Source organism: Diplotaxodon limnothrissa, linkage group LG15 (genome assembly GCF_057381915.1).
Source record: "Diplotaxodon limnothrissa isolate DT_005_m linkage group LG15, D_limnothrissa_male_GT1.1, whole genome shotgun sequence".
Taxonomy (NCBI): domain Eukaryota; kingdom Metazoa; phylum Chordata; class Actinopteri; order Cichliformes; family Cichlidae; genus Diplotaxodon; species Diplotaxodon limnothrissa.
Window position 1 is genome coordinate 22,145,277 of NC_140610.1, and position 70,793 is coordinate 22,216,069.

Consider the following 70,793-nt stretch of genomic DNA (forward strand, 5'->3'; position numbering starts at 1 on the left):
AAGCAATAGAAACTGTTGCGCTGTTGTTGCATTTGTCCCTAACCATCGCAAACCCTCACGTTAACTTTTACAGAGTAGAAAAAAGCTAGCACCCATCCTCCAGCTTCACTGTTTATGTTATGCTAACAGAGCTGTGTCGCTAGCAATCACGTAGCACATCATTATATACCAGCTAGCCAAACTTCAGTAACCCTACAAATGTCACTGCTGTTTCATTTCCTGTTTTCATTTATTTCAGAAGTCATAGCAGCACTGTACGTTTTAATTTGTTTCAGAAATCCCTCAGTCAGAACATTGTATATTATATTTAGATGGAAAGTAGCGACCTAACTCCCTGCTATCTTTTAATTCCGTTATATTTTTAAAATTCTGTAAGTTCTCGTCATCATCGTGCACTTTTCCTGATTCACACAAAATACAGCACCTTCCCACAGGGTCTTGCACGAGTATTAAACATGTTCATTTGTGCTTTGGACTGTCACCAGATTTCTTCTAGAAGTTTCTTGCCAGTCAGCAACTATCTTGGCAACACCACTTGAGTTTGTGTGTTGCATGCTAACATCATTATCATATGTGTAATAATACTAAAGCTTCATCTTATGCACACACAAAAAACAAATATGGCTCCTTGTGCAGGGTTTCGTGGTATGTTTATTTATGCTTCACAATGGAAAAAAAAGCAAATTTCTTGCTTCTCAGCCACTGCGGCCACATCCTCACCGTTTATTTAGACAGTTATATAAACATACTGTGAGCGAGTCATAAGCTTAAATACAATAGTTGAAGGAACAAAGAAATGAATGTTTAAAAATACCAGTCAAATCTGATTAAAGTAAAAATCAAGTATTTATTATTTGTGTATTATTATTTTTGTTAATAAAAAGTATGAGCTGTACAAGGTTGTTTTTTTCCTCTGATACTTCATGCAAACCACATTTCTCCAGGCCTGTCCTAATCAGCTTACTCAGTATCACTAGATCCAATGCTGCTCCTCCAGCAGAGCATACAAAAGTAGGAGAGACCGGAGATGCCATGGCTTAGTTAGGAGACTGTTTGCTTCAAGGCCACTAGGGGGTGCTGCCATGATGACAGTCAATTTCTAAATTCTAAAATTTAATTTATAAACAATGAATCCATCCCATCCATTCGCTTCCGCTTATCCTTTCCAGGGTCGCGGGGGGCGCTGGAGCCTATCCCAGCTGTCATAGGGCGAGAGGCGGGGTACACCCTGGACAGGTCGCCAGTCTGTCGCAGGGCCAACACACAGGGACAGACAACCATTCACACTCACTTTCATTCACACATTCACACCTAGTGGCAATTTGGATTATCCAATTAACCTATCCCCACAAGCTGCATGTCTTTGGACGGTGGGAGGAAGCCGGAGTACCCGGAGAGAACCCACGCAAACACGGGGAGAACATGCAAACTCCACACAGAAAGGCCCCGGCCTGATGTTGGAATTGAACTCAAGACCTTCTTGCTGTGCGGCAACAGTGCTGACCACCGTGCCTATAAACAATGAATAATATTTTAAAAAGTCCAGTGTCCCGTTTAGGTACAAAGTAAAAACACACAGTCCAAGGCCAGAGCCAGCTATGCCACAAAGCCAGTTGCACTCCACACGTTGTTCACTTCAACAGGGGTAGCAATTGTCCTCTGAGACCCACCACCCTGTAAGTAGAAAGCCTGCACAGAGTGACAAAATAAGACAATTCACTATATAATTCACAGCCCATCCATCCCAAACATATCAGGTCACATGATGATCAAAAGTGCTTACAAATATGTGTAAAGTGAAAATGTACAAGCTGAGATAACTGTTTCTGATAAAAATGAAGAGTAGACTGATATATGAAATATTCCTTTATTGGGTGAGAAAATCAGACCATGTCATAACTGCTTTAAGTCATACAGAATAGATATCAGAGCCTTAAACAGGCTGGCTTCTGCTAAATGGGTCAAACTGGGCAGAAAGTAAACCAACACATAACATCCTTATAGAATATGATGTAACACTATAGATCAACTTACCTCAGAATATATAAAGCATATAAACAATTACAGCAATATGATGCAACAAACACAGCAGTGCTACTGATCCAAAATACTCAAAGCTTCATAGAACTGAAACAAACATTTATTTTTAGTTCCATTCTGCTGCTGATACATACTTCAGGTTTCTGAACATTAAACTTGTTGCTGCCTTTCATAGTGTTTAACTTGAAGGCCCTGAGTACTTTCTCCCACACTGAAAACACTGGAATGATAAAATTATTTGAACATTACCTAATAAGACTGATTCAGGACAGACAATTAGTTATGTTAAACTTTCCTAGCAGTCCTTCACAAACAGGGAACAGTCTGTCTATTCTCTCCATCTGTCAGCTGCTGCTGGCTCTTCCTCCTCCTCTTCCTCACACACTGCTGAGTTTGTCCTGGTGGATCATCAGGGGTGCAAAGCCTCACAGATGATGTGCAGCAGTGGGTCCCTCAGTCTGTCCTCACTCTGGACACTTGCAGTTGTCACACATGGAAATCAAATGTGTGATAAGCTGCAGGATTCAAACACAAGTGTAACTTATAAATACATGTTCATACTTTTATTCCACAATCAGAGAGAAAGAAACAGAGAGAGAGTGCAGGACAGACAGACAGGTGACAGTCTCAGGTGTATACACTGCTACAAAACAGCACAAGAGAAGGAGGATTTAGTGTTTGTGTTATTACGAGTGCTAAACAAGAAGAGTTCCCAGATGGTACAGTGGACACATGTGTGACTCCTGTGATTAAAGCATCTTTCTTTCAGTTTAACGAGTGAACCGTCAGCTCGTTCAAACACACGTTAAAGTGCGTTTGGCTCGACATCACCGAACAGAGGCAGCAATATAACATAGCTCACATTAACAGTGCAGTGAATCCTGCTTGTGCTGTGATATTCAGGACTGCAAACCGAGCAGCATCACTGACTTTCAGCTTGTTGTGTTTGTGGATATATGACTGACTTTAATTATCCACAAAATCATCACATTCTCTGTAAGATTAAGGTCGACTATTGAACGGCGTATATTTTGAAGTAAAGGCTTTAAAACCAAGTTAGTACAAACATTGCTAATGTCACATAACTTTGTTATAAAAACATTTGCACATAAATAAGTGACATAATATTCAGTACTTACTTTTAAGAGTTTACTCTTCGGCCGCCCCTCTTTAGCCGTCTGCCGTTTCTTTCGGCAAAATTATCCACACCCACCGCCGTGCTATGAAGTCTGGGATATGTTGGGCCATGAAGGCTACACAGACCCATGCTTAAAATTCAGGGAAATGAAGGATGCATTTGAGGGCCACATTTCGAGCAGCCTTTGAATTGGGACAGCCTTTGTTGCGTCGCTGTGACGTAATCGGCCTTAGAATGTGGTCTTTAAGGCTGCAGACCCTGAATTGGGATACAGCCAAAGACTCTCTGAAGGCTCCTGTGGCTGCACAGGCAGTCTTACAATTACGAGGTTGGAGAGTTGTTGTTTCAAAATGTTCACACTGATTTCACATGCTCATTAACTCACAACCAGCTGACCATATATATTTCTGCTGCTGAGCTGCTTTTTGATGGAGATTTTCTGAATTTATTTTGCTACCATAAGAGCAGACTCCATGCTGAAAGTATGTGCACTGTCACTTGCAATGAGTGGCACTAATGACACTAAATTTAATTACGGGTCATGGACAGCCTTCATAAATGCTCATATTACTCACCCACACTGAATTCCAGCACAAGTTCATCTGGGTCCTGACTATTTCCTGCAAAGTAACACAAACGTCATCAGAACATTAAGTCAGAGAAACAACATTTGAAGCTTTTGTACATGATAAATTATACTGCAGTAGTAAAACAAAGTCAAGCAGCAGTACATTTATTAAAATCACCTTCAGCTGTAATATTTAAACTGATTTAGTGTCAATTTAGATTATGTTGAGATTAAAATGAAACTAGTACCCTTGTAATGTCTTTTTAAATTAGAGGTAAACAGCTCAGATATTCAAAAGGCTTTTATTTTGAAACAGTATTATATTTATTTTATATGTAAATATTTGTATATTTTTTACATAATATAATTATATTTACTGGATTTTCTCTCTATTGTATGTAGCCTGGCTAAATTAACCAGCCGAGAACACAGATTATCTTTGGGGTTCTTTTAATCTGAACGATAAAGTAAGCGCTCAGAAGAAAATAAAAAAGGTGAAAATAAAGAAATAAAATTGTTACAGACAGTTCTTATCCAGTAACAGCTTTGTGCACTAGTAACCCACTGCTACTGCAGGTTATTTCCCCAACTTTATCAGCATCTGGAACTCAAGGACGTCTAGCCTCATTTTGTGTCTGATATAAACCCATACAGAAATAAAACAAACTTAGCAGTGCAAAAATAACCTTAGTGGCTTCTCCTGCTAAGATTAAACAGTTAACAAGGTACATTTTCCAAGTGTGAACAAGTGTGAACTCAAATACATACAGTGCATTAATCCAGCAGAAAACGGAATATAGATCCCTCTGAGATGAACGGCGAAGTTGGTTGCAGCAACTCCTGGTGCCTAAACTGTTGCACACTTTGCATTTAAAACAGATCATGCAGCAAAAAAAGGCATTGCACACCCACATAAAACCAATGCAAGCTAGCATCCCCATGATCCCCTGCGCTCTCAGAGGTACCCCAAAAGAAACAGCGCCGTCCAGTGGCAAGTCCCATAATATCGACCTTCCACCTGGCTAGATGTAGTTTAGTATTATATTTATTGGTTATTTTTTATTGACTTGTCTTGTTTTTACAATGATTTGCTTTGACTTCAGCCTTTAAAGAAAAGACTGTATCTCAAAGAGTTGGCAGTTCGTCTTGTAACCGGAAGGTTGCCAGTTCGAGCCCCGGCTGGCCGATGGCGCGATATGGCAGCCTCGCTTCTGTCAGTCTGCCCCAGGGCAGCTGTGGCTACAACTGTAGCTGCCTCCACCAGTGTGTGAATGTGAGAGTGAATGAATAGTGGCATTGTAAAGTGCTTTGAGGGCCCCAATAAATGCAATCCATTAGTATTATTATTATTATTATTATTATTATTATTATTATTATATAGCTTACATACAGTCAATGGCTGAGACTCCAGCAGTAATATTCAGTAACTATTCATCAGACTGGGTCCATGTTACCAGCCAAATGGGTAATAAATAAAGTAAGTTTTGAATTACGTATATTTGGGTGTTAAGGTGATGTTTTTGAATTTTTTTTTAATATAATTAGGTTTAGAAAACTGAATACGTATGTATTTAAAAAACAATAAGTGTGTTAGAGTTATTAAAGCAACAGGTTGTAGCTCACTGTACTGTTTTTGAGCACAACTTTGGTGCTTTTGCCTCATTTTTAAATCAGTGATCCCAGTAGCACAGTCTAAGCAGAGACCTCAGTGCTTGGCAAACAATCAATAGAATCAATATAATTATTAAAAAGAAACAAAATAAATGCCAACCTTAAAAAAAATGTAAACTTCAGGTAAAAAAACTTAACTTGGTTTTGTGTCTTTAGGCTTTTGTTAACCGCAAGCATGAGGTTAGTGCATATGTATTATTATTGGAAAGATTACTGCAAAGAAAAAAAAACAACTTCCCTTCATCTAAGCAATGTATTACTTTTCCCTGGAACACTCTCTCACGGTCGTTCTCTAAAACCTAAAAGAGGAATTACGGATTTGATCAACTTGTCCCTGAATGCAATTGACACCCTTTTCTCAACGAGAAGTATGGGCTCGGGTGAGCCTGAGTGTCCTGGAGGTACTTTCCCTGCCGGATATGGACGGGTGGCAGAATTGGAGGGTCTTGTGCCTGGCGGGGCTGTCGATCGAAGATGCTGAAGATTAGGGATGGGTATCGTTTAGGTTTTACTACCAAACTGGTACTTTTGAAACAGTGCCGGTGCTTAAACGGTGCTCGAACCGGTGCTTAAAGAATGGAGAATCAGAATCAGAATCAGAATCAGAATACTTTATTGATCCCTGGGGGAAATTATTTTTTGTTACAGTGCTCCATTTTAAACCAACATTAAGACAAGACAGACAATACGCTAACTAAGAATAGTACAATATATACATATATATACATACATACATACATAAGTCACTTATAAATAAATATTTGGAAAAGAAACATGTGTAGTTGTAGCAGCAAACAGTGTGTTAAGTGGATGCATTGTACAGGGAGATGGCCACAGGCAGGAATGATTTCCTGTGTCGTTCAGTGGTGCTTTTCGGTAATCTCAGTCTCTCACTGAACGAGCTCCTGTGACTGACCAACATGTCATGGAGTGGGTGGGAGGTGTTATCCAACATTGTCTTTATCTTGGACAGCATCCGCCTCTCCGACACCACCTTGAGGGAGTCCAGCTCCATCCCCACAACATTGCTGGCCTTACGGATCAGTTTATTAAGTCTGTTGGCATCTGCGACCCTCAGCCTGCTCCCCCAGCATGCAACAGCATAGAGGATCGCACTGGCCACCACAGACTCATAGAAAATCCTCAGCATTTTCTGGCAGATGTTGAAGGACCTCAGTCGCCTCAAAAAATAGAGACGACTCTGGCCCTTCCTGTAAAGTGCTGTGGTGTTTTTAGCCCAGTCCAGTTTATTGTCAATGTGTACTCCAAGGTATTTATAGTCCTCCACAATGTCAACACTGACCCCCTGGATTGAAACAGGGGTCAAGTGTTTCCTGGTCTTCCTGAAGTCCACGATCAGTTCCTTGGTCTTTGCCACGTTGAGCTGCAGATGATTCTGCTCACACCACGTGACAAAAGAGTCGACCACAGCCCGGTACTCTGTCTCATCATCCCTGCTGATGCATCCAACCACCGCAGAGTCATCAGAAAAGTCATCAGAACAGACACTTTGTCCAAAAACCTCTCATGTTTAGCTGTTTTTTTGCAAAAAGATAACAATGTTAGCCTTTTCTGCAGCTATAGGGGATATATGGTATCACTCTTGGCTGGAAGCAGTGCTTAATCAATGGAAAAAACACAAACTTTGTCCAAAAACATCTCATGTTTAGCTGTTTCCCACTTTTTCTTTGGTCATTTTAGCCTTTTTGGTCAGGGTGAAGGGAGTATCTGCCATCAAACAAGAAGACAGCCGCATGTAACTACGACGGTGTTTGCTAGTTCACCTAATCTGCATTAATGTAATAACGTGGTTAGCCTACTCAACGTAAATTACACACGAACAACATTAAGCGACTCACCCAGAGAAGAACAGCTGCTGCTGCTGCCATCATCATCCATCATCATTTCTGCTACACTGGCATAGGGGCCAGAACTCAAGCTCTTCGGGTTCTTGGGGGATGTTGCTAACTCCGGGTCGATAACAGGCACCACACCCGCAGTAGATGTGCTCGGTGTGGGCTCTTGCAGCAAGCTATCAAATACGGTGCATTTCTTGGCTTTAAAAAACCCCCCGCTATGCGTGGCCAGGTGTTTCATCAGATTCGAGGTGTTAACTCTTTTGCACAGTATCACCTTAAAGCACTTGTTGCAGGCTGCTGAGTTTGCATCTTTTGCTGTGAAGTACAGCCAGACTTTTGACCGCTTCGCCTTGGGCCTTTTTAATCTGTAGCTCTGCTCTAAAAGAACGTACGTACCTGGGCCCGCCTACTATCCTTGGAAAGGTAAAATGATTGGCTAGAATTCAAAGTGCGTGCCATAATGGAGTCGGATAGCAGTACCCATCCCTACTGAAGATATCTATCTATTCGGAACCATGATAACAGGGTTCTGGCTGATTGGAGCTGGCTTGGCCCTGGCTTATCGAAGAATTAAGAAAGCGGAACCGGCTATTCAAACCCCCACAAGGCTGCCCGCTGGAATTGAAACGATGGGACGAGGCATGAGTTCTTAAAATGGGCTCATTAAGTGCAGCACGGATAAGATCTTGGAGAAACTTGCGGCTGCCGTGAACACTCAGAATAACACCTCTGAGCGCAAATTGGATTACATCTTGGAGAAGCTCACTGGGGTCGTGAGTTCTCAGAATCGGCTCTTTGAGCACAAGAATGACAACATCACGGAGTGTAAGTTTGATAACATCATGGAGAAGCTCGCGGCTCTCCAACGGAAGATTGAGAGACCAGTGTCGCACTGTTCGAACAGCTTTGAAATTCACATGAGTTGTTCGCACTAAAGTAAAAAACCATCATCACTTCATGCAGCTACCACTTCAGTGCCAGCTGTGGTATCAAGGCTGGAGCTGAACAAAAACACCCTGATAACAGACTGTGCTTTGACTGTTCTTCCTATCCTACGCAAGGCCGGGTTGGCTGGAAGACTGTTTACTTCGCCTGGCAGGGTGAAGGACACTGTCTCAGCTGAACTCTGGACACATACACACAGACAGACGCTTCGACGCTTATTCCCTTCCGATGCAGATGGTGGATCAAGGACACCAGTGCACAGGCTGCAGGCCCGGATGCACTGCCTACACTGGCTGTCTCTCACCCTTTACCCATCCCTGTGTTTCTTTGGTGTATTAAGAGTTTTTTCATTTGCTATGTGCAGAGTAGGGGTTTTTTTCTGTTCTCAAACTGATCTTCCTGTTGGATCTTAGTCTGGGGGAGTTATTTTTTTCTCCTTATCTTTCCTCGTGTTGTGCATTTTCCATTGTTATACCTCTCTGACCTGTCTTCCCCATGTGATGTTTTCGTGCAATGTATGTATGGTCGGAGGGTATGATGGCGCCGCCATTGCGTGCAATTGGTCGGCAGCCTTAACATGAAATCTCCCACTCATGGGACTAATAAAGGTATCTTATCTTATCTTATCTTATCTTATCTTATCTTAAAGTGATGACATATGGGGAAATCTGTGCAAACAACTTGGTGAAAAGATGACACAGCAGCAGTGCCAATGTCAGTGCTTTTGAACCAAGTAGTTCTCCTTTTCAAAACAAAGACTGCAACACTTTCAATGTTGAGCTCCCATTTGAACAGTGGATACATATGGTTCCAGATCAAGTCACATACAAAAAGATTTTTTTCACAAAAAAGGGACTACACCATTTTGAAGCCAGGTAGATGGACTCATGTAGTAAACCAGGGAATCTGGAAACAGGTTAAAAGTACATGCACATTTCTAAACGAGCCAACGTAAATCCCACAACATTATCTTGTTTCATAAAAATCAGAGGCTTTTGTAAAACGTGTTGTGGCCTGAACCAGAACCTGAAATTCACTGCCAATGGTGCTGAAGTGTGTGATGGCAAATATGGATGAATCCATGCACACTGGTTTTCCTAAGATAGCCATGTTCGGAAATCTGTGGGCATACATAACAAAAGAACTTTGTGAAGGCAGACTGCAGCCCATGTGTGGAGAGAATCAGAGGCAGCAAAACTGTTGGACTTTGGTGATCCAGAGTGACCTCTGATGGCCTCTAGAAGCATATTTTTATTATTACCTTTAAAATGACAGCGGCACAAACTAACATTTTTGCAGCACAAATGTTTCATATCATTTTTTTTTTTTTTTGCTCTCTTTAATCTCATCTCTATGTCGTCTGCGTAAAAAATGCACCAACAACAAATCGTACTGTCTTTTGTGCATTATGATTATCTCTGTATACGTTCAAATTGTGGTTTGGAGATGGACAGTGAAGAAATAATTTCTCCTCAAATGTCTTATACCAAAAATAACGAGCCTTTCTTGAAAATTTACGGGTACAAGCTTTCATGGGTGTGAAGTCACCCTGTGATGTCTACCTGTTACCTGTGTTTGTTTTTTCAAAATTAAGTAATTAAAAAAACATAAGATAAACATCTGTGTGGTTATTGAAGGTAATAAATTTGACAAATGGAATAATTGCAAAATTGGACAAGTTTTCATTAAAATTCATTTTTAATCTAATCTAATCTAATTAAGTGAAATTACACCATGCTTCAAAATAATTGTGCCTTTTCTTGATAATACTTTTTTATTAGCACTCCCCTGAAATACATTTGCAGAGTAAACACAGGGACATTTTAGCTCTTAGGAAATGTAAATAGAAAAGTGACTGTACATTAATAACGCAGTAACAGAGATAAGATTGTACCGTAACAGGTGGGATGTTTGGCCTGCACCACATGTGGAAAACCTGGAAAAATGTATTAATATTCTGAGCTTGACTGGTATATTTCTCTAAAAGTTTAACAAGCATTCTTTCAGATCACATTATAACATTATGGATAATTAGAAATGTACTTTTTGCAATGTTACTATCTTGAAATGACACTGAATAGTGGGAATGACCCAAGGATGGCCTTGATTCTCGATTGACTCCCAGCATTTGCTATAATAGTTTTATGCTTGCCATTCAACAGCATGAAGTCTCTAATCACACATCCATTTACATTTTTATTTTTCTTAAAAAAAGATCAAATCCTTTTGCCATTTTCTCTATTTTCTTTTTTTATTGTGGGTTACTGGGGTTGACAGTGGCTGCAGGAGATGAAGAAACCATCAAAACACTGTAGATCACTGCATCACCTTCATCATCACCCTGAACCTGAAAACAAAGAGAATTGTCGGATACATAAATAAACATAAATTAACACTCTGTTAAAATAAGAGAGATAGAGCTCAACAAATTTTAAAGGTAAGTATGAATTATAATCTCAGCTTGCACACATTACCTATTAATATATCAGTATACAACATAAGCATCTATGAAAGACACGTTACCTGGGCTTTATTCTTGGCTTTCTTTCTGTAGCTGACGGTGGCATAGGAAACTTCATGATCTACCTACACAGCGAAGAGCAAAATATCTCAAAAAGTTTACATGTTTTGACCTCTAACCTCAGGTTTTACAACTCATGGTCTGTCCCACTGTTATTCAGTCTAACTTCCTTATCTTTTATAAGATCTCATTGAGTCGCATGCACTTAACAAGCACATAGAAGAAGAAGTGGTTTTAACTGTGCTCTGACTGTACTGTGGGTGTGGTGTGGGATTTCCCATGCTGGGACTTTTTTAAGTAGCAGTCTGAGTCTCTGTAGAGTTCAAACTCAGTCCCTGGAAAATAGACAGTTACATCTGTTGGAAAACTGTCCTTTATAAAGACAGTTTAGTTCTTGTTAACACTCCTCAGAGATGAGCTGATTTGGTGTTTATTTGTCATTCTTATTTCCTACAACCATTTAAAAAAAAAAAAATAATTATATATATATATATATATATATATATATATATATATATATATATATATATATATATATATATATATTGGGGTTTTTAAAAAAAAAAACTCACAGTATCTTCATCCGTCTGTGTTTTGTTTGCTGGAAAGACAAAAACAATTAACTGTAACATTTACTGTTAAAAGCACATGTGTTTTAACTTTTGATGTTTTTACCTTTTGTTTTTCTCCATCTGATAACAGATGCAGCTGTTATCAAGAGCAAGACAAAACCCACAGCTGCAACGACGTACCAATGGATAGCTGAAACAAACCCAAAAAACAAACTTAAAACCATTTTCAGTGAATATTTTTTCAAACATTTAAAAAACTTTCTATGTATCTTAAACTAAGTCTACATGACACACAAAATATGCCTAACATTGTGTTCTATTTTAAACTGTGACACTGTTACCATAGCAAAAACAGAAACACACAAAAGCACAATGTGAATCATAGTCACTGCGTTTCAGATGTATGGAAGAAAAACAGTAAGGAGATTTTAGTTCAGACGTGTTATTTTACTTACAGACACATGTTGTTTCTGAAGGTATTTGGCTATTTCTTTTATTTAAATCAGTTTGAACACATAACTTAAAACATGTAAAATCAAAAATAAAATAAATACATCATGCATAAAGTCCTAAGCACAAACTAAATACATCCTTAATCGTTCCATAGGAATTAAGAGAGCAACTTGGAGTCAGATGCTACTAATCAAATGGACTTAACTGATCATCAAGAGTGGGCATTTCTATAGAAGAAGAAACTTTGACAGTTTACAGGTCTGAAGCTCTCGGGTAGGTGTTAACATACAGCAACAACCTTACCAGCATTGGTCTAATTCCACCAAAGTCATATCAAAAAGTCAAAAAGACTGAGCAAGAATAGTTTCTTTGGAAGGGCTGCCAGGAGAAATTATGATAGACTGATATAGTCATAAAAGACTATTACTTCAAGTTAGTGCTGCGAAAGTTGACTCTGTAAGATATTGAATCATGGGGTTTATGCAGTTTTCACAGGACTGAATCGAGCTCTGTGAAAACGTTCTTTTTCATGTGACTGTATACCCATGCATGCAAGTAAAAAGTACATTACTGAATAAATACCTTGGGTATTGGACTGACTGTAGCCTGCTGGATTTTTTCTGGTTGGATTATTTGTCCTTTGTCTGTCACCTGAAATAAAATGAAAAAGACACAACCAACATGTTTTCATCTGTTGTTTAAATTTTTTTTTGCATAAATACAAAAGCAAACAAATAAATGTTTTGGGTGGGTTCAATCATCTTAAACAGTTGATTATTTTGTCTCCTGTTTTCTCACCTGATAGCTGAGGGCTGAAGGTAAACAGCTTCCCTTCTGTATGAGCATCATTCACTTCGCAGTCCAAAAGGTAATCTCTTGATGAGTAAACATGGTGAGACTTGAGTAAAGAGACAGTGGTGGAGCAGCCAGTCTGTAAAGTCACTATTTGACTGTTATCTCTGTCCACAGCTCGACCTTTAAACAGGCACCTCACTGTGTGATGACACTTTTCATATGTCACCACAGAGCAATTTATTGTCACCTTATCATTGTCCTCATGTTCAGTCACTGATGGAGATAACATGAAACAAAGACACCACAAATTCGAAAAATTAATTACTGCTGTCATTATTATTCTAAAAATCGTCCGCCTGAAAATATAATGTAAAATACTCACAGGTGAGTACAGAGAGATCAACCAAAGACTCGCTAACCAGACGTTTGTGTCTGTGCTTTTGAAGGTATCTGTATTGTTTACAGTAGTAAAAACCAACATCCTCGACTGTGAGAGTCTTTATAAGCAGAGAACAGTTTGCTGTAACACTCAGTCTGTCTGATGCATTTTTGGCTTTTTCACCAAGCTGTCCAAAGCTGATCACTTCTATTAGTGTTCTGTTTCTTGAAGCAAAGGTCCACGTAGTCCCATCACAGTTATTCTGCTCATCTATCACATTTATACAAGGCAGAGTGACGTCATCTCCAACTTTCATAAAAATGGTGGTTTCATTTGCAGATACTGTTGAGAATTCTGAAAAGAAATATGAAAACTAGATTAGAATGCAACACTTTTCACAGTCAGAGTGAAGATCATTTTAGACAAAGGTTTATGATAAAGGTTTGGATTGTAATATTTAATTTTACTGCTATTAAAATGTTTCCTGTATTCTTACCTGCAATCTGAATGATTGATATCAGACATAAAAACATTTTACTCCATCTGAGCTCATCCATCGTGCTTCTCTGTCTCACTTCTTTCTTGTTCTCAATCTCGACTGTCACCGTCTCTGAGCTGATGACTCTTCAAGACTGTTTGTATTTCCCGTTATTCATCAGATATCACTTCCTCATCACAACTTTAGCAAATGACCTCAGGAGGTGCATCCCTACAATGCATTGGTGACAGTTATGTGTTTGACATTATATTAAAAAAATGACTGAGGAAGTTGAATGTGTCAAGAGTTTTAACTAAGATGTTTGTTAGAAAACAAACATCACATAGGAACAAACAGTTGAAGTGTCAAACTCCTGATTCACCTTTTTACTTTTACTTAGTTAAAGAAGTTGAATCATTATTCATCCGTGTGGAGTTGTTGTTGTTTTTTTACACAAGTATCTGTGCTTCTACTTAAGTGACTAATGTGTGCGAGAGGTAAGCTTTTTACAGAATTTCCAAAGACAACCAACATGAGGGAGAGCGTGCACATGTACAAACACACACACTCAGAGGGACAGAAAAAATAGTTTTGTAGTCTACAGGATGCTCACCTCTGGTTTCCAAGGTCAGCAAAACTCAAGTTGCAAAACATGCCTTCCTCAGTTAGAGGATGAATGATGTAACATTAATGGGTAGGTTGTTCATTTATAATATGTTTTGTGTTGTTACCTTTAAAATGAATTATCACATAGTGATATCATAGTGAGGTCACTTACTGAATGAATTTAGTAAACTTCCCTCTCTTTTCATTTAAATATCAAACAAAGGAAAATGAGGTTAAAGGTGTGAAGGCTATTAGTCTTTGCTTATTCTGAGAAAACAGACCATCTTCGTGATCATGTTTGCCACCAAACTTTCCCACTCAAGTCTTTATGTCCACTATTTTTCACACATTTATGTTGTTGTATTTTTTTTTTATTTTTTGAAACAAGTGGCTTTTTTATAAAAATCTTGTCCACTATCAGCTGAGTGGGCTGTGAGAGTTAAAAATGCCAGCAGAAACAGCCTGCTCCTGGTGTTCCAGATTAACTCGTGAGGGTTAGACAAATGTGCCATGGGTCCAGACATTTCTGAACAGGCATCGGCGCAGTTGCCTTTAATGTCCTTTAGCACTGTTGCAGCAGTTTAATGTGTGGGAATATCACCAATTCAAAATCTCTGATTTTTCACATCTAAATATGCAGCAGTAGACTTAAAGATGAAATATTCACAGCGTTTATTTCCTGGTCTGATGGCAGCGAGAAGCAACATCTGTATCACCATCAGGAGTTAATCTAACACCAGTGAAGCTAAAACACCAGCGTACTGTTTTACTGTTTTCAGACCCCCACTGACCCTAGTCTCACACAATATACACAAATGTAAAAAAACACAATCGAAAACCTTTTACAAATCAAGTTATATTATCATTAGCCATAACAAAATACATCATTACAAACCGGACAACACAGAGTGATGATTTCGGTTAGCTGTCAGCGATTCAAACTTTGACAGGTAGATGTTACAACACTGAACTATGATTGCTGTTGTGTTATTCCAATCTCAGTCATTGCAGAAAATGGCTTAAAAAATAACATCAACATTTCATTTTTTTAATATTATATATTGAAAATTATTATGGTAAAACAAAGAGGTGGACTCTGAGGCAGGCTTTAGCACTGGAATCAGGGAGTATGTGCAAGCTAGAGGGGATTGGGTCTTGCATCTGGGTTTGGAGAGTGATGGAGAAACAGAGCAGGCAGGGATACCAAGACTAAGTATTTGGTCTGGAGGAGACGGCCCGGGACATTTAAAATTAGTGACTGGAAAAATCAAGTGAAAAACAAAGAACTCAAGTAGCTTTTTTTTTTTTGATGGAGACTGAGTGATGCTAAAGACAAACCTAACAACAATCTGAAGAGGAGTGAATTTATGATCAAATGTTTAAAGGCTCTGATTAGGGATTTGAGACATATGTGGCAGCCAAATGGAGCAGGGACGCAGAAGATGAATCTCTCATACTGTCCCACACACAAACAGAGGAGCGAGAGAAAGAGGAAAGGCAGAAGGAGAGATGTTGTGAGTCTGTATTCTTCACATACAAAATGCGATGAGATGACCTTCAGCAGCATTGGTAAACCTAAACAAATACACAAATTGGGGGGTGAGCTTGTACATTTAAGACAAAGCCTGTTACCTTTAGAGCAGTCATAACAAAAAACATGTGAGATGTGTTATTTTGTGTTATTAAGATTAATATTCTCACCTGGCAATTGGGGGCTGAAAGGAAACGGCTGCACTTTGTTACTGTTCTGATTCATTACATTTAAAAAAATCATACAACCTTAACTTCGATCGTGGTAATGGCCTGTATTCGTATAGCGCTTTACTAGTCCCTAAGGACCCCAAAGCACTTTACACAAGCGGTCATCCACCCATTCACACACTGGTGATGGCAAGCTACATTATAGCCACAGCCACCCTGGGGCGCACTGACAGAGGCGAGGCTGCCGGACACTGGCGCCACCGGGCCCTCTGACCACCACCAGTAGGCAACGGGTGAAGTGTCTTGCCCAAGGACACAACAAATGAGACTGCCCAAGCCGGGGTTTGAACCGGCAACCTTCCAATTACAAGGCAAACTCCCAACTCTTGAGCCAGATGGCTGCAACCAGTTGGGGATGAGTGGATGGAGACCACTTTTCTCTTTATGTAGTTCTTAGGTTTGTCATTTATCAAATCTGACATGTCTAAATTAAGTGTACAAAAACATTATTAATCAAAAAAAATCGATAATTCATGACAAAAGGATGAATGTTTGAGTGACTACCTTTTGAAATATCCTTCACGGCTGTGGTTGTTACTGATGTTGTGCTGCTTACAGTTTTTCTGGCTGGATTCTTTGTTTTGTTTGTCCCAACTAAATAAATGAAAAATCATAATCAAAACATTTTTCAGTTTTTTCATTTGTTGTGAAAAAAAAGAAAAAGAAATCTGCATCCAAACTTTGTATCCCGCCATTCATGTTCAACAACTGATTGTAATCTCACCAGCTTCCTCACCAGAGGCCTGATGGATAATGGTAAAGAGTACTTTGCTTGTGTTAGTATGAGTTCCTTGACACTTCACTATATTATCCCTTGAGACGTTTGAATTGTGAGAATTTCACACAGTGGTGAAGCAGTCAGTCTGTGATCTTTCTGTTAGGTTGTTAGTTCTGTCTACATTGTAACCATTTAACAGCCATTTCACTGTGTGGCGACAGTCCTCATATGTCAGCAGAGAGCAGTTTAACGTCACTTCATCAGTGTCCTTATCTTCAGTTACTGTGACTCCAATACATATACATGTGAGACAAAGATAGCACAGATTAGACAAATTAATCACTATTATGATAATTACTGTTATACTGCAAGGTTATTCTAAAAATGCAGTTTCAGCTCCAAATACAGTGGTATGCAAAAGGTTGGGCACCCCTGATAATTTTAATGATTTTTCTTTATAAATCATTGGTCACACCTCCTCTATTCACCCTGCTCACTCCTCCCCATCCCCAACAATAGCATCCAATACACATTCAACACAAGGCTCCAGTCTGTCTCTCTCAACCACCCAGGTTAGGAGGGAACTGAGGAGGATTAAAGCCAAGAAGGCAGTGGGTCCAGATGGAATCAGCTCAAGGGTGGTCAGGCCCTGCACAGATCAACTGCATGGCGTGATGGAGCACATCTTCAACCTGAGCCTGAGGCTGGGGAGAGTCCCACAGCTCTGGAAAACCTCCTGTGTTGTACCAGTGCCAAAGACTTCATGTCCCAAGTACCTCAACAGCTACAGGCCGGTGGTTCTGACATCCCACCTGTTTAAGACCCTGACTCAGGTTCGGCCCCTGGTGAGCTCATCACTGGATCCACTTCCGTTTGCCTAACAGCCAGGCATTGGAGTGGATGATGCCGTCATTCACCTCCTACATTGTTCCCTCTCTCACCCGGAGACTGCTGGGAGCACTGTGAGAATCATTTTCTTTGATTTCTCCAGTGCCTTCAACACCATTCTTCTCACAGTCCTGAAGGACAAGCTGGACAACACAGGAGTGGACCATCACCTCACTACATGGATTCTGGACTACCTCACTGACCGACCTCAGTATGTAAGAACTCAGGGCTGTTTGTCGGACAGGCTCGTCTGCAGTACGGGGGCCCCACAGGGAACAGTTCTGGCTCCGTTCCTCTTCACCATCTACACGGCAGACTTCTCCCACAACTCCACCCAGTGCTTCTTTCAGTTCTCTGATGACTCTGCTATATCAGCCTCATCACTGATGGGGATGACAAGGAATACAGAGAACTGACCCATGACTTTGTGGACTGGTGCCAGCAGAACTACCTCCAGATAAACACTAGTGAAACCAAGGAGCTGGTGGTAGACTTCCACAGGCACAAACATCCTCACCTGCAACCACTAAGCATTCAAGGTATGGACATTGAGGCTGTGGACAGCTACCTTGGTGTTTATCTGAACAATAAACTGGACTGGACTCATAATTCAGACGCCCTTTACAGAAAAGGGCAGAGCAGGCTGTACCTACTGCGGAGACTCAGGTCGTTTGGAGTGAAGGGCCCACTCCTGAAGACCTTCTATGACTCTGTGGTGGCCTCAGCCATCTTTTACAGTGTGGTCTGCTGGGGTGGCAGCATCTCTGGTAGGGACAGGAAGAGACTGAACAGGCTGATCAGAAGGGCCAGCTCTGTTCTAGGATGCCCTCTGGACCCAGTGGAGGTGGTGAGTGACAGGAGAATGGTGGCTAAGCTGTCATCCCTGCTGGACAACATCTCCCACCCCATGCAGGAGACTCTGACAGCACTGAGCAGCTCCTTCAGTGGCAGGCTGCGGCACCCAGGGTGTGGGACGGAGAGATTTCGTAGGTGTTTCCTCCCCACTGCTGTCAGACAACAAAGACTTTGCACCTGACCAAACACACACATCCACACATGTGCAATAGCATTAACACTAAGTGCAATACTCTTTTTCTGACAACGTTGTCATACTCAGTATAGTATTTGTATTCTATTTTATTGTATTGTATACAGTATTATATTTTATTCTATTCTATTGTGTACAGTTGTGTATGTTGGGTCTAAACTCAGACCCCGCTGATCTAGGGACTTATTCCCATGAAGGAAAAACACAAGGCAACAGCGGTTGATCGATTTACTTGCGCAAGGGAGGCCTCATCGGTATCTCAGGAACGCACTTCGAATCCTACCACAAAATGACCCCGACTCCAGCCTCCGCTCGCTGCCTTTTATTGGAAAAATAGTTACAATACACAATAGTGTACACAAGCACCTCCCCTCGTACAACCCCCCTTGGTTACAAAGACAATGCACTGTGTGTGTGTGTGTGTGTGTGTGTGTGTTTGTGTAAGCATGTGTGTGATAATGTGTGTGTGTGCGTCATGGGGGTGCGTTTGTGTGACCTCCTGATCACAACTGTTTCTAACAACATCCTTGGTCATAAAAAGGTAACCCCCCCACACACACACACACACCCACACCCAACACATGGCTCAATTCCTGTATTGGTTCACCATACACAACACAGTGAAGCCATAAAAAGGGCAGAAAGCTTACCAAACATCAAACAAACCTTTACATGGGATGTGCTTGTGATAAAACACTACAACCTCACCCCAGAACCTTGAGAGGCTTGGGAGGGGGACAAAGGAATGTCTTGATCCTATAGTTTGAACTAAGACTTTACAAATTTAAGAAACACAATGACACATTCAACAATTTGACTTAACAGTGTACAGTATCTTATTCTTACTCTTATGCTATTCCAGTGTTTTTCTAATTTTTACTATGTAACTTTGCACTGTCCACTTTCTGCTGTAACAAAACAAATTTCCCACGAGTGGGACTAATAAAGGTGATCTTATCTTATCTTATATGCACCTGCCTAATTTTGTTTAAATAACTATTGCACACCTTCTTTAAATCCTATAATCATCATGTCACTTCTCAAATATCATTGTGTTCATCTGCTATATAATATATTTAAATTAAATTGCTCATCCAAACAACCAATGATTTAAAAAGACAAATCATTAAAATGATCAGGGGTGCCCAAACCTTTGCGTACCACTGTTTGGTAAATACTCACATGTGATGACAGCCAGATCAACCAAAAACTCAGAAACTAGATGTTTACGTTCTCCCAGTTTGTACTGCTGACAGTAATAAAAACCAACATCCTCAGCTGTGAGCTTCTTTATAAGCAGAGAACAGTTTGCTGTAACACTCAGTCTGTCTGATTTCATTTGGGCTTTTTTACCAATCTCTCCAAAGGTGATCACTTCTGTTGCTGTTGTGTTTTTTGAAGCAAAGGTCCACGTAGTACCATCACAGTTATTCTGGTCCTCTATCACATTTAGACAAGGTAGAGTGACGTCATCTCCAACTTTAATAAAAATCGAGGTTTCAGTTGCAGATACTGTTGAAATGATGGAGGAGAAACATAAAAATAAATAAAAATAGAATACAGCATTTTTTAGAATCGGATTGAAGACCAATTTAGACACAAGTTAACGTCCTGAGCTCCCCTCAAACAACAGAGCATGCTCAGCAGTTTACTGTAAAGGTGTTTTCCTGCTATTAAAATGTTTCCCGAATTCTTACCTGCAATCTGAATCACCAGCATCAGACATAAAAACATTTTAATCCATATGAATTCATCCATCGTGCTTCTCTGTCTCATTTCTTTTCTTGACTGTCAACGTTTCTGAACTGATGACTATTTAAGACTGTTTGTACTTCCTGTCACTACTGAGGTGTCACATCCTCTTCACAACTTTAGCAGTTTTCTTTTCATGTTTACATTCCATAGGTGCAGTCTTTCTCATTTTCTCAGAAACGCATGAAGTAATTTGTTTTTATGAAGGGATATTATTGCACAAAGCAATTATAAGACTTACCAAGTGCACATTGTGTCTGTTTTCACAGTGCATTTGTGACAGTGATGTGTTTAATAACCTGAAAAGACGTTGACCGAGGAAGCTGAATCTGTGAAGATTGTTAGTCAAGATAAATGTTTCCATTAATACAGCCCCTCTTTCCTCTAATGTTAGAAAACAGACAGCACAGCAGAACAGACAGTTGTAGTCCCAAAAATACAGTTCAGGTTGTTTACAAGTTAGTTCATTAACAATTAATAAAACAAGAAATAAAAGCTGTTCATAAATCCATACATGATTTTAAACACCTGCTCAGACCTGTAGTTTACAAGTGAGTGGGCCAAGTGGATGGCCTACTGAAAGACTGAGGACCTCTGGTGGATAGAATGGGTAATACATGAATAGAAGTGCTCAGAGCTAAACTGTGACACTTAGAAACTGTGTTCTGCACAAGCAGGGTGCGATTTTTAAAAAATTAAAAGGTAATGTTTTTTTCTTTTGTGACAACACAAAATGTCATCAATTAAAAAGAATATCAGTCAGATATTTCACTACAATAGATTCCTAAAAACAGTCTGCTTTGATGTCTCTGAAGGTTCTCAGTCATCCAGGTCATTGTAGTCTAAGGAGCTTGGAAAGTAAAGCATCTGGACTTCTTTAAGTTGTTTGAAGACGTTTCACCTCTCATCCGAGAAGCTTCTTCAGTTCTAGGGTCAAATGGTGGAGCTTCACCCCTGATCAGATTTGCACACTGTTAGACCTCTGCCTTACCACCACATATTTCAAATACAACGAGGGTTTTTAGAGACAATAACATAGATGTGCCATGGGCTCCCTGGTGTCACCTATTGTAGCCAACCTTTACACTGAGGAAGTGGAAAGAAAGGCTCTTGGCTCTTTTAAAGTGAGAGTACCCAGCCACTGGTACAGATTCGTGGACGACACCTGGTTCAAAATCAAAACCCAAGAAGTGGAATCCTTCACTGCTCACATTAACGCTGTGGATAAAAACATAAAGTTGACCAGGGAAGACACAAAGGATAACAGTAACGTGGCACACAGCGTGGAAAAAGGCACATACCTTTGACGTTGCGTGATGAACTCCGTATTCCTCGTCCACACGTTAACACAAAAACTGAGATTTTGCGGAGATTTAAAAAATCTCTGTTTTTGGGGATTTGAAACACCGTTTAAGTGTGGAAAAAATTGTCATATAGGCTTTTACAAGTCAACGAGCGCAAAAAAACAACAACTTAAAAGCCTCTGGAATTAAATAATGGTACAGAAATAATGCCTCATCTGCATAAGAAAAATTACCAGCACTGGGTCAGTACGAGGAAAATTTCTTTTGCAGTTCATCTCAAATGATGACTTGCGCTTTGGGATCTTTTAAACATCATTAGGCGCATTGCTGCGCACCGTCTGTCCCGTCTGTGAGCACAAAACAAGCACTCACAAAGCAGCAGTTTGGGGATGACTTCAAACACATGGGTCCCTGTCGGACTATAGGAAAACCCGGACATTTTCATCAATCTCCAAAATCCCCCCGGACGCCCCGGACAGAACGTGAAAAATGGACATGTCCGGGGAAAAGAGGACGGTTAGTCACCCTAGGAAACCTCAACATTGAAGTTTACTGAAAGCCCACACACACGGACCAGTACCTCGTCTTTGACTCCCATCACCCTCTGGAGCACAAACCTGGAGTAATCAGGACCCTACAACACTGAATGTAAAATGTTCCCTCTAAGCCTGAAGGGAAAAAGAGGGAACACATATGAAGGTGGCTCTTAAAACATGCGGTTATCCTAATTGGGCTTTCATCAAGTCAGCAAAGATGCACAGAAAAGAAGATCAGACAGCAACTAGGGAGGATCAGAAAGACAAACGCAACAACATTGTCATCCCCTATGTAGCCGGTGTATCAGAGAAACTCAGGAGAGTCTTCTCCAAGCACAACATCCCAGTGTCCTTCAGGCCCAGCAACACACTCAGACACTGGGACACTTCCACAGGGCTTAAATCTGGGACTATCAACCATTTGACCATAGAACTGAAGAAGCTTCTCGGATGAGAGGTGAAACGTCTTCAAGCAACTTAAAGAAGTTGAGTGTCCTATGCCTAAGACCCTCTTTTACCCACATCTACAAATCTCTTTACAGGGAATCCATTGACCCTGTTCAGCCCAGTAATCTTGCTCTATGCACAAGTGTTAATGTATAAAGTATTGAATAAAGGATTAATTAGAAGAAAATTACACCAAAACTGAATAGAAATACATTTTAATTTATGATTACTATATCACGAGCAACAGTATTGATGCAGATTCTGTCATTTATCAAAACCAACATCCTTTTATAAAAAATGAAATGAAAATTTAAATACACGTCTAGACTGAAGTAAAACAAAGAACCAATCATTTTTAGTAAAATTACTTTAGCATCTGTTTTATATCTAACATTTAACCAATTATAAAAGTTGATACTGATGACTGAACAGCAACTGGAATTGATTTTGATGATGATCATTGCAGTCAGATGGAAGTAGCAGAGTCTCCAATATTTTCAGACTTTATTGTAACATGATCTTCTTTGTTATCAAAATGTACCTGTAGAAAAAAAAACCCAAACAAACCAAAACCAAAATAAGATGCATCAGATCATAAATTAGGTAATAATGATAAATACATTGTTGTAATTATCTTTAGTTTCCATTATAAATCTTTTCTCTTCTTTTGTGTTTTTGAATATTTGGTACTTTTCTCAGTGTTTTCCGCCAATCTGCGCTTTACTGTTTGTTTGGTATCTATTGTTTCTTCAGTTAGTCAGTTACTTCCTGTTTTATTTTGAAGGCTAATTTATCACGTGCCTTTTTGTGCCTTTTTCTACCTTTCTTTATTCCTCTTCCTATCATGTGGACGTTGTAAGTTTCCTTTGTCCTTTTCTCCTGTTGAATACCATTTTCACTCAATTTTGTTCTCCTTATGTTGTGTCTAGCTTTTTACTTTTCCGCTACCACTGAGCAGCCTTTTTTTGTTAACTTGTAATTTCTAGTTCAAGTTGTTGAGTTTAGTTGTACTTACTGTGGTTTTATCCATCAGTGTTTTGTTCCCTAAAATGAGAGAAGGAAGTCAATTCCAGTTTAAAATAAAAATGAAAATTTATTCAAACTTATCATTTTTAAATTTACCTTTAACTTCTATCCATATTTTGACTGTTACAGCAGTTATTAAAAGTGTTGCTAAACCCACAGAGACAACAATGGGCCTCAAAGAAACAGAAAAATCTGTAAAAGGGATTAAAAAAAAGATTTTGGTTGCAGTTTCCTGTTTAGTGCAAATGTCTTAAAATATGTCTTAAAGTAATCCATCCATCCATTCGCTTCTGCTTATCCTTTTCAGGGTCGCGGGGGGTGCTGGAGCCTATCCCAGCTGTCATAGGGCGAGAGGCGGGGTACACCCTGGACAGGTCGCCAGTCTGTCGCAGGGCCAACACACAGGGACAGACAACCATTCGCACTCACTTTCATTCGCACATTCACACCTAGTGGCAATTTGGATTATCCAATTAACCTATCCCCACAAGTTGCATGTCTTTGGACTTCAAAAACTTGAAATCCATCCAGTAAATGATTATGAGCTCACCTGTGTCTTGGCCAGAGCGCTGATTGCTGATGAAGGTAAACTGCTGCACTTCTCCTGTGCCAGTATCAGTCACTTGACATTTCACTGAGTTATATTTTAATGAGTATAATTCATGGGATTTTGGAAAAGACACAGTGGTGGAGCAGTCAGTCTGCATGGTCAATACTTCTTTGTTATCTTTGTCCACATCTTGACCGTCAATCAGCCACTTCACTGTGTGATGACACTCTTCATATGGCAGCACAGAGCAGTTTAAAATTGCCTTACTATTGTCTTTATGTTCATTCACTGGTGAAGATGGAGATAATGTGAGAGAAAGAAATTAAACAACCACATTGCTGGAATCTTTATGCCTGAAGTTTCAGTTTGAGCAGACAATATTTTTTTTAAGTGTAAATACTCACAAGTAATAAGAGAGAGATCAACCACCAACTGATGAAGTAGAGAGTGTTGCGCTTGTTTTTTCCCCAACTTGTATTGCTGACAAAAATAAAGACCAACATCCTCAGCTGTGAGCTTCTTTATAACCAGAGAACAGTTTACAGCAACAGTCAGTCTGTCTGATTTAGATTTGGCATATTCACCAATTTCCCCAAACCTGAACAGCTCTGCTGTTGGTTTGTTTCTTGAAGCAAAGGCCCACATTGTATTGTTACAGGTATTCTGGTTATCCATCGCATTCAGACAAAGCAGAGTGACGTCATCTCCGAGTTTCATAACAATGGATGTTACATTTGCAGTTCTTGCTGACAGGATTGGAGAGAAATAAGAAAGTAAGTTAAATACAAAAGTTGTTTTTTTTTTTAAAGAAAAAGAATTAAGATAGTTTAGACACAATATTATGCACGTGTCCAACACTCTTTTTTGTAGAACAATGCTTTTTTATGCCACACATATTTCCTTTTCCAAAAGCAGCACTGTAGACCCTGTGTAGGCGTCTAGTGTTATTTTTTCCTTTATTTCTTTTACTTTCTTATATTATTCATATAATTATCCTTGTGGGTATTATGCTAAAGTGGACAGGGAGTGAAGACCAGGTTGGCAAAAGATGGGAAAAGAAAATGAAGGAATAGAAAAAATAAGGGACAGAAGGGTTAGGGGGAAACCCTGAAGGGAAACAAAAGGGGGATAGTTAGATAGGGAAACGTCGATGATGAAGCAAACATCAGCTGTGTCTCCAAGTGCTGCATCTGTAACAAAATACAAAATATCAAACCTGAAAGACAAAACAGAGAAAGGTACACAAGCAAACATGTCATTTTGCTGTGTGTTTAGGTGGGTGGGAAACTGCAACAATGCTCGCCTATAAGAGCCCCAGGTGGGCAGAGAATGACTGAGGAAACCCCAGACCTGAGGCCACACATCAGGATGATGTGCGTCCACCCCAGAAGGAGGAGGCCATGGTGGAGTTTGCATAGCCAAGAGCAGCAGTGTCAGGGAACCGGAAGCAGCAGGCAAACCTCCCACCACAGAAGCCTTAAAGAGGGATAAGTATGGGTTTGCCTGACTCACACAGCCCAAGAGTACAGGCATACCATGGTATTGTTTGCTGTGCACTATTTATAATAATGAAGTGGATTACTGTGCAGTAGATGAAAACATAGCACAAATTTGATTACAAATATGAGTCTGAGAGAAGGCGACTGATTCAGAACCTTAGTAAAATGGAAGTTAAAGAGGAACGCAGTTGGCTTCCATGCAAAAAGAATTGAAAAAGTGAAAAATATTCTGACAATTGCGAAAATGGAAAACGTTTTCATATTTGGCTGGGCTGGTGTCTTTGAGGATAAGTGACAAAAGATCTCGTGAAGAGCCATAAAGACACCTGGTATAAAACAGTATAAAAATCTGCCAGAAAATCTGAATAAGCAAGTAATTTAAAGTAGCAGTTTTTTTGGGTTTTTTTTGAGAAACACTCTACACATATCTTATTTACCTTAAGACACATATGAAACCCACACTGTGGGCTTGGGTGGGGTTAGGTCTGGGCACACCTGAGGCTAGCACCATGGAAAATGTATACAGTTATGTATCTGACAATGACCAAAACACTTCTCCAAGGCAACAAAAGAGTTTGCTGAACTTCAGTCCTACTGACAGGGACGTGCAGGGGGGGGCTAGAAGGGCTTGAGCACCCGCCCCTTTCCTGATGAGTGCCCAAAGTGCCCTTTTGTTGAGGCAACTTTTAAATTTTTTTTATTTATTTATTTATTTATTTTTATGTGTGTGTGCGTGCGGAGTCCTGTCTGTGCCCCTCAACAATAATATTTAACTATTAATCACAGTTTTGCTAAATAAAAGGATCTGGCTTGCATCAGTCACATGATCACATTTAACCAATGATCGCCCTCGACGGCAGAACGCGCTGGTTACGACCCGGGAACGAGCTCACAAAGAGCACGCGCATTTTTTGCGGTCCGGAGCTGTAGGAGAAACACAAGTTAACTCAGAGACACAGACTGATGCGACAAAACCAGTAAGTAGGTGTACAGCGTACACTGTAGTGTGTAGCACACAGGAGTATTAGCTTATTACGTACACATTGGTAAGCTGTCTTGTTGCAACTGACGAACTGAAACAAACGAGCGTGCTGTGTGTGCAACAGCGCGACAAACATTACCTGTCCTTTTATTAACTGCACAGGTAGTGCTGGTCATAGCTGCTGGCTACCTGTGTAAGGCTGTCATGGGTCTGTAGCTCTGTCACCGTTTTAGGGAACATATTTAGTTTTAAAGTAAGTTTCTGGGCATTTCCTGCCTTTCTGGAGGGATTATATTTTACTAAAAACGATCTAATATGCATGTCCACATAATAATTATTATAATTAGAATATATTAAAAAACACACGCTGTATTTTAAAGAACATACATTAAGAAGCAGATTATATTAGATTTATATTTTAAATAAGACAAAAGTTGGATTTTACAGCAGTAAAATGATTGTATCTCTACAGTTTAAAAATGTAATAAGCTTTGCCCTGCACAGAGTGGATAGTGAAACAAATGGAATCATCATAAATACATTATTTCATATTTATTACTTCCCCCTCCTCATTGCTTTATTATTGTAGCTCTAGTAATAAATAATAATGTAAGGATGCCCATAGTATATACAGTATTCTGAAGAAGGTCTAAAATGTCACTGTGTGTGCATGTGTGTGTTTTATTTAGCTGGATTTAAAAAAATATTACTCATGATATAACATTGTGCAGACATGGCTGGTAAGGACATGAGGAGGAAACAGTAGGAGCTGTGTGAGGCTACTAAATGCAGTGCTATAACATTTTTCTGTCATCATTTTATTATAGATTAAGTGCAAGAGTTGTTAGGTGTGGATAATTAGATTATAGTTTATTGCAATAGCAAGTTGTGCCTTGTTCTCAGGTAGACAGCAAGTGGAGAGTGATATATGAAATGATGGGAAGGAAGGAAGAAGAGAAGCAAAGAGTGATTCACAGGCAGAGCCGAGTTTATGTCACAGTTTTTCGTTGCCTTATGGTTCCAAGCGCTGTCACCAATCTTTGCATTTTGTTATTATCTCATGACACTTGTTTAATCAGCTACCATCTCTCCTGTGGACTTTTTACTGTCTACAGTCTCAGATCAACACAGCCCTGCCCTTCCCATATTAGATTCTTGATGAATGTGTGTTGTTGTTATTCAGCATGGTTCAATGTGCCCCTTTTTAACTTTGAGCACCCGCCCCTTTAAACCTCTCTGCACGTCCCTGCCTACTGACAATCTGTAGAGAGAGCTGGAGCTTTGAGTTGCCCAGCAGCAGCCAAGAAACAAAGGATTTAGAGAGTGTGTATAAAGAGAAGTGGGCCAAAATCCCTCCTGATAAATTTAGATTTATGTGTATTTACATGTTTGAGGCTCTATGTAAAAAAGAAAAATATAAAAATAGTTAAAAGAAATAATTAAATCACGACTGGCCTCCCCAGACTTTGGACAAGCAGTGTGGGATCATTTTGACAGAAAACAGAGCAAAAGGCAGCCACCATCCAAAGAAGAGTTTTGAATGTCTTTCAAGAAGCCTGGAGAAATATTTCAAAAATTTGCAAGAAAGCTTGTCTAAGAGAGTTTAGGCTGTGTTGTAGAATAAAGGTCGTCATATAAAATTGTGTTTTGCTGCACATATTTCCCATGGAAAGTGACTAAACAAACAAGTACCTAGAAAATGATGAAACAAAGAGGCACACGAAAACTAAACTATTACATACCAAGACTAAGAAAAAGATCACCACAACAATAAACACGGTCCAAAATTCCATAAACCAAAACAGCGCCCAACAACCTTACCTGTAATCTGAATCAGCAGCAATGCAAACATTTGAATCCATATGAATTCATCCATTGTGGTTCTCTGTCTCACTTCTTTCTTGTTCTTAATCTTGATGGGGCTGCATCCGATGGCTCTTTAAGATCATTTGTGTTTCCTGTGATTAGTGAGATGTCACTTCCCTGATGTTAACACACCAATGGTGCAACACATTTCAAAATCATAAAGTTATTTTTAACAGGTGCATGTTGTTTCCGTTCCCTCAGTGATGTGTTTGACACCACGAAGAATTAAAAATGACTGAGGAGGCTGAATGTGTGCGTGTGCATCAATGCAGCTTCCTTTAATTTTTAAAATAGTCTATTAGAAAAAAGAAAGTACAGAGGAAAGGCAACGCACTTTAAAAAACATTCATCTTCTAAAACTTATCAGGGTTTGGTTCGTCGGAGCAAAAGTGTCAGCAGAGAAGACGACTTTCTTCATCCTGGCCCCGCTCCGGTTCATTTAGTTGCTCCCAAGATAGCCAAGCAATATAATCTTTTTACTGTGTCCTGGGTCTGCTCCAGAACCTCCTCCTGCTAGAACATGCTCAGAATACTTCACCCTGGAGGCATCCAGCCATCCTAGACAGTTGCCATGTTGTCATGTTTTTTATAAAGTGGCTAATTTTGGGAAATTGATTTGAACATAACATGAAAATATGTAAGTAACAAAATGAAAAATGACATGTACATATAACAGGTAACTGTGTGCCTTGTAAGTGTGCTTTTTCAGTTTTTCTGGTTTGTTTTTGTTTTATCTTAATAAACAAAATAACACAAACAAAAATGTTTTAATATTTTTCATCTGTTTTTTTTAATATTCTTCATGATCTCACCTGCCTCTTCATGTGTGGGCTGAGGGGTGAAGGTAGACAGTGGCACTTCCTGTGTTAGTTATAGTCATTTCACACTTGAATAAGTGACATGCTGGAGAGTATAAATAAACAGTCACTCATTTCTCATCACAGTCTAAGGACACTCTTTATATAGCTCAAGATAAACCAGCTTGAAATCATCGTATCATTGCCCTTATGTTGAACCCTTGGTAAAAAAATAATCTAATTTATTGTTATTATTATTACTATGTTTTTAGTTTCTTGTTAATCCATTTATCAGATGAAGAAAGGTGAACATTGTTTCATTTCCTGCTGTGTGTTTGTGGCAATAACGTGTTTGACATCTTCAAAAATAAGATGACCGATGAAGTTGAATGTGTGAAAACTGTCAGTCAAAATAAATATCAACAGTTCCTCTTTCTGTTACTACCTTATATTAGAATAATAAAATGAAGTAGAAAAGAACAGAAAGACTTATTACTGTGAACTAAAGGGGATGTGTCTTACAACAGCAGTAGAGGCCTGCACATTTGAGCTTTTGAAAATGACCATATGAACACCCTAAACAAGAATAGTCAACACGCTGATGATCTAACTGAGTCATCTCCAGTTATGCTGAGCCACAGTACTTATCTTGACTATATTCTTTTCTTTAAATTAAATTTTATTTTTTGCTGGAGCTTTTCAAAAGGATGTAAATTTTATGCCATAAAGCTGGGAAAAGTTATAGTGCTAACCAGGTTTGATTCACACCAATGTGACTGCTGTGCGTTTCTATATTAACACCACAGACATCAGGTGCTTTTTTCATGCTGTCTGATGATGTTCATGACTTTTTTTTTAGAACTACAGTTGGTGTTTATTTCTGGCAAAAAACCCAACTTTGTTTATTTTTTATTTTCTTTCTAGTGAAATGTAGTGTATTGAAGTTCCCTGAAAACAAACAATCACACGAAAACCTAAAAACTGAACACAAATACATTTTATTTGGAGATTACATTACATACAGATGAATCCCAAAGTGGTGCGAGATCAATAATTAAATATATCTTCAGTCAAACTGAAAGGAAAATAGTTTGTAACACACAGCCAATTGTTCATATTAAAATAACCTTATTACTTGTTTTAACCCTGTAACACCCAACTCGTCAAAAAAAAAACCCCCAGAAAATTCTGATTTTTTGTTTTATTATTTTGTGTATTAACCCTTATAACACAATCCTTTTTTTTGCTACATCATGTTGTTTGTTATATATTTTTATGATATATTATTTGTTGCATCACATTTAATACATTAGGCATTTTTAGCAAGTTTTTTTTAGACAATTTTAGACAAAAAACATAGTTTTGTTCATTACATTTTGAAATTATGGCAAGTATTGATCATGTTGATGAGATAGCGGTCTCAGAAACTCATGTAGCAAATATGATGCAAATGGCATTATAGGGTTAAGGATGTGACCTATAAAGCAAGATGAGATGATACTATAACAGCAGTTTTTCTGTTGAGTTGATGTCGATCAGCACAATTTGATAGAAACAGCAGAGATTCGGATGCTTATTATTTTTTGAAACTTAATCCCCTTCTTTATTAAAATGCACCTGCAGAAAATAACCAAATAAAATACAATAAAATAAAATGCATAAGATGTGAGATTAAGACAAATAATCTTGTAATAATGGTTTTGTAATTATCTCTGGTTTAAGTTGTAATTGTTAGTTTCCTCTTCCTGTTTTAAAGTTCTGTTCCTTGTTTGCCTAATCTGTATCTCACTGTTTGTCTTTGTAATTCTATTATTTTCTTTTTTTTTCATCCGGTTAATTTGTGTTTTATTTTGAAGGTTAGTTTTGTGTGTAGCTTGTTGGGTAAAAACCGCACCTTTTGCGTTTTAAACTTCTGAACCTCAGTCCTCTGCTGAATCAACATTTAGTACAAGAAATCTAAAGTAATTTCAGCATAATCACTTGCAGTGATATCAAGTATATCAAACATTAGAAACTCAACATTCAGGTTTTTAAGCTTTTATACTGCATTACTGAGTTATGCACTTACGGCAACTTTATCCATCTGTGTTTTATTCCCTAAAATGAGAGAAGAAAGTCAATTTCAGTTACAAGTGAAAATTCTAAATCTTTAACTTTACATGATTAAATTAAATTTACCTTTACTTCTTGTCCATGTGTTGACTGTCACAGCAGCTATTGAAAGTGCTGCTAAGCCCACAGAGACAATAATGAACCTCGAAGATACAGAAAAATCTGTAAAAAAGAATGAAAACTTATATTTATTAAAATAATTTGGGTACAGTTTTCAGTTATTTTTAAATTTCTTTACTTTGAAGTAAGGTACCAACTCTATGGACCCATATTTGTCTCAGTCTGAAGGTGAGGAGTAACTACTGGATGTTGCATGCAGTTAGCTAGCTATTAGGTAGTATCTGCTTGTGGATTACTTTGTCAGTTTCTTGAAGCTGTCCAGGCTAAATTTGAGCTGAGGAAGGACCAGACAATGCGTAACACCATCCTCAGACATGATATGCAGCTAGCTCTCCCAGGCCCGCCATTTCTTTGCCTATTGCCAATACAATACACTCACTGCTGGAATGGGGGCACCACCAGTGAGGCCACAGCCTACGGATACAGTTCCACACGTGGTGGCTTGGAGCGAAGGTCCAACTACAGGCCTCCAGAGGGACCTGCCCCCAAGAGAAAGAAGCCTCAATCCTCCTAGCAGTGAGATTGAGAGGAGATGGCCTTGAGTGGCTGTGTGAATGTACGCATATTGTTCTGAAACAACTGCAAATCCTAAGCCTACAGGTCAAATGCTTTGTGTACATTACAAGTCAGGCAGCGGATGCCTTTTACCACAGATACACTGGGATAACAATGCCTCACCTAAAGTGCTGCACGTCAATCAGCTAGCTGTTCACCTTTCTCTGCAAGCATTGCCAAGCATGCTCCTTTATGCCTTTCTCTAAGTGGAAATGATTACACCAGTTCCAGACAGAGCTGCAGGACCTTTCTCTGATTGCAGCGGCCCCTCAGTGACCAGCAAAGCAGTGGTAAACAGAGATAATCAGTCTGTTGGCAGCAAGCCCCTGGCAGCTTCCTCTCTGCAGGGACCTGCTCTCTCAGGTTAGCCTCTGAGTTTTTGCGACCCTCCCTTCACATCTTAGAAGCTGAAGATGGAGTCCTCTGTGTCAAGCCTATTTACTACATAACAACATTGACCACACTTAGAATACATGTTTATGCGACCAGTTGCTTCCCTGCTTTGTTAATCTAGAGCCCTGTTTAAATAGAGGCTCATTCACTAGATTATGAAGGTTATCTCACTGGCCTAGAGCACCAGATTTTGCTTTCCCACAGGTTATAAAAGCAAACTCCACCAGGAGAATATCAGCCTCAAGGGCCTTTTTAACGGGAGAGATGCTTGTACAACAGCTATTTTGCCTTCGTTGTACACCTTTGTTCAGTTCTATCGTCTGGACATGACATATATATTGTACATATATTGTACTTGGTTTTTGTTACTTTTGTGCCACCTTGAAAAAACATTAAAGACAAAAAATAAATAAATAATAAAATAATGATCTAAATAAGCAATGTGTTTGATGATTTTAGTAGTAAACAGTTTATCATGATGTTACCTGTTTCCTCAACTGCCAAGATCTGATGCTTGAAGGTGAACTGCTGCATTTTTCCTGTGTCAGTATCCGTTACTTCACACACTATGTTATATCTTGATGGGTAAATATTGTGAGACTCCAGAAAGGACAGAGTGGTGGAGCAGTCAGTTTGTGCAATCCATGTTTGTTTGTTGTCTTTGTCCACATATTGACCCTTAATCTGCCACTTCACTGTGTGATGACACTCGTCAGATGTCGACACAGAGCAGGTTAAAATGACCTGATCCGTGTCCTCATGTTCAGTTACTGTCAAACATAATTTGTGACAAAAACGGCACAAATTAGTCATGTTATTTTGATAACTTGTACTGTTGTGAAATCTGTTTATGTTGTCCTAGTAAGGCTACTATGGGGGCAGCCACTAGAGGTCGCTAGAATACGAGTGTGTATATGTGTTTTCCAGAAATTGATGTAGCCACGTACACTGCTGCTACAATTCAATAAAAAGCGGTTCGTGCTTGAGAACCCTGCGTCTTATTGCCTCCGATCATGACATGGTGTCAGAATTGAGAACTTCACGCCGAGTTACACGAAGAAATGGCTAAATTTGGACCCCCGGAGCCGTTCGACTTTACACAGCCGGCAGAGTGGCCGATATGGCGGCTGAGATTCTCCCGTTTTCGAGTGGCGTCCAAGCTAGGGATGGAGAGCGGCGAAGTGCAGGTGACTCGCTTCTTTACTCCATGGGGAGAGATGCTGAACCAATATATGGCTCATTTGTGTTTCCTGCTGCTACGGTGGCCAGGCCAAGTCCGCAGTTTGAGTATGATCTGGTTATACAAAAGTTCGATGAGCACTTTGTCCTAAAGAGAAACGTTATTCACAAACGGAGCCAGAGGGCCAGGGAGACGGTCGAGGCTTTCGTGCGGAGCCTGTACGAGCTCGCGCAGCACTGCGAGTTCGGCGACAGTAAAGATGAGCAGATCCGGGATCGTATCGTCATTGGATTAATTGACAAAGATGTTTCACAAATCTCCAGCTCGAGGCAGACTTAACTCTGGATAGAGCCATTCAACTAGCACGCCAGAGTGAACAAGTCAAACAGCAAAGTGCAGACCGAGTGGAAAGCACGGTGAATGAGGTGAAACAGAGGCATTATAACAGCATGAGAAGGAGTTACTACCAACCTCATTAGGTACGTGAGCAACAACATGGTGAGAGTAAACCAAAATGCCAAAGATGCAACAGGGTGCATGACAAAAGAGAAAACTGCCCAGCCCACAATAAAAGATGCAGAAAGTGCAATAAGTTGGGACACTTTGAAGTTGTATGCAAAACCAAAATGCTAAAAGAGGTCAGGGCTGAGTCTGTAGAGGACTCAGATGAGGATTCATTCTTCATAGGGGAGCTTTTCCTGGGAGCAGTAACTGAGCCAAAAACAACAGTCATCGAGGAGTCAGGCTCAGATGCCGACTGGGACATTGAGCTACTGGTGAATGGCAGTCCAGTTGATTTAAAAATTGATACAGGTGCAGACACCACTGTTATGACAGAAACTACCCTTAATAAGCTAAAGCAGAGACCCAAACTTATCCAGTGTAAGCCAACTGTGTACAGCCCTGGTGAAAAGTCAAGTGCATGGGTAAATTCCTTGCTACTACAGAGTACAAAGGCCAAAAGTACCAGTACTGGATTACAGTTATAAAAGGGCAATACGCAAGTAACCTACTGGGGAAGACAGTGGCAAAGCGCATGGGACTAGTCGCTAGAGTTAACAAAATCAGTAGTGACTTAACAGAGGATGTGTTCGGAGAAATTGACCTGCTGAACTGTGAACCTGTAAAAATCGAGCTGACCGAAGATGCAGTGCCGTACAGTGTAACCACCCCACGCCGGGTGCCTTTTCCTCTCCTCCCAAAAGTGGAAAAGGAAATAAAGCGCATGCTCAAACTTGGCATCATTGAGGAAGTCACCGAGCCAACAGACTGGTATGCACCAATGGTGCCTGCTCCAAAGCGCAACAAGGATGAGGTCAGGGTGTGTGTGGACTTAAAACGTTTGAATAAGGGAGTAAAGCGTGAACGGTACATCTTGCCCACATTGGATGACATAACTCCCAAGTTAGCAGGGGCTAAAGTTTTCTCCACTTTGGACGTCTCCAGTGGGTTCTGGCAAATACCACTGGATCCCAGCTGTCAAAAACTAACCACGTTCATAACTCCCATGGGCAGGCCCTTGGTGCCTTTGATCAACTCTTTGATAAAACGCCACTGAGATGTCAGAGACTGCTGATGCAACTGATGTGATTCAATGTCACTGCTGAGCATGTTCCCGGTAAACAGTCAGTGGTGGCGGACGCACTCTCCAGACAGCCACTGCACGGATGCTACCCGTCCGAGACAGACAGCCAGGTCAAGGCATATGTGAGCAATGTAGTGACAAGCAAACCTATCAAGTCACATAAGTTGGAGGAAATTCGTAGAGCTACACAGAGGGACCCAGAGCTTCAAAAAGCAATCATCTTCATCAGACAAGGGTGGACAAGAATGGCAAAGAGCTCACCACTGCAAGGCTTTTATGCAGCCAGAAGCCACCTTTCAGAATCAGATGGTCTAGTGCTCTACCACGATCGCATTGTAATTCCCACAGCACTCAGACCCAGTGTCCTTGAGCAATTACATGAAGGCCACCAAGGACTAACTAAATGTAGAGAGCGCGCAAGATCAACAGTGTGGTGGCCCAACATTGGACTTCAAATGACACATAAGGTGAGGTCATGCAACTTTTGCAGAGAGCACAAGCCTACACAGCGACGGGAACCTCTCGTGACTACTCCTCTGCCCAATGGCCCCTGGCAAAGGATTGCAGCTGATTTTTGCGAGCTTGAGGGTAAGAACTTTCTTGTCGTTGTTGACTATTTTTCAAGAGACGTTGAGATTGCTTCCCTCACTACAACAACCAGCAGACAGGTCATTAACAAGCTTAAACACATGTTCGTTAGATGGGGCATCCAGTTAGAACTGGTCAGTGATAATGGGATGCAGTTCACATCATCAGAGTTCCAAGATTTCAAACTGAGTTATGGCTTCACCCACACTACGTCGAGCCCTCATTACCCCCAGTCAAATGGAGCTGCTGAAAGAGCTGTCCAAACGGCCAAGTACATTCTCAAACAGCCTGACCCCTGCTTAGCCTTAATGAGTTACCGCTCTACACCAATTGCAGCAACCGGTGCAAGCCCAGCTCAACTTATGACAGGACATCAAATCCGCACCACCGTTCCAGTACTTGAAAAGACATTGCTGCCCAGTCCAGTCAATAGGGACACGGTGTGCCAAAGAGATGCTGCAGCTAAGGACTCTTACAGATTCTTCTACAACCGCAGACATTCAGCTCGTCCACTTCCTGAGCTTCTCCCAGGCCAGGATGTTGTAGTGAAGCTTGACGGGGAAAAGGGGTGGACGACTCCAGCCAAGGTCATCAGGAAGTCTAAGGAGCCGAGATCCTACTTGGTGGAGATGGCGAATGGAAATGTGACTCGCCGCAACAGACAACACCTTCAGCCTGTCCCAGGCACCGCTGATCCTGAGGAGCAGCAGCAGAGCACTGTTCCAGCTACTCCGACTACTCCAAATAAAGGGCCGGCTGCTTCCCAAGAACCACCAGTAAGGCAGGCATTGCCAATCCCTGTCCTGGGGTCTCCTCTCTGCCCTACCACACCTGTGAGAGTGACTTCCAGGGGGCGGGAGATTAAAGTACCTCTCAGATTCAGAGACTGAGGACTATCTCCTTTCTATGTTCTAAGGGCAGAATAATCCCTTATCAGGACTGAGGGTAGTCTACCCCCGTGGTGTCCTGCTTTCTGACAACACTGTTTTATGTTTAAAGTACTTTTGTTAAAGGGGGAGATGTTGTGAAATCTGTTTATCTTGTCCTAGTAAGGCTAGCCACTAGAGGTCGCTAGAATACGGGTGTGTATATGTGTTTTCCAGAAATTGATGTAGCCACGTACACTGCTGCTACAATTCAATAAAAAGCGGTTCGTGCTTGAGAACCCTGCGTCTTATTGCCTCCGATCATGACATGTACTCTACATGTCTAAAGGCTAATTTACACTATGGAGACCTACTCTCATTAACTGACACAGATTTAACAGTGTCTGTGAAGCTGGATTTAAGAAAAACATGTTTAAATTTTAAGTGTTTAGAACATTTTAGTTTAGTTTAGCACCATTTTGTGCCAGTGCAATAAATGTAATAAACCTAGTTACGTTTGGACTGTGATGCTGCTGTCAGGGTCCTGGGACTGGGCGACCCAGGATCCCTGAGCAGTTATGTATTATATTATTATTATTATTATTATTGTTGTGTATTTTGGTGTTGCTCCCCCTTCCCTGTGCTTGTGTATATGTGTGTGTGGGTGGCTGAGCACTTGTTTATAGGCGGCGTCAGGCCTGGAGGGTGTGGCCCTGCAAGGGGACTGGCCACACCCGAAGCCACACACCTGCTGCTGATCAGGCCTCGTCGGGGGAGCTACTTAAGAGAGTCTTGGAGCTCCCACCGATGCGGGATCATTGCTTGGGACTCCACGTTAGTTACCCAGTTTAGGTTTTGGTCGTGTAGTGTATGCCTGCCATTGTTCAGTGTCCTGACTGCTGCCGCTATTGTTTCCCGCAGGAGGAGCGTGGAGGGCTTAAGGAGCAGCGAGCACCGGGAGTGCAGACACGGGAGCAGAGAGCACTTGGAGGACACGACACGGGAGTCTGGGGAGAAACACGGGGATTTATTGTTGTTTGATATCACCCTCTGTAAATAAACACTGTCTATACGTAGAGCACCGCGCCTGGGTCCTCCTTCCCCACTCCTTCCACGGTGTGCCATGCCAGACCGTGACAGAATGATCCCGCCACTTATGGACCCAGCGGTCTCCGAGGAGAGGCTCAGGAGGGAAGTTATGGATGAAATGTACCACCTATGTGAGGTGTGGTGGGAGAAGCCAGCGGAAGGTTTGCGTCGCGCCGTGGAGAGGCGGCTGCAGGAGATGCTTTTTAAATTCCCCTGGCTGGTGGACTCCCTTAATGCAGTGGTCCTGGACTTCTTACTTTCCACCCTCCACCTCCACTCTCCTCCTCAGGCTGCTCACCGGCCCGGACAGCTGGTGGATTCACAGCCTGAGACGCCGGCCCCGACGTCTACACGGAAACGACGTTCGCGCCGCCAGCGTTCCTCACCGCAGCCACATCCACGGTCATCTCAAGAGCCGGCTGTGGTGAGTAGTACGGACAATTTTCCATTTCCCTCACCATCTGTGTTTGTGTCTGCAGTGGACGAGCTGACAGCGCAGGTAACATCACCTCGGTCAGAGGTCTTCACACCACTCGCTGCTTCACCATGGCGCTGTCGTCATCTCATCCGCATGCAGTCATCCCTCAGCCATCTTCTCCACCAGCGGCAGCCTCCATTCCACTACCCACTCCAGCAGCCCTGTCCGGAGGGGGCGACCTCACACGCGTCCAACGCCTGATGGACTGGGTAACTCACACCACCAACGCAAGGGCAAGAGTGGTGGGGTTAAATGCCATCGAGGCAATCCTGGAGGGAAACCCCAACCTCGGCCAGCTCAAGGGAGTTTCCGCCTGCCTTTGCACCCTGCGTAAAGCCCGGGGGGTAGTGCAAGCTCGGGAAACCTCAGACTTCGTCCAGCTGCAGCAGGAGCTCAGCATGCCCGAGCAGGAGCTCAGCGAGCCGGAGGAGCCCGCACCGCCAGCTGAGGAGCTCAGCGAGCAGGAGGAGCTCGGCATGCCCGAGCAGGAGCTCAGCGAGCCGGAGGAGCCCGCACCGTCAGCTGAGGCGCTCAGCGAGCCGGAGGAGCTCAGCATGCCCGAGCAGGAGCTCAGTGAGCCGGAGGAGCCCGCACCGTCAGCTGAGGCGCTCAGCGAGCCGGAGGAGCTCAGCATGCCCGAGCAGGCGCTCAGCGAGCCGGAGGAGCTCAGCATGCCCGAGCAGGAGCTCAGTGAGCCGGAGGAGCCCGCACCGCCAGCTGAGGAGCTCAGCGAGCCGGAGGAGCCCGCACCGCCAGCTGAGGAGCTCAGCGAGCCGGAGGAGCTCAGCATGCCCGAGCAGGAGCTCAGCGAGCCGGAGGAGCCCGCACCGCCAGCTGAGGAGCTCAGCGAGCCGGAGGAGCTCGGCATGCCCAAGCAGGAGCTCAGTGAGCCGGAGGAGCCCGCATCGCCAGCTGTGGAGCTCAGCATGCCCGAGCAGGAGCTCGGCGAGCCGGAGGAGCCCGCTCTGCCAGCTGAGGAGCTCAGCGAGCCGGAGGAGGAGCTCTCGCTGCCGGCCGAGGAGGAGCTCTCGCTGCCGGCCGAGGAGGAGCTCTCGCTGCCGGCCGAGGAGGTCAGCGGACCGGAGGGACCTCCACGTCTAGCGCGGCCTCCTCGCCGTCCACGTCCGGTGCGTCCACGTCAGCCATCGGCGCGTCATGGACCTGTTGCCACGCCTCGCTGTTGCTCACCGGAGCAGCGACGTTGCCATCGGACCCGTGGCAGGCCGCTAGAGGGGCAGCGCCGCCGCCACCGGACCCGTGGCAGGCCACCAGAACCGTTCCGCCGCCACCGGACCCGTGGCAGGCCACCGGAACCGTTCTGCCGCCACCGGACCCGTGGCAGGCCACCGGAACCGTTCCGCCGCCACCGGACCCGTGGCAGGCCACCGGAACCGTTCCACCGCCACCGGACCCGTGGCAGGCCGCCGGAGGAGCAGCGCCGCCGCCACCGGACCCGTGGCAGGCCACCAGAACCGTTCCGCCGCCACCGGACCCGTGGCAGGCCACCAGAACCGTTCTGCCGCCACCGGACCCGTGGCTGGCCGCCGGAGGAGCAGCGCCGCCGCCACCGGACCCGTGGCAGGCCCCCTGAACTGTTTTGCTGCTGCCGCCGGACCCGGGGCCGTCCGCCGGAGCTGCTACGTCGCCGCCGTTGGGCTCGAGGTAGGCCCCCTGAACTCTCTTGTTGTGTTGATGGGCCGCCTGTGACTGTTTGTGGCATCTTTTCGTTTTCTTTTTGCACCGCTGCGGGATGCGCGGTCTGACTCTGAGACTGTGGACTGGGTCGGTTTGTTGTTTTGTTGTTTTTGCTTGTTTTGGTTCTGGCCCTCCGTCCTGGTTCCCCCAGCCGCCCGCCCTGGGTTGGTTGTGCTGTTTTTTTGTTTTTGTTTTGGGGTCGTCGGGAGCCGACCCTTAGAGGGGGGGTACTGTCAGGGTCCTGGGACTGGGCGACCCAGGATCCCTGAGCAGTTATGTATTATATTATTATTATTATTATTATTGTTGTGTATTTTGGTGTTGCTCCCCCTTCCCTGTGCTTGTGTATATGTGTGTGTGGGTGGCTGAGCACTTGTTTATAGGCGGCGTCAGGCCTGGAGGGTGTGGCCCTGCAAGGGGACTGGCCACACCCGAAGCCACACACCTGCTGCTGATCAGGCCTCGTCGGGGGAGCTACTTAAGAGAGTCTTGGAGCTCCCACCGACGCGGGATCATTGCTTGGGACTCCACGTTAGTTACCCAGTTTAGGTTTTGGTCGTGTAGTGTATGCCTGCCATTGTTCAGTGTCCTGACTGCTGCCGCTATTGTTTCCCACAGGAGGAGTGTGGAGGGCTTAAGGAGCAGCGAGCACCGGGAGTGCAGACACGGGAGCAGAGAGCACTTGGAGGACACGACACGGGAGTCTGGGGAGAAACACGGGGATTTATTGTTGTTTGATATCACCCTCTGTAAATAAACACTGTCTATACGTAGAGCACCGCGCCTGGGTCCTCCTTCCCCACTCCTTCCACGGTGTGCCATGCCAGACCGTGACAGATGCATATAATATTGTACCTGTTTGGGTGTGCTTGGGAAAATAAACACAATCTTATTGCATAAAATAGTCCTGATTGCGTTTTGTGACGTAAACTGATTGTGGCGGTTAGTCAAAGTTTCTGATTTTAGCTTGTCAGTCCGGTTAAACACCTGTCACCTGACTCAAACAGGCTCTTCTACACACTGAACCCTGAACATTACAGCTAACAGGTGGATTTTCCATTTCACTGCAGCTAGCCAAACAACAAAAAAGCACTTACTGCTAAAGAGACTAATTGAGTGGATGTGTTGCTGCCAGGTCAGTACAACAGTGATCACCTTAGACTGCTTTTCAATTTTAGTGTCCTTGTTTTACACCGAGTTACTGGTCCTGTTACTAGTTAGCTAACAAAAATGAATTTGGAGCAACCAACCAGGTGACATCAGCTTCTGTACTGGCACAAGATGTCGCTGAACATGTTCTAAAAGCTTTACCCAACTAAAACACGTATTTCTTAAATCCAGTTTCACAAACGGTGTTAAATCTGTCTAATATAATAAATCTGTTTAATATTCTAAAAATAGTTTAAGTTGAAAAAATATTTTGATGTAAATACTCACCAGTAATGACAGAGAGAACAACCAGTGACTCACGTTCCCGAGCATCCTCAACTTGTGCTTCTTCTGATTTGTATTGTATACAGTAATAAAGACCAACATCCTCAACTGTGACGTTCTTTAGAACCAGAGAGCAGTTCGCTGTAACACTCAGTCTGTCTGATTTAGTTTCGCCAACCCGTCCAAGTCTGATCAGCTCTACTGTTGTTTTGTTTGTTGAACCAAAGACCCAAGTGGTGCCATCACAGTTATTCTGCTGATCTATCACATTTAGACAAGGCAGAGTGACGTCATCTCCAACTTTTATAAACATTGAGGTATCATTTTCTGATACTATTGTAAAAATTGAAGAGAGAAATCAAAAATAGATTAGAATATAGCACTTTTCAGAGTGAAGATCATTTTAGGTAAAGGTTTATGATAAAATTTTGATATTGTAATAATATAGATAATATTTAGTTTGACTGCTATTTAAATGTTTCCTGTATTCTTACCTGCAATCTGAATCATCAGCATCAGACATAAAAACATTTGAATCCATCTGAAATCATCCATCGTGCTTCTCTGTCTCACTTCTTTCTTATTCTCGATCTCAACTGTCACCGTCTCTGAACTGATGCATCTTTAAGACTGTTTGTACTTCCTGTCATTACTGACACTTCCTGACCACAGCCCTTAGCAATATTATTTTATATTTTCTTTTGATGTCATGTTTTATAGATGGACTATATCATCTTTTTACATCTCTGAAATTCACGAAGGTGTTTTTTATAAAGTGAAATTATTATAAAGATAAATTATATTAACATTTACCAGATACTCATTGTGTACATTGCCAGAGTGTATTTGTGACCATGACATAATTGACACTCTGCAGAGAAGACTGAACAAGATGAATGTGTGAAGATTGTAAGTTAAGATAAATATTTGTGATAATGCGGTCCCTCTTTCTGTTTATTTTAGAAAGCACAAAGAACACAGAGCTGAAGATGTCATGGGCCTGGGTCTGGGGGCCCAGTGCTCATGTGTTATTTTTGGGTGTATTGAATATTATGACTTCTATTTGTCTTTCTGGATCATTTATGGTTGTTTGTTGGCGTAATATGCTCCTGGTCCCTTGTTTCCCTTTGTACACATTTGTGTGTGTGACAGCAGTGGCGTACGTGTTACACTAAGAACACAGTTAGTTCTCCAGCACATATGATCGTGTTTTTCAGTGACTCTCCTGTCTGAATGGTGAAGGTGTTTTTGTCGGCCGGTGGATGGGAATGTACTCACTGTTGCATCTCTTGTTTCCAGGAGAATTGCAGAAACATGTGGAGGGATCAGAACACTAATGTACATATCACCGAGGAGGAGAAACACCACGGACCTTAGAGGAAAATCACCGCACAGGAATTGGGCAGGGGTGCGTGAAGAACACACACACTGTGGATTGTTGCCACTGCTTTTTGGTCTTTTTTCATTGTAAATAAATCCACTGTCTTTATTCAGAAGTCCTGCATTTAGGTCCTCTTTTAACCAAGGTAAAACCAAGATAAATTATTTTAGTGGTCTGAGACTCGTGTATTTATTGTTAATCTGAGGTACTTCATTTCAGAGAAGGGAAGAGGAAGCGATTTGGTGTGAATGTGGTTACAACAGCAGCAAAGCTCTAGAGGTGCGAGACCGTAAAAAAAAAGGTTAGCACTGATCATATCAGTAAATTATCTCTACCAATCTTCAAACAGAATGAAACTGTGCCCTGTGGAGTAGGTTGGGAAAGGCAAACCTACACCCCACATTGGCCCCAGGTCAGTGGACTAAAACAGGCCCCCAGTAGTTTTTCCCCTTGGTGCTCCAAAAGCTGCCTAACCCACAAAATCCCCCCCCCCCCACACACTGAAGGTTAGGCCATGCAGGCCCCACATCTCTTTTAACCTTTGTGGCCCTGTGACAGTTTTCTGTGGTAAACCTGGAGTGGGTTTGCTCATAATGTACCCATATAAGGGAAATTCATGAAGAAATTTGCAATAAGTGGAAATTACCATAAAGAGAAATGATAAGGTACAGCTGCCGTATTTCCCTGAAGGAGAGAGCACTTCACTTAGAGATGGAGAAAGATGTAAGAAAGACTGGAAAGGAGAGAAAGAACAATGGTTATATTTAAATGTAAAGTGAGTTAAACTAACTTTTATTTAAAGGTTGCGTGAAAACAATCAGCAGTTTAGTGCAGGATAAATAGCCTATACAAAGAAGATTACTGGAGTTGTGAGTCATTCTTTTACCTCACACTGAGCCTCTACAACTAGTACTAGATTTTCCCAATGTGCCAAATCCCACTTTAACCAAATGGCTGTCCTCATTTTTCCCTTTAACTGTATTCCCATTTCTATAATTATTTTATTATAGCTGGTAGAAATGTAAGCAAACTACTTTTCAGCTACTGTTTACTGAGTACATTTAAAATGCTGCACCTTTTCCATTTAACTTGATTAAAAGAAGTTGAGTCAGTACTTCAACATTTGCCAGGATGTTCTATAACACATGTATCTGCACTTTGATTTAAGTAAGGAATGTCTGTACTTCAGCCACCTCCAGCTGCTAGTCTCTCTGTCAGCCTCTCTCACCACACAACTTCCTGTTCTCTCACCTCAAGTCTCAGCTTGTTTCATTTCAGTAATTTACAGAACCATGAAGTATTGTGTCACAAATATATTAGGAGAGCATAAAAAGATCCACGTGCACAGAAACAGTCTTTATGTGGTTTATTAACGAATGTAAAAGAGAAACTGTGGTCAAGTAGGTCAAATGGGTAGATAGGTTTAGAGTGGAGCTAGAGAATAGGTATACATAGAAGAGAGTTAATTGTATTGATTTAGCTTTTTAGAATACTACTACTAATATACTACTGTGTAAATTAGTTAACATCACCGTTTCTCTTGTGTTTGGGAGGCTTGTTCTGCCACTCAGATGTTTCTTTTTTCTAATGCTGTGTAAGATGCAGTTGAATTATATTTTTTCTTCATTAATGCCTCTGTTGGAGCTATGTGCCCTTTAGTAAATGCATTTTTTATATCACTAAATGATCAAGCCAGTTGCATATGTAGTTGGTGTGGTGATTCAGAAAGTGTCACAATCTTTAGATTGTAAAGAAATGTGTGGAAAATCATGACGTGTTTTGACCTGTGACGTAAGGTTTCGACACTCAATGTCTGTTCCACTATTTTATAATGTATATGCTCTATCATTTGCACTCTCTCACAATGAGTCACATACATTTATATTTAGAAAACACATAAAAGAAGAAGTGGTTTTAACACTGTGGGATCTCACCGAGTCCTGACTGATTTGAGGCTTCCACTTTGGTGGCCTCAGAATCTCGTCTCTGCTTTTTGCAGATGATGAAGTGTGAAGTGGCCAGAATGAGATTTAGCAACTCTAAGTCCGAGACCGTGCTTCTCCACTGGACAAGGGTGGAGTGCCCACTCCAGGTCAGGGACAAGTTGCTGCCAAGTGGAGGAATTTAAGTACCTTGAGGTCTTGAGGACAGTGAGCAGAAGACTGACAGACAGATCTACAGTTGTTAGTAAACAACAGATATCAGAAACACAATCTTTTGATACCTGATGTTATTTTATAAAACCATTTTGTTCCCTTAAATAAAAAAATAATAATGTCAGTTTCAAATGAAAACTTAACATAGACATATGAAGCATTTTTAACATAATAATATCTTTAAAATATAGCTGCATCTGTGTCTTTAGAGACATAACTAAAACAAAAATTGGATTGAGTTGTTGTTGTTTTTTTGATGCATTTCTAAATTTTCACTCCAATTTCCCAGCCTGACTGAGCATTTGTGCTGCTAAAGCTCTGACAGCTCAAATGCTCATTCTGGTCCCACGAACGCCAAGAAAAGCCTTAGATGTTCATATTCATGCTGCTGTATTTCAGAGCTATTTTGGAGGCACAAAGCAAACCTACACTATATTACAAATGTGGTTTAAATGTTTTGGCTAATCAATGTAATGAAGTAAGACCTTAGTAGCACAAAATACGTCCATAAAGAAAGCAAATGGATTACAGAACAGAGACAGATCTTTATTTTATTGCTATTTTAGCTACAGAGAACTGAATGGTTTTTTGGATACATGTAGATATTGTAGCGGGTCGGGGCTGTTCGGGGTTCTGTTTGTACAGTGATGTTTTGTTTGTGTTGCCATGGTGACAGGTGACGCCCTCTCGCTGCGAAGGTGTGTCCTTCCGGGGGTCAGAGGGCGCCCTGTGTTGTTGTTGTTTTTCGCTGTGCCCGCGCTGAGCATTAGCTAGCGGCAGTGTTTTCTGGAATTGTTAATAAATGGCTGTGCTCCCTGGCTAGCTCACGGAAGCAAGACCGAACGACACCTCCGTCTCCTCCTTTTCTGAGCTCGCCACATTGGTGTCAGAATTGGGATAGCTCACCCTCGCCATAATGGAGAGAGACATTCAGAGGCTGGAGCAAGCTGTCGAGGAGAACATTCCCCGCCTGGGAAACTGGCGATTGAAGAGAGAGTATGTGAGCGGCCATGTAAGTCCCCCGACATGTCCCGATGGCGCGAGCGCACCGCGGCGGCGGCCCATCGCGACAGATGCTAGGGCAATGCTTCATGGGCTACCTCTGTCGACCCGCACGCCGAGCCCCCAGCCACGAGCAGTTATGCCTACCACGCCAGTCAAGGTACCGAAATACAACGGGCTAACCCCGCTAGAGCCCTACCTCTCACAAGTGCGGCTGGCCACCAGACATAGTGGCTGGAGCGAAGAGGAGACTGCTACACACCTAGCGCTAGCATTAGAGGGAGATGCACTGCAGATACTCCTCGACCTAGCCCCGGCAGAGCAGCATGAGCTCCAGGCCCTCACCGCGACACTCGAGAGGCGATTCGGGCAGCGGCACTCCACTGATCAGAGCAGAGAGCAGCTGACCAACCAGAGCCGTCGACCGGGGGAGGCCTGGGCACCTTTGCAGCAGACGTGTTGCTGTATGCTCGTCGTGGCTACCCGGAGTTTCCAGCAGCAGCCCGTGAGGAGCTTAGCTTGCATGCTTTTCTGCGAGGACTTTTCCCAGAGCGACTACACCAACACGTCCGCCTGGCCATGCCTCAGACCCTCCGTGAGGCGCTCCTTGAGGCTGAAAGGGCCGAGCCAGTGCTCACCTCGCGACCTAACCAGCAGGTGCCCCCCCCCCCAAACTACCCCCAAATCAGAGCCGCAGACTGCGACGGGGAGGGGGAGGTCGCCGAGATTTCCCAGCTGCAACCCTCGGTGCCCCGGAGGCGTCCTCGTCGACCGACCGCTGCTACCGGTGCGATGAGCCTGGCCACGTGGCGCGTCACTGCCCAGCACCAGCCCCGAAGACCAGAACTACGCAGCCTCAGGGAAACGAGGAGGGAGCGGTGTAGCGAGGGGACCACCACTCCAGCTTCCTGCCCCCCTCCAAGGACGATGCACAGTGGTGGGCCGAGTTGGGCACCTCAAAGGACTCTACCTGAGCTGCTGTGTTGAGGACCAGCCGTGCCAGGCCCTGGTGGACACGGGGTCTACCATTTCCCTGCTACGACCTGGAGTGCTCCCTGAAACATCTGGGCCACTGGTGAAGGGTTGGTTGCCCACGGACACCCAGCTGCTGACAGTGACGGGGGAGAAAACTGTTATGCGGGGGAAGAAACCGTTGCGGATCCGAGTGAAGGATCTAGAGCTGGTGCACGACTTCTGGCTCGCCGACATTCAAGACCAGTGCATCATTGGCCTGGATCTGCTGAGCCGCTGGAGGGCCTGCGTCGACACCGCGAAGCTAGCTGTCACTCTTGGCGCAGAGACTTTTGCCCTCCAGCCCGGCCAAAAGTAGGGAGTGGGGACCAGACGAGACAGGCGTCAGGCAGCTGCTGCTCAGCAGATTTCGGATGCCGGTGGCTCTGGGTCATCTTCACCCCCAGTCCCCAGATCTCCACTCGCCTCAGCCTCTCAGCCCGACAAACCTCCTTCGACCGAGACCATCGAGGCTGTCGATGACCTTTGGCAGCGCAGTTGCGTAGGCCTCAACGTCGACCAGCGCCAGCGGTTGAGGTGCCTCCTGGACGAGAATGTGGACATCTTTGCCGCCAGTGACAAGGACTGTAGGCAGACGAGTCTGGTCCAGCACACCATCGACACCGGCTCTGCTCAGCCCATCCGTCTGCGCCCACACCGGCTGCCCCTCTCAAAACGGCAGGTAGCGGAGGAGAAGATCCGTGAGATGGCTGCGGCTGGGGTGATCGAGCCGTCCAATAGCCCATGGGCGGTACCCGTGGTTCTGGTGGGGAAGAAGGATGGCAGCCCGAGGTTCTGTGTGGACTTTCGCCGTCTCAATGCAGTCACCAAGAAGGACTCGTACCCGCTGCCGCGGATCGACGAGGCCCTATTTACGTTACTGGCTCCAGTTGGTTCAGCTCCCTCGACCTACGCAGCGGTTACTGGCAGGTGGAGCTAGCCCCCGACGCAAGGCCTAAGACTGCATTCACCATTGGACAGGGGCTGTGGCAGTTCAGGGTCATGCCATTTGGGCTCTGCAATGCGCCAGCGACGTTTGAGAGGCTGATGGAGAGGGTGCTCGTGGATATCCCTCGTAGCCGCTGCATTGTGTACCTGGTGGTGCCCGGTGGTGACTTCGACAGTGCACTGTCTCACCTGAGAGAGGTCTTGAGTGCCATCCGACGAGTTGGGCTGCGGCTCAACCCCGCGAAATGCCGCCTGTTGGCGAGAGAGACCACGTTCTTGGGCCATGTGATCAGCGCTCGAGGTGTCGCCACTGACCCCGCAAAAGTGGCAGCGGTCCGGGACTGGCCGACTCCCTCGAACGTCCAAGAACTGCGGAACTTCCTGGGCCTAGCCTCCTACTACCGTCGGTTCATCAAAGGGTTCGCGACAATGGCCAGCCCCCTCCACCGCCTGACTGACAAGGGACAGCTGTTTGGCTGGGGGGATGCCTGTGCTGCGGCTTTTGCACAGCTGAAGGAGGCCCTCACCAGAGCCCCAGTCCTGGCCTACCCCGACGCCCGGCAACCTTTCATTGTGGACACTGATGCTAGCATTGTAGGGGTCGGGGCGGTCCTCTCCCAGCAGGATGAGGCTGGAGAACGGGTGGTGGCGTACTTCAGTCGTGCCTTGGGGCGAGCCGAGAGGAACTACTGCGTGACCCGGCGGGAGCTGCTGGCCGTGGTGCTAGTGGTGCGGCACTTCCAGCCATATCTGCATGGCTGCCGGTTCCTCCTGCGCACTGACCATGCATCTCTGACTTGGCTCCTGAACTTCAAACACCCAGAAGGGCAGGTGGCCCGCTGGCTGGAGGTCCTTCAGGGCTATGACTTCGAGATCCAGCATTGGCCAGGTCGACAGCATGGCAACGCTGATGCCCTCTCCAGACGGCCCTGCGTAGCCGTCAAGTGCCGCTACTGCCTGCGACAGGAGGAGCGGGCCCAGGAGGTGCTGGGGGTGGCTACTGCTCAGGCCACAGCCGGCGGAAGGGGGTGGCTCCTGTTGACAGCACAGCAGCTGAAGCGGGAGCAGGAGGCCGACGCGACGCTGGTTCAGGTGGGGGCCTGAGATGGACTACTACAGGAGGCTGAGGGAGCGGCTGCAGGTGGTTCATGACTACACCCGCCAGGCCCAGGCCAATGACAGAAAAGAGCCTACGACACCAAGTGCCGAGGGGGGGGGGGGGGTTTTCATGCCTGGCGACAAGGTTTGGGTGTACTGCCCAGTTCGCAAGAGAGGAGTGTCCCCCAAACTCTGCAGTCACTGGCAAGGGCCGGCGGAGGTCGTGGAGCGGCTAACTGACGTGGTGTACCGTATCCGCATGCCGGGCCCGGGGCGCATGGTGGTGTTGCACCGGGACAGGCTCTCACCGTACCGACCGCTCGCTCCGGCAGACGGCGGGGCAGAGGATGATGGTGGCACCCCATGTTCTGACCCGAGTGACTTTTCCCCTGCCGGTTGTGACTGGCCGGTGCGCCAAAAGAAGGCACCTGGACATTTGTAGGACTTTGTGTGGGGTAATGGGGTCGTCGGGGACGACTGACCCCTGAGGTGGGGGCTATGTAGCGGGTCGGGGCTGTTCGGGGTTCTGTTTGTACAGTGATGTTTTGTTTGTGTTGCCATGGTGACAGGTGACGCCCTCTCGCTGCGACGGTGTGTCCTTCCGGGGGTCAGAGGGCGCCCTGTGTTGTTGTTGTTTTTCGCTGTGCTGTGGCCGCGCTGAGCATTAGCTAGCGGCAGTGTTTTCTGGAATTGTTAATAAACGGCTGTGCTCCCTGGCTAGCTCACGGAAGCAAGACCGAACGACACCTCCATCTCCTCCTTTTCTGAGCTCGCCACAATATTGATACTTGCTTTAAGTTATGGAAAAATACTGGTTCAGCTTTATACAATGAAATGTTTAAAATGTCTTGAGAGACAAAGAGAGAAAGAGACATTTATTTACACAGTTGTGTGCTAACCTAAAAAAGGAAACATAAACATGAATATCTGGTGTAATAATTGTGTTCTCTGTTCACCCAGCCGTCTTTTAGAGATTCTGAGCAGTTCATAGTCATGTAAAAGTAGCAACGAAACCAACTGTATTTTCATAAACATTGTAAAAAATGATAATTTTTTAATTTAGGTGTTGATGTTTCTTTGGTTGGGGGGGAGGGGGGGGGGGCACGGGTTGCCTGTGGGGGTTTCAGCTCGGCACTCTTCCAATAACCAGCATTTTATTAAATCTCTTGGAAACATTAAGCTCAACATCCATGAAAACAACATTAAGACAACCTTGTGAAGCAATCTAGCTACAAACAGCAATAACTTAATTAGCATGTTGCTATCACACTGCCTCAAGTCAAAACCAAAATGTCCTTTTCATTAAATACGAGTCCTTTATTCGACTGCTTCATTAAATACGAGTCCTTCCTCCAACTGTGTGAGCTATGTGATTGCAACATTGACAGTAGAATAGAGGTTGCTGGGATCAGCAGTGGATGCAGAGGATGGAGCATTCACCATGCTGTAGGTCACAGTATCGCCTTCACCATCACGATGAACCTGAAAAACAAAAGGAATTTGTATGATACATAAACTAACATGAATAAATGAATAACGTTGAAGTCCTCAGTGCCTTATTTTGCAATTTTGATGAAAGTAATCTGAAGCCTATCAAAAATGTAATAGCTTCTTCCTCTGCACATATTCAACATTAATCATATTAGACAGTCTTTGCCAGCTTACCTGGGTTTTACTGTTGCTATTCTTGGTGTAGCTGATGGTGGCATAGGAAACTTCAGGCTCCACCTACACAATGAAAAAAAAACAGCAGAACATGCTGTCACCTCACTAATATGTGTGATGCTGTGTCACGTAATAATAACAACTCTTCATCTGCTGAACACTTCAAAACTCTTTAACTACCTTGAATGTCATATGCAGTGTTGGGAAGGTTACTTTTAAAATGTATTCCATTACAGAATACAGAATAAATGCCCCAAAATGTATTCTGTAACGTATTCCGTTACGTTACTCAATGACAGTAACCTATTCTGAATACTTTGGATTACTTAATATATTATCATGCTTTTTACAACAACGTGAATGTACTATTGCTGTGTGATTTATTACCATTACTGAAGGTCCGCGGCTCCGAACCTTAGTAAAGGGACCTCTGACTAATACGGCGGGGTCCGTGTTGGGCTTTTAGCCGAAAAATAGCTTTACTTTGTTGTGTGGGTCAACTTTTCTTGCGAGAGACAGAGAAAGGCGTTGAAAGACTGCTCCAACGGAACTTATTGTTTTCGGAGGAGAACACGGTGTACAGTCGAGTCTTAATAGCTTACTTACAACTGGGCTCCTCAGGCACTCTTCTTGGCTGCAGTGGTTATTATTATATTTACATGCTTCCAGCTCCCGTTTTTTCTCGATGACAACTCGTACCTTTCCACTCCCCTTTTTCTCCCTCCTCTTGCTCACAGACACGGGTATAACGGGTATGGCAGTCCATTCTCCCTGCAACACGGACTATACTGCCCATGATGCTACATTCTTTTGAGCTATTCTTGTAGCATTCTGCCTGTTAGCTTAGCACAACAACAACAACAGCAAAAAGGTGCTCTCTCACCCAGGAAACACACAGCCGCGCGAGAGATAGAGCGTCGCCCTGTAACCATGGCAACCGTAACGCTGCCGCCTGGAACAACAGAACGTAGCTGTCAAACAAAACCCAAACAGTCCTGACCCGCGACAAAATGAAACAGGAAAGTACCGCAGTGTAATCCATTTATTTCAACAAAGTAACTGTATTCTAAATACCACCTTTTTAAACGGTAACTGTAACGGAATACAGTTACTCATATTTTGTATTTTAAATACGTAACGGCGGTACATGTATTCCGTTACTCCCCAACACTGGTCATATGAGGTGGCATATTGTGGTGACCTGCTCTACCTCCTGAGCTACAGGAGGTAGAGCAGGTCACCTGTTGATTGTAAGGTTGGTGGTTCGATCCCTGGCTCCTCCAGTCTGCATGCCAAGTATCTTTGGGCAAGATACTAACCCCAAGTTGCTCTCTGATGTATCCATCGGAGTATGAATGTGTAAGAATGTAGTTAGGAAGCACTCAGTTTAGAGAATGCATGGGTGTGAATGTGGTATGTTGTATAGAGCACTTTGAGTACTCTGGGAGAGTAAAAAAGCGCTATATAAGAATCAGTCCATGTAAACTGTCTCAAAATGTTATTTTTGCATTAAAACTGCTGTTCAGTGTTGAAACTGCTGTTCAGTTGCATCATCTTACTTCCTTATCCTTTCTATAGCTCCAATGTTTCTTATGCATTTATATTTAGAGAAAACATTAAAGACAAAGTGGTTTACACTTTGCTCTGGGTGTAGTGTGTGATCTCACCAAGTCCTGAATGGTTTGAGGAGCAGATTGAGTCTCTGTGGGCTTCAAACTCAGTCCCTGAAAAAGAAGACATAGTCCAGTTACATCTGGAGGAAAACTGTCTCTGTGATGCTAGTTTAGCTCGAGGTTAAGGCACCTCAATGATAAGCTGACATATTGCTTATTTAATGTAAGTTGAACAAACACTTAATTATGTATATTAAAACTCACAGCATTTTCATACTTCTGTGTTTTGTTTCCTGAAAAGACAAAAATATTCACTGTAAAACTCCACATTTGTCAAACCCTCTTGATCTATAAAAGTTTTATCTGTAAATGTTCTCACCCTTATTTTTCTTCCATCTGATGACAAACACAGCTGTTATTACCAATATAACCAAACCAACAGCTCCAGTGATGTACAATGAAAGAGCTGAAATAAAAAGTATATAATGAAACATAAAAACATATTTGGATGAAAGTTCTTACAAATGTTTGAAAAACTTTTCATGCAGCTTAATTGCATACAAAATGCGGTTAAAGTGACATGCTATATATGCACAATAACTTGATGAGAGTTGATGAGAAAAACATGAACTGCATGAAGGTTTAAATTCAGACGTGACTTTATAGGCAGAAACTGTCCGACTACATAAATACTAGGGGTGCAACGATATTCGTATCGATATTGAACCGTTCGATACAGTGCTTTCGGTTCGGTATGCATATGTATCGAACAATACAACATTTGTAATTTATTTTATCAACTTTCCTTCTGACGATGCTGTCTGTGTTGAGCGCTCAGTGAATCTGTGTTCGACTACTCCGCCTAGCCTGCACTGTCGAGCGCAGATCCACTGAGCGCTCAACGCAAACAGCATAGTCAGAAGGAAGAGCGCAGGGCAAGCTAGCGAGACAGAAGTTAAGCTCTCCTTGCAACAGGCAAATTGAACCTCATTCAGATCTGGCGTTTGGAATTATTTTGGTTTTCATGTGACGTATGACCCTGAAGGTAAGCGAGTCATGGACTAAAGTAAAACAGTATGTTGGATGTGCCATGCAATGCTCAATTACATTGGTGTGAACTAGTGTGTTAGCGCAGTTAGCTCGTTAACGTGTTGGCCGTCTAGCCCCATGCACGGAGCGATCGGCGGTAGCTCGTTAACGGAGATTTGCCGTGTTGTGGCGTTAAGGTCATTTCAACGAGATTAACCTGAAAGCACTAGTGGGAACACAACGAATATGACTGCACATTTATGCCGACATCATCCTAGTGCAAAGACAAGTGGAAGCAGACAAAAAAAAGCAAGCATGCTACTAACTTTAGCCGAGTCATTTAGACAGCTGTTAGCACATGATTCTCCTTATGCTGCTGAGAATATAGCCCAGAAGAAGCGGATAGTATAGCTTTTATTTTGGAAAGAGACATTTCTCTGTAATAAACTCTCTTTTCCAAAGATGAGTGATTCCTCAATCAGATACAGGGCTTGCAATATCGCTAGCCCGACGTCCCGGAGCTAGCGATTTTTTTCAGTCGGGCTGCCAAAATCTATCTCTTCCCTGCCCGTCCGGCTATTGTAGGAAGGAAAAATATATGTCAATGCTTTTGCATTCTTTCAGAAATGTAGCTGGGTAATTATGTCATTGGCATCGGTGAGCCACTGTCAATATGTGACATATTGAAGTCGCGTTTGAATTTGCGCTTGTTTTTTTGCTTTCACTTTGCAATCGTGCGAACTGTGTATAGAGAGCGACAGCACTGATCTGTGAGTGATGATAATTTGTGCACCAATTCCTCTGACATCGTCTTATTAATCGTTAGCTTACTATGCAAACATGACAAGTGAAATCTCCCGCAGCAAGCTTAAACATGTGAGAGGTTGATCGCGCAGAGAATCGCTGAGCTTATGTGAGTGAGCGTGTAAAAGCATTTCAGTTCTGCTGAGCCAAATAAGACAGGTCAGGGTGAAGAAGTGACAGCCAAAGAAAAGCTTACCACAAAACGGAGAAGTTATGACAAATCAGACTATAAGGCAAAAAGAAAGTGCAGCTTTATGGTTTCATGGACAAAAGAATTTCTGTGGCTGCAATATGATGAGCTAAATAACCAGGGCTGCACATAAGTGGTCCGCAGGTGCGCATTCGCTGTCAAAATAAAAAACACGCACAAGGGTTAGGGTTAAATTTAAAAACTGTACTTTTGAGTTAAAATATATATTTATAATTTTAATAAATGACAAATTAAAAATGCATGAACATTTTTTTGTATCGAAAAAATATCGAACCGTGACACCAAAGTATCGAACCGAACCGAACCGTGAATTTTGTGTATCGTTGCACCCCTAATAAATACATCTCCACTACATCACATCTCCAATGACTACAAAGATATTCAGAAGTGAATCAATCACTGAACTGCAAAAATCAATCATTTTCTGCTTCCTGTAAGATAAGAGGCTTATTTTGGATGTCTCTAATGTAATGGAACAAAATGGAAAATAAATATTTAAAAACAAAAGTTTAAAAGTCTTCTTAAAGCTCCAAACAAACAGATATTTTTGATGAATGTAGTCAGCTTAATCATCATAATCTAACCTGTTATGGAAGGACTACTTTTTGTTATTGTGGTTGTTTCTGGTGTTGTGTCGCTTTCAGATTTACTGTTCATTTTTGTTGTTGTTTTTGGGTCAACTGAATAAATGAAAAAATAGGGGAAAAACATGTTCAAAATTTGTTTCATAGTGTGCTTTATATGTTTTATATAGAACAACATTTTTTCTGCTTAAAATGTTACATTTTTCTATCACATAAATATTTAAGGTGATTTTAGTCATTTTAAACATTTGATCAGGATCTCACCTGTTTCCTCACCTGAGGGCTGTGAGCTAAACACCTGCACTCTTCCTGATTTAGTATCAGTCACCTCACACTTGAGTATTTCATCCCTTGATGAGTATAAATAATTATTCTTCAGAACAGACACAGTAGTGGAGCAGTGAGTCTGTGAAATCACAATTTCTTTGTTCTCTTTGTCCACATCTTGACCTTTAAGCAGCCATTTCAATGTGTGACAACACTGTTCATTTCTCACCACAGAGCAGCTTAACGTCACCTTCTCAGTGTCCTTATGTTCAGTCACTGGCAACGATGGAGACAAAGACAGCTCAAATTAGTCAAGTTATCTTAATAACTATGATTGTTGTCATGTTTGAGAACAGTATGAAAATATTTTGATGTAAATACTCACAGGTAATAACAGAGAGATCAACCAACGACTGATGAACCAGAGTGTCCTCAGCTCGTGTTTTTCCTAGTTTGTATTGTTGACAGGAATAAAGACCAACATCCTCGACTGTGAGCTTCTTTATAAGCAGAGAACAGTTCACTGTAACACTCAGTCTGTCTGGTTTAGTTTTGACTTTTTCACTAATCTGTCCAAGTGTGATCAGCTCTACTGTTTCTCTGTTTCTTGAAGTAAAGATCCACGTAGTCCCATCACAGTTATTCTGCTTATCTATCACGTTTAGACAAGGCAGAGTGACGTCATCTCCAACTTTCATAAAAATGGATGTTTCATTTACAGATACTGTTGAGAAGATTAAAGAAAAATGTGAAAAATAAATTAGAATAAAGAATTTTTTACAGTCAGACTGAAGATCATTTGAGATACATTTCTAAATAGAGCATGCTCAGCTGTCTTGTTTACTGTAAAGTTAGTGTTGGCAATAATACTGATAACATTTATTTTAACTGCTATTAAAATGTTTCCTGTATTCTTACCTGCGATCTGAATCATCAGCATCCGACATAAAAACATTTGAATCCATCTGAATTCACCCATCGTGCTTCTCTGTCTCACTTCTTTTTTGTTCTCACTCTCGACTGTCACACCCTCTGAACTGATGAGTACTTAAAACTTTTGTACTTCCTGTCAGTAGCGAGATTTCACTTCCTCAGCAAAATGTCTTTAGTTCTCTTTTTTCCTGAAGTCTACATTTCATAAATGAGTATCTCACTCTTTGTATGAAATTCATGGTGTAATTTTTTTTATACAAAGTGACGTTATATTTATATTTAGCAGATGCTCATTGTGTCCATTCCCACAGTGTATTTATAATAATGATGTGTATGGCACATCATTGTTATAAAGATTTTTTGGTGAAGGTGAGAAATGTATTTCTTCAACAGTTAAAAGGTCAAACTCCTTAAACCCAATAAAATTTGACTTTTGATGTCTGAGAGATTATTTTAGTTTATAAAACAGAGCAGATAAGATGATTTAGTCAACTGAAATCTTCCTGTTCCTTGTTCTTAATCTTAAGTAATTGCTTCCTGATGAAGTCAAGAGGAAGTGTTTTCTTCAAAAAGTGGCGGCAACAACATTATCAGAGCTCTTCAGGTTTGACTCTATAATAACAACTAGATAAACAAAAGAAACATAAATTGTTCAAATACAGAGGAGATGTGACTAAATTATTAAATTATTATTTCTAACAGAATTAAGGTTGAGCTGTATATGTGCTCATTTTATTGTGTTTTTTTTATTGTGTTTGAGTGTTTGTTTGTTTGTTTGTTTTTTAGCTTCTGAACTTTACTGAGCTCTGATGAGTTTAATTTACATCATTGCTTGTTTTTGTGAGGTTTGTGAGAGGTTTACTGAGATGTTTTTGTTCTGTCTGAAAATAAATCAAGTTAATTTGCATAGTAAAGTATCATAGTCAATAATAAAGAGAATAATGATGCAGACTTGACGGGAGAAGGGAGTGAAAGATGGATTCATGCAGCGGCTGCAGTGATACGTATACTGTACTGGTCCGTCGTGGTGAAGAGAGAGCTGAGTGTAAAAGCGCAGCTGTCAATTTACGGGTCAATCTACGTCCTAACCCTCACCTATGGACCACGAGCTGTGGGTAGTGACCAAAAGAACAAGATCACGGATACAAGCGACGGAAAGTATCTTCTTCTGAAGGGTGGCTGGCATCTCCCTTAGAGATAGGGTGAGGAGTTCGTCCGGGAGGGGCTCAGAGTAGAGCCGCAGCTCCTCCACATTGAAAGGAGACAGAAGAGGTGGTTTGGGCACTTGAAAAGGATGACTCCTGGCTGAGGAGCTCTGGGCATGTCCCACCGGGAGGAGGCCGAAGGGGCAGACCCAAGACACGCTGGAGAGATTGCATCTCTCTGGACAAGCTGGAGGAGGTGGCCCAGGAGAGGGAGGTCTGAGCATCTCTGCTTAGGCTGTTACACAACCCTGCCCTGAATAAGCGGAAGAAGATGTATGGATGGATGGACTTCATTCAAAAGTGGTTAGAAAACATTTTATGAAATTCACTTTCAGCGTTTTAATATGAAATAAGATTAGATAACACCTAAATACACACATTAAAAGTAAAGCTTGAAACAGAAAAACAACCAATATTAAAATGATCTCATTTTATATCTAAAAGATTTTTTGTATAAAACCAGAAAGGATGAAATACTGTTGATATGCTGCTGTTGTTGATCAGTGGAGTCTGAGAGAATCAGGAAATTTTGCAACGTTTACAGTTGATTGCTTTTAGTTTATTGCAGCATCATTTTTATCTTTATCATAATGTAACATCACTCATCAGATTTAAGAAATAACTTGTTATTGTTCTAAATATTTATTGATGGTTTCTTTTATTAATTTTCTTTTTTCCTTTGTTTTTCTTTTTGACACTGCATGTATTTGTCTGAAGGTTAGTTTCTTATGTGTCTTTATGTTTTATTTGTTTGTTTGTTTGTTTGTTTCCTTTGCTCTGTTGTCCATATTGTAGTGAGCTCTGCTGCTGTTGTAACCACAGTTTGATGAAAATACGTTCTCTGGATGATGACTTTCTAACATATGAAAGGGAAAATCAATCAGCATTCCTGTAAGAAAAAAACTAAAGGCCATGTTCTTTTATTTAACTTTGGACACATTATAAATGCTTTGCTTCTGGAAACGAATCTAAAATGGGAAGCTTGTTTAGAATCACAGTTTGGTGCTTCACTACTAAGTATCTGATTGTCGCCCCCTGGTGCTTCGGCGGCTGAGTGTACCCATTTCTTGTGCTACGGGATGTGGAGCGTCTCTCCTACATCGGCTCTGGCAAAACTGAGCAACTTCTTCCTTCATTTCCTGGAAGGAGGAGCCATACACGAAGCAGCAGAAACCCGCCGGCTACAGTGGGCTGCTAGCGGGCAAACGGCACCGTGATTCCGACCGTTAATTGGGAGTTAAGAGCCTAACTCAGATGCCTCTATGATCCAGCTAACCGTACAGCGAGATATACAGAGTTCAGTTTGCACAAGGTAAGGCGTTTGGGGGCACTAAATTAGCTAGCGTGAGGTTAGCTAACCGTGGGTAGGTGTCACGGTCACGTACACCAAACCCCATTCAAAAATCTGTCAATTTAAGGTTCGCCCTAGTCTGTTAACCCCACCATGAAGCTCATCTATAACGAGTTAGTTTAGTCGGCAGCGAGATATATTTCGATGCCGACTGATTGAAAATTTGAGAATTTGCTCTGCAGTCGAAATAAACCCTGTTTGTTTGTTTTTTTTTTTACTAAAAAAAAGTGCAATCAAAATGAAAAGTCTAGTGAAAATTCTCCTAATTTTAAATTTGATTTTACCATTTAAATGTACTATAGATGGAGGCTGGTCTATCTCCATGTCCAATGCACATTGCCAGCTTTATGGTTGATTAATGCATATTTTTGGTGCATTTATTAATGAAATTATTTTCCATAAATTAAATGAATTTAGTGGTAGAATGATCTCCATAGAAGCAAGGCTAACTATTTGTCATCGCCACAGTGAGGAGGACGACAGGTTTATTTTTAGTTGATTAAGAAAGATGGAGACAAAATTAATGGCAGAATAAACCAAATAAAACAAGGTATCACGGATTTATGAATGGCGGGGTGTAAAATAGAAAGTAGTTCCCCATGTGCTGGGAGATTAGCAAAAGGGATTAGCGCTGCACAAGGACAAACAGACGACAACCACGCACCACTCCTTCCTTCATTACACCCTCATCTTTATCCTAACATGCCACAAAACCCATTTCTCTCAGGGGGCTGCCTGCTGTGGTTTTAAATTATGGTGGTGTAATAGTATTTAGGTTATTTTGACTCTACACATACATGAAAAATCAGAATCCGACAAAATTCAGGTTGTTTAGATTCAGAATTGATCTAATGACCCAATTAGGATAAAATACCATTTTCCTCTGCACTTATTCTCTCGAGAAGACCCTGCTTCACAGCCTACCTGTGAGACGGTTTGATCATTTCAGGTTTGACCTTCTGAAATGTGAGGATTTTCTGGTTTTCTCTGTTGCTGTAAAATAGAATAAGCTTGGTAAGACTGAGTAAATTGAAGATCTGGGTTAAATCCCTGCCCACGTGTGTCTGTTATGTGTAATCGTGTAAAGTAAGAACAACAACAAAAGAAACCGATCATCTACATGCATTTATTTTTTGGCATTTTATCAGAATTGAAAAAAAGAATAATGTTGTATTCATCTATAAATATTGGGAAGTACACAGATACAGGCAAGAATGGGGAAATAATTTTAGGTTTCCGTTAGATATTTGATTGTCTGTGCAGTTAAAGTAATTTAAAGACCTAGAATAGGTCCCACTCGTTTAAGATCTACGTTGTGTACATATAGATTGTTGTGCCCTGCATTCAACATCACAGGAACACCTTACATAATCTCTCACTAAGGGAATACTGATATTATTCCCTGTCTTGCTTCATCACCTCAAATGTGAGGGTTATCTGGTTTTCTCCAATGTTGTAAACTAACTATTGGACGAGGCTTAGCTCTTGTCTTATTTATTAGTGTGGATACTGATTAAGCATCCACAGTATTAAGATCCTAATCTTTCTTATTATATTTCTCTTTGTAATATAAATATTCTCTATATTTGATTAGAAGGCTGTATTCTTCCTGCCCTTAACCTCTACAGGTTTGTTTAAATATGTAAGTCAAGGCCCTGGATTAGACCTCTACTTATTCTCTTTAGACTAAGAAGATTTGAGTTTGTATTTTGATGACAACAGCAAGATGACTGAGTTTTGACATATGAATGAGAAGAAAATTTCTTTTGTCATACATAGCAGAAGTACCATTAGATGGATTCATAAATTAACAATAATCTCAATGATTGAGCTGCTAACTTAAACAGTATCTCATGCATTGATGTTAAATACTCTGAGGTGCACAGTAACACTCATGGTAGTGCTGGCTGTTGTCCTGTTTCTGTGAGCTGTACAGCTGTTCTTTTTTCCCCATAGTAGAAGCTTGGATGCATTCGACCATACATAAAGACAGCTGCTCGTTTGTAGCAGCAGTTGATGTTTGAGGCTGGATTACCAACCAAGCAAATATCCTGAGGCCTTGAAGGTTTACTATATATCACTTAATTTAATTTGACATATTTTATCTACTTTAATAGCCATCATATGACCCTGATCTTAAAGGAGAGGACTGGCTCAGTTGTTTTAAGGCAGCTTTAGTTGTTGTTGTTGTTGTTGTTTCTGTAGGTCAAGTAGTGAACACCCAAAAACTTGAAAATAATGACAAACAACAGTTATTTTAAGACTCAATGCCACTGTCAGATTTTTTTTTCCCCCTTTCAAATCTATAATCATTTAAAAGGTCAATTATCATATTTCCCTTCTCTTCTCCACCCTGTCCTGCACTCAGAAACCTAAAAATCTCACTCATCAAGGGGTAGTGACGTGTGATTGAGATGTTGTTGCACAGTGTGCATATCCTGTATGTTCCTCTTTTCAAACTCTAATAATGGACATAATTGACAAAATTAACTTGATTTTATTTCAGAATAACCTGAAGCTACTGACTAAACCCGTTAGCTGAGGTTGAAGAATGAAAAAGCCAAAGATTGTTTCCTTAAGTATACAAAGTAACAGTGGTGTTGTCTGTCAGTTGCTCAGCTGGTTGGTTGAGAGAGTTTGACTTGGGAAAAACAGGGGCAGAAGCGATCAGACATGATTAAGGTCCTTTACAATGACCTTAAACACACTTAAGGGCAGTAGCTCTTTTGAATCTAGCTGATTTGTCAGTTGAATCAAAATGAAAGGCTCTGCAAATTTGAAAAGAAAAAGAAAAGTTTTCAAATTTGTTACAGACTTTAGGGTGAAGCATTTAGCTTGCTTTTGGGGCCACAATCTTCTCCATCAGCTTCCCACAACAAGATGGTCAAAGTTCAAGTTGCAATATAATAAGATGCAGTAGGCCCCAGTTGTAGACATACTGCATATAAAAGTATGCACCTTTTAAGAGCAGCTGCAGTACTGCATACCAGGAGTGTAACTGTTTATATTCAGTATTGTGTAATAATGAACTCTCTGTTACACTGAATTTCCAGCAGTGTGTCAGAGATCCGTTAAACTGTGTGGCAGGGCGACTGCTTCGATTACATAGTTATCATGTTACACACCTTTAAAAGCCACAGTTATTTTCAACAACAAAGACGTCTATTTTAAACCCAGCAGTGTTGCAGACTGTCTGAAGAGCTGCTGTCCTCACTGATCGAGGACTTTTTAGGGAGTTTTTGCTTGCAGTTCTCACATGATTCTCTTCACTTGTGGTTTTTGACAAACACTCCATTCTTAAGGAATAGAAAAGCTTAGTTCAGCTGGAGCAAAGCAGAAGTCAGATGCCTTTGTTCTTTACTAATAATAATGTTCAGAAAATGATCATTTAAGTACTCCTACATATGGATCTGTGCTCAAAAATATCACCAGTAGAAATGTGCTTGTAAGTACCCTTAAAATTGAATTATGTCAATTATCAGTTATATCAGTGGTGATAAGTACTGTTAAATATGGATTTTTTCATAGCCTGCTTCTGTCTCTTTAAGTTGCTGTTTTAGGCGCTGGTACATTTGTCAGTATTATTATAAATGTATATTTTATTAACTGCCTTTTGGCAGAGCCTTCAGTTTGTGTGGCGAGAGCTCCCAGTTCGTATTCAGGAGACAGACACCCTCTCTACTTTTATGACTAAGCTTAAAACTTTCCTTTTTGATAAAGCGTATTGTTAGGGCTGGATCAGGTGACCCTGAATCCTCTCTTAGTTACACTGCCTATGGCATCTTAAGAAGAATAATTCATCTCAGTTTTTTCCCAATACGAGGAAAAGCTGTTGTAGCAGGTCTTCTTGGGCTTATAGTCCAAGAAATGAATGTAAAATTGCAGGAAAAAGTACTGGAAGCTTTCCACACATTATCCCGTAACAAGCAGGATATTTAAAAAAATTTTTAATTTTAAGCTGTAGAATAAGTGCACGAAATTAAAATTCTCTAACATTCAATGGTTAATCTACAGTTGAAAAAAGTAACGTAAAATTTTATTTATATAGCACCTTTCAAGAATAAAATCACAAAGTGCTTCACAGAAGCTAAAACATAAAAACAAAAATCAACCAAAAGCAAGTTTAAGAAGATCAGTTTTTAGCTGTTTTTCAAAGCCTGAGCCTGAGTCCACAGGTCTCAGGCTCAATGGGAGAGCGTTCAAAAGTCTGTGGCCACAGTTACAAAAGCTCTGTCACCTTTTGTTTTCAACCTCATGTGCTGGACAACCAGCAAGCCCTGATCACATGACCTCAGGGACCTGCTGGGGATGTAAGGATGTAAAAGATCGCTGATGTATGTTGGTGCTTGTCCATGCAGAGCCCTAAATGTCAAAATCATAACCTTAAAACACCTCTTTTTCTGTGATTCAGTGGTTAGTCTGTGACTGACTTTGTATATTGTGCCGGGCTGTGGTTACGATGGTTAAAGTGGCTTTATCGTAACCATTTAGTATGTCTGCATGTAATTCACTGAGGGTTTTTTTTTTTTTCTCCCATGCATCATTAATCGCAGCTTTTGTCTTACAATTTTTATATGTTACAAGTACAAAAGAGCATCTTTTTAATCTCAGTTGTTTTATTGCTTATTTGCTGGATGTACTCATTTGTTAAAGGCCTAGTGTTGACCACAGAAAGAGGCTTACTGTCACAGTATAGCCGTTTGTGAAAAACCTCTGTGTGCAACTGATGGTTAAAATAAAACATTTCAATTCATTCAGATTTTTTGTGTTCAAAGTAGAAAAATAAATATTGAATGGTCGATTTGAATGTGTATACCAGCGCAATTCTAGGCACTATATAGTTGAAAATAACATTTGTTTATAGAGGTTATTTAAACATATCATGATATAAATATTGTGTATTGCGATATAGCCTAAAAAAATTGCGATATTAGATTTTCCTCATATTGCCCAGCTCTAGTTGGAATTCTGCTGCTTCACAGGGCTGTCAACCTATCTTGCTTATTTACATCTATTTGAATCTTCCCGTCTCAAAAAGATAGAGGCTCTGCAGCCCTGATTAGTGGAAGGTGGTGTTGTAGGTTAATATTATTTTACACGAGTAGATTCATCATCTAGCATTTCTGGCAAACAACAAACATCAAGCAGCAAGGTTTGATTGTCTAGTTGACTGTTCAGGCTCATCTCTACCACAAACCTTGTGTTTTTGGCTGAAAGTGTCTCATTTTGTCAGCTAGACCTGTGTAAAACCCATTCACTTACTTTCTCTCCCTCTGATCTGACACTGTCTCAGCAAAAAGCCTCAAACAAATGGTGGTTAAACTTTGATAAATATCTTCCCTTTAAAAGGCTCATTGTCTAATGCTTGGCAGTGACTCCTTTCTCTTTCCTGTGTTTCCAGCTTTTGTACTCCTGTTGGTTCATTTTCATATTGTCGTTTCATATTGGCGAGCTCCATTTGCATACATGCTGGGCGGATTTCTAAAGTCTGCACCACAAAGACTGCAGTTGGCTAATTAACCTAATAGACCTGGCTGAGTGGGTCTCGATCGATTGCTTCGCTGCGAGTTGCAGTTTGATCAAAGCGTAGTACATTTCCTCAGAGCGGTTTGGTGATCACAAAGGATTATTTTAGGAATATTGAAGGCTTGTCTGTGTAAATGCTGCCCCTCCTGCCTGCATGCCTGCCCCTTGTTTTGTGCACCATGTTTTGAGATGTATTTACATCAGCTCTCTTGGCTTCAGCAGTAACGCCATCTGGGCCTGCAGAGCTTCCATCACAGAGGAAAAATTGTCCTTTTTGAACTCTTATTTGGAGGGTTTATTTCAGTCAAAAGCCTTACTGGATTTTGTCTTTTTTTCCAGTCTCCAGTGTGCATTTTTAGCACAACCCAGTTATTATGTTATTGCTGCAGCTATCAATAGATCTGTATAATATTTTGGATATTATTATTATTATTATTATTATTATTATTATTCTTCAAATAGATTTTTCTTTAGATTAGATGCACTGTTGTCATTGTGCTTAGCACAGGTACAAAGCCACTGAGCATCATTCTGACATAAGTGCTGGGATTGTTCAGATGAGTCATGGCAACGTGGATCGCTGTGGTGATGGTGTCCTCTGTTGACCTGTTGGTGCAGTAGGCAAACTGATGGAGGTCCAAAGTGGTGGATATACAGAAAGTGGGAAAGAACACAAACGCTTACTTGTAAATGGAAAGTCAGACTGTAAGAAGAATTAACAAATGCTTTGTAATAAAAGGGTGATAAACATACTTTGTTATGCAATATGTGAGAGTCCTCCAGCGGTACAGTCTGGCAGACAATACGGTGGTTGTCACGTGTGCTCATTATGACACTTCTGCTTATCGACTCAGGAGTTCATTCTAAGATGTATCCTTCTGTACAGATTTATTTTATACAGTGAAATATAAATGCCATTTATTTTATTTTATTTTATTTTCTTTAATTGAATGTGTTATCAGTGTTATCCTGCAGAGACACTCCTACCAGAGCAAGGTAATTTCCTAAATCAGCCAGCTGTGAATCCACTGAGCTGAGAGAACTTGAGTTTCACATTCATGAGCTGCAATTTTTCCAAAAATACTCAGAAATATGTTTTGTCTGCTCTGTGTTTATATAAACTCTAAAGTGACCTAAATCTGTTGATCTGACTGAATCGGGAACCAAGTGAATAAAATATGCTACCTTTAAGTGCCATCTGTTAAAATTGCAAATCCACATGAGCAGTGTGAAGCCAATTATTTTGTTCTCACATCAGGGCGCTCTTAACTATCTGGATGAGAACGCAATATCAACAAAGTTGTTTTCGCTCACTGGTTTTGAGCTAGAGTTTGAATTGAATTTGATCTTTTTCCCTCTTGTTAAATGCAAAATTAACATTAAACTGTAGATTTGATAAAAGAAGAAAAGGCTTTTCTTTGAAGGACACCCACAGAAACACAAGATGTTTTTCTTGCAGTTAAACATTTTCTTGCCATTAAATGGCACAAAATGAGGTTTAAGTGCAGTTCAGGTTCAACGTGTGAATATATTCCAGGGTTCCTGTATATGTTAAAGGCAGAGAGTCAATGTTTGCTTATCTGATATGCAGCTCTGTTATGTCTGACCATTTCATTAGCTTTGTTTTGTTTTTCAGACCAGTGAATTAAGGGGCTGGACCAAAGCCCAGTATAACATAAATAAGGATAACTTTAATCTTTGATTCATGCAAAGTAGAGCAGGGCGATATGGCCAAAAATATTTATCACGATATATACCGTATTTCCCGGACTACAAAGCGCACCTGAATATTAGCCGCACAAGCTAAAATCAGGGGAAAATCCTGTTTTGTACATACATTAGCCGCACCTGACTAAAAGCCGCAGGTGTTTCAATATTGACTTATCATATGTAAGAGAATATGCACAAAGCGAAATGTCAGGAAAGAGATGGCTGTTTGGAGACACATCCCTTTTATTAATATTTTGAAAAACAAGTTATGGGTACATATTTGCATAACTTTTTAGGTATATGTACAAGTAGCGGTAATTACAAGTAGGAAACATGTACTGTGCTTCATAAATGAGTAACAAATGTAGTACATAACAATAACCTAGGGCACACCAGAAAAATAGATTGGACTACCTTTTAGGCTCAGGTGCAGTGACATGGCTTTAACAAGAAGAAAAGTCAGTCATTCACCACCATCTTCCTGCGCACTAAAACCACCAAAGTCCTCTTCTCCAGTGTCGGATACGAACAGGCTCAGGATGGCTACGTTATCCACTCTCAGCTTCTTTCCTTTGTTGTCAGTGTCAGAGTCGAACACCCTCTGAAGGGCCGTGGCGGTGTCCTCCTCTCCATCATGCAGCAGTCCAGCCCTTCGAAATCCGTTGGTGATCATGGATGTTTTCACACTTTTCCACGCTGTCAGATTCCACCGGTTGAGTTGGGCATAACTTGCTTTTCGCACGTTTATCGCCGCACATCATCCACGACTCCCGCTGAACGTGTAGCGCTACTTTGAAGTTTGTTTTTCGCGCTACTTGTACGGCACTATGTTGCCTGGCGGATGGACACGTGACCAACATACCACTCTTGAACCCGATACTGTGTGTCTGATGACATGCCCTTCCGCCAGGCAACGTAGTGCCGTACAACACCGGAACAAACAAAACAAATCGTCTTACGATATCACAAAAATCATGGACAATCCATAGAAAAGCCACACCTGACTAAAAGCCGCAGGGTTCAAAGCTGGTGCAAAAAGTAGCGGCTTATAGCCCGACAATTACGGTATTTGAAAATTTGCGATAACGATATAACTGACGATATAATTGATGCGAGACAAAATACAACTCCACAACATTACTAGCGCAAAAAGACATCCTTCCATTTATTTTCACTTAAACAAGAAGCTGGTTTTTATGTACATTAAAGCTTTATAAAAAATTAACAGTGCAAATGCAAATTCCTTGCTGAAAGTTTAACCAAAAGGCATTTCCAGTAGAAATGGGCCTGACATATCCTGAGCATAACCATGTATAATATCCACTGAAGTTAAAAAGAGGTGCTTTGCAACATTAAACTGCAATGTGCAGTACGTATTTTTCGGACCATAAGGTACATGGGATTATAAGGCACATTAAGCGAAACAAAGCAGTCAGATAAATCAAACTTTATTAAACTCTTTCTTCTTGCTTCCTCCACTTCTGTACCATTGATTCATTAATGAATGAATTCTGCTCTATTTCCATGTTGTTGCAGTATATTAATGACTAACCTTGTATTGTGGATGTATTATCTCAGTTGTTCTCCTGACTGAAGTTTGGTCCATTTACAGCATCCTGCCATGCGATTGCATTTGTCTCTAACTATCAGGAACTTTAACGTTAACTTTTATAAGTGGAAAAGTGTTAGTGTTCATCCTCCAGCTTCACTGTTTATGTTATGCTAACATAGCTGTGTCGCTAGCGATCACGTAGCACATCATTATATACCAGCTAGCCCAACTTCAGTAACTTTACAAACATCACTGCTGTTTAGTTTCCTGTCTTCATTTATGTTGGACGTGATAGCAGAGCTGTACGTTTGAATTTTTCCAGAAATCTCTGTCAGAACATGCAATATCATGCTTAGGTAACTAGCGAAACTAGCGAGCTAACTTCCGCTAGCTTCCTGCTAACTTCTAACTCCGTTAAATGTAGTAAATTTTGTTTTCATGGATGCCTGGAAGTTAAACTTCATAGTTACACCTGGTAAAGCAGCAATGCTGATCGTTTCATTAAAGATGAAAGAATTTAGACAGTTTTAACTCCCAGTGATGCTGCAGTGTTTGTTTGACCTGAAAAAGACGAAGTTTAGGACCCAGATTACTCCCAGATTTAAGAGCATCTTAGTCCGACAAATACGACAATAACGACGGCCGCTTGCATGTTCTGCAAAAAAATGTGCTTTGCCGTGTATCAGACGGACAAACACCAAACCAGTTCCACATCACTGAAGTTGCACCATTTTTACAAACCAATTCTGGTTCATCTGTTTCACTCAACAATCGGCCATGTGCGTATGAAAACAAAGGCACTGCGCATGCGCGTTTTACTCATATTCTATCGCGATAATTAATTTTCCTATCGTTGCCTAACATTATACCGGTATTACCGTGAACGGTATAATATGGCCCAGCCCTAATGCAAAGCTACTCTAGTCCAGGACTAAAACAAAAATAAGATATGGAGCAAGAAATAAGCATAGTAGATCCCGCTTAATTATAATCACTTCAAAAACATGTTTCAGTTTGCACAATTAAATGAGGGGAACTAGTTAATTCTTACAGACATTACTCAGAATGGTACAATATTGATAAAGTTAATATCTGAGTTCATATATTAATGGCACAGAACTTTGTAATGGTTAGATGACATAACAAAAGCCCCATTCACAAATCTGTAGTGTTAGCTGTGATCTCTCTAATTAGTAACTGTTACATATTCATCTAAATTTAATCCTTTTGCAAATCTGCTTCGTCTGTAATGAGTAGAATAAAAATCCCAAAGGCAAAGTGTGCCAGATGGAAAAATTAATCCTGTGTGAATACATCTCTTAGTTGTGTTTCATTTTTGTGTTAATTATTTACTGTCAAGGATTCCTTGGATTCAGGATGTAGAATTACAAGGGTTACAGTTAAACGCTTATGACAGTCGATTGGTTTGTTGCACATATCTGTGCAGTTGTCTTGCTGGCCTCTGACCAGAACGTTGGCCCTGTCTGACATGGACTTGGACGGGTAATCTGTGAGATCAGCAAAATGTAATCTTCTTTAGTCAATGACCTGGGTGGCATTATTCGTGTGGCTCAGTATGACTCAATGTGAGTGTATTTGTGTACGCGTACAGTAATCGTAGTTCATCAGAAATCCATTTTGTATGGAGTAATTGTGAAACACTAACTCTCTGCTTCTAAATACTTGTGTGATTCATTGCCTCCATAAAGGAGGCTTCTCCTACTCTCTTCTCAGTGGCTTGCATACTCAGGGTTGCTAGTATCATGTTATACCCTTTTCTCTAAACATTTCTCTGCATTTTCACTGAAGGAGGCGGAGAGGACAAAAATAACTGCATTTGCCTCGAAGATGTGCACAACAAAAGCTGTCTTAAAAAGACAGGATTTGCCCAGAAGGTGCAATAGAACTAATTACTGTCAAGTTTAAGCTGATTTGTGAAGCTTGTTGCAGAAAGTTATTTTCAAATCTAGCAGTGTTACAGCAACGTCATCATTGGTGGTTAATGAAGGGTGTTTTTGGAGACGGCCATCGTGATGTGCCACGTTGGCATGTGAAATGCAGCACTGAGCTTTTTACTATTGTGATCTTAGCTTATTGAAACTAGAAGACATGAGGACAGGCTGAGAAATGGGAGAACTGGTCAATCGAAAGCAACTGAGACAATCTAATGCTACACAGATCCTGTGTAACATGCAACTGTACATCTGCAACTTGTGCAGTCACCGTTGCTTGTTATTAGAAAGCATACACTATATTCCCTATTTTACTTAGTCTTTAAGTAAATATGTGGCTCTTTAGCTGGTAGATGTTCCAGTATGTTCACCAGAGCTTGGCCAACTACGTCAGTTTGTCTTTTTAGTCTACATTGGGTTTTTAAAGCTGTTATTTGTTCACTGTTGGAGAAAATTGCATTTGAAGTAAGCACTGTAGTGAACCGAAACAATAAAGGTCAGACGTAAACTTGAGGTATGCTGAACAACAGTAGAGAGGCAGACAAGGAACCAGGAAGTAAGTCAAACCGAGGGTGTTATGATTATGTTTTGTTTTTTGTTTTTTTTGTAGCACTATTTATTTTGTCTGGTGTGTCCTTATTTTCTTTGGTATATTAAACAGCTGATTTATGTCTCCCTATTGTAGTGAAAAGTGAAAAACAGTATCTTTTTCTTTACTTCTTCTTTATTTACACCACCTCTGCCTTGGTGAACCTCACCTTCTGCACTACTTTGGTAATTAACACTGGCCTGAGTATTTAGATTCTTTAAATAAATCATTTGAATTCTGAGCTTTTTATGTATCAGCGCCTCCTAATAAGTTTGATCTCTTTTAATTACAGAGGTGAGCCATGGCTGAACCAAACTCCTCCCGCCCCCAAAGGAAGATGTCCACCTCTGGGGAGAGTGTGTACAAGGTGCTAGGTCTGGAGAAAGGAGCGTCTGCAGAGGAAATCAAGAAAGCGTACAGGTAAGCTGGACTTTAGTTACTTCTCTTTATTAAAGTTCTTTTTGTTGTTTTGCCCATATTCTTAATTTTGGACCGTTAGAGTGGCTTTGCATTAGGGCTGCCACAAACGATTATTTTGATAGTCGACTAGTAGGGCTGGGCCATATTATACCGTTCACGGTAATACCGGTATAATGTTAGGCAACGATAGGAAAATGAAATATCGCGATAGAATGGGAGTAAAACGCGCATGCGCAGTGCCTTTGTTTTCATACGCACATGGCCGATTGTTGAGTGAAACAGATGAACCAGAATTGGTTTGTAAAAATAGTGCAACTTCCGTGATGTGGAACTGGTTTGGTGTTTGTCCGTCTGATACACGACAAAGCACATTTTTTTGCAGAACATGCAAGCGGCCGTCGTTATTGTCGTATTTGTCGGACTAAGATGCTCTTAAATCTGGGAGTAATCTGGGTCCTAAACTCCGTATGCTTCAGGTCAAACGAACACTGC

General features: G+C 41.9%; 6 protein-coding genes and 1 pseudogene across 6 annotated transcripts in view; 2 read left to right on the forward strand and 5 right to left on the reverse strand.

Moving 5' to 3' along the window:
- Nucleotides 1-10,472: 10,472 nt before the first annotated feature.
- On the reverse strand, nt 10,473-14,073 carry LOC146617489 (uncharacterized). The gene is made up of 9 exons (XM_085373035.1): nt 14,033-14,073; nt 13,438-13,565; nt 12,945-13,295; nt 12,566-12,835; nt 12,350-12,418; nt 11,418-11,504; nt 11,315-11,343; nt 10,745-10,807; nt 10,473-10,568 (listed from the first exon to the last, which is right to left on the reverse strand). Exons 1-9 carry the CDS (start codon nt 14,071-14,073, stop codon nt 10,473-10,475), a joined length of 1,134 nt encoding a protein of 377 aa, XP_085229161.1.
- A 2,414-nt stretch (nt 14,074-16,487) lies between these two features.
- Nucleotides 16,488-20,198, reverse strand: LOC146617490 (uncharacterized; annotated as a pseudogene).
- Nucleotides 20,199-23,461: 3,263 nt separating this feature from the next.
- On the reverse strand, nt 23,462-28,412 carry LOC146617491 (uncharacterized). The gene is made up of 5 exons (XM_085373464.1): nt 28,358-28,412; nt 24,460-24,801; nt 24,056-24,343; nt 23,602-23,697; nt 23,462-23,523 (listed from the first exon to the last, which is right to left on the reverse strand). The coding sequence occupies exons 1-5, from the start codon at nt 28,410-28,412 to the stop codon at nt 23,462-23,464; spliced, it is 843 nt and encodes a 280-aa protein (XP_085229590.1).
- Nucleotides 28,413-31,255: 2,843 nt separating this feature from the next.
- On the reverse strand, nt 31,256-41,849 carry LOC146617492 (uncharacterized). Its single transcript, XM_085373466.1, has 5 exons — nt 41,789-41,849; nt 41,298-41,627; nt 32,865-33,149; nt 31,378-31,473; nt 31,256-31,296 (listed from the first exon to the last, which is right to left on the reverse strand). The coding sequence occupies exons 1-5, from the start codon at nt 41,847-41,849 to the stop codon at nt 31,256-31,258; spliced, it is 813 nt and encodes a 270-aa protein (XP_085229592.1).
- Nucleotides 38,366-39,831, forward strand: LOC146617493 (uncharacterized). The gene is made up of 2 exons (XM_085372183.1): nt 38,366-39,297; nt 39,771-39,831. The coding sequence occupies exons 1-2, from the start codon at nt 38,366-38,368 to the stop codon at nt 39,829-39,831; spliced, it is 993 nt and encodes a 330-aa protein (XP_085228309.1).
- An 8,406-nt stretch (nt 41,850-50,255) lies between the features above and the next one.
- LOC146617494 (uncharacterized) lies at nt 50,256-56,042 on the reverse strand. Its single transcript, XM_085372184.1, has 9 exons — nt 55,982-56,042; nt 55,449-55,787; nt 55,061-55,339; nt 54,797-54,892; nt 52,548-52,634; nt 52,433-52,461; nt 52,223-52,279; nt 50,556-50,618; nt 50,256-50,372 (listed from the first exon to the last, which is right to left on the reverse strand). Exons 1-9 carry the CDS (start codon nt 56,040-56,042, stop codon nt 50,256-50,258), a joined length of 1,128 nt encoding a protein of 375 aa, XP_085228310.1.
- A 2,310-nt stretch (nt 56,043-58,352) lies between these two features.
- The window catches only part of dnajc5ga (DnaJ (Hsp40) homolog, subfamily C, member 5 gamma a), a 22,864-nt gene continuing 10,423 nt past the window's right edge, over nt 58,353-70,793 (forward strand). The window contains exons 1-2 of the mRNA XM_085372188.1: nt 58,353-58,513; nt 70,174-70,301. Coding sequence (XP_085228314.1) covers nt 70,183-70,301 — 119 coding nt within the window. The 5' untranslated portion in view covers nt 58,353-58,513; nt 70,174-70,182. The remainder of the gene's footprint in view (nt 58,514-70,173; nt 70,302-70,793) is intronic.

Excerpts from the sequence above, each read along its gene's own strand:
- LOC146617489 (XM_085373035.1), bottom strand. The coding sequence starts at position 14,073 with ATGTTTTGCAACTTGAGTTTTGCTGACCTTGGAAACCAGAG. Across the intron at positions 12,836-12,944 it reads TGATCTCTCTGTACTCACCT|TGACTGAACATGAGGACAAT; the intron begins GTGAGTATTTTA and ends TATCTCCATCAG. Across the intron at positions 10,569-10,744 it reads AAGCCAAGAATAAAGCCCAG|GTTCAGGGTGATGATGAAGG; the intron begins GTAACGTGTCTT and ends CTTTGTTTTCAG.
- LOC146617491 (XM_085373464.1), bottom strand. The coding sequence starts at position 28,412 with ATGGATGAATTCATATGGATTCAAATGTTTGCATTGCTGCTGATTCAG. Across the intron at positions 24,802-28,357 it reads GCTGCTGATTCAGATTACAG|CAAGAACTGCAAATGTAACA; the intron begins GTAAGGTTGTTG and ends CAATCCTGTCAG. Across the intron at positions 23,524-23,601 it reads AATATGGATAGAAGTTAAAG|GGAACAAAACACTGATGGAT; the intron begins GTAAATTTAAAA and ends CTCTCATTTTAG.
- LOC146617493 (XM_085372183.1), top strand. The coding sequence starts at position 38,366 with ATGGACTGGGTAACTCACACCACCAACGCAAGGGCAAGAGTGGTGGGG. Across the intron at positions 39,298-39,770 it reads CGCCGTCCACGTCCGGTGCG|GCCGCCGGACCCGGGGCCGT; the intron begins TCCACGTCAGCC and ends TGTTTTGCTGCT.
- LOC146617492 (XM_085373466.1), bottom strand. The coding sequence starts at position 41,849 with ATGGATGATTTCAGATGGATTCAAATGTTTTTATGTCTGATGCTGATG. Across the intron at positions 31,474-32,864 it reads CTTGGCAGTTGAGGAAACAG|ATTTTTCTGTATCTTCGAGG; the intron begins GTAACATCATGA and ends TCTTTTTTACAG. Across the intron at positions 31,297-31,377 it reads CACATGGACAAGAAGTAAAG|GGAATAAAACACAGATGGAT; the intron begins GTAAATTTAATT and ends CTCTCATTTTAG.
- LOC146617494 (XM_085372184.1), bottom strand. The coding sequence starts at position 56,042 with ATGGGTGAATTCAGATGGATTCAAATGTTTTTATGTCGGATGCTGATG. Across the intron at positions 55,788-55,981 it reads GCTGATGATTCAGATCGCAG|TATCTGTAAATGAAACATCC; the intron begins GTAAGAATACAG and ends TCTTCTCAACAG. Across the intron at positions 52,635-54,796 it reads AAGTAGTCCTTCCATAACAG|CTCTTTCATTGTACATCACT; the intron begins GTTAGATTATGA and ends TTTTTATTTCAG.